The following is a 71,279-nucleotide window of genomic DNA, read 5'->3' on the forward strand; positions in this document are numbered from 1 at the left end:
AGGCCACTTATACATGTGAAGGAGGGAAAATATGTAGAAAACAGAAAAGTTGCTTTATTAAAGGACTGCGTGCTGGAAAAGACATGAAACAAGCCATTACCTCTTCATAAGAGACTTCAGCTCCACAGCTACTGGTGCCAGGGAGTACTTGTCAGGCATAGGGACGCCATCCGGCCGGCCAAGGTGGCTCATGAGAACGACTGATTTAGCGCCATGGTCCAAGCAGTGCTGGATACTGGGAACAGCAGCCTTAATCCTGGGGATCAGGGACAGACAGCAGCAGTTAAGAAAACCAGAAAAGTATCTGACAGCAGCTACTACAATTCTTGTTAGATCAACAATGATTCAATTAGACAGAAATTGTAATAAACAAGATAAAGAAATGGACACGACCATAATAACCTGTGTAGAACAGATCACCAAGCAGCAGAGGTCAGTTATGGCAGGTCTATAGAATGAGTGCACAGGGGTCCGATCCAAGAACAATACTGGTATTATACAATTTCTAGTCCCAGAACAAGCCCCACTATAAGTGAATGTACTCGCTCTGAAAAACAGATTCAGCACTGCCAGCATAGCGCCATGAAACAGAAGTCATGGAGCTGGGCTCGGCTCATACTGACATGATACAGTCCTAAAGTGTACATCTGTAAATATATATATATATATATTTTTTCCATTTCCTCGTTCAGTTGTACAAAGACTTTTTTTTTTGCAAAAGTAACAAGATCCTTTATTGGGTCTTCATGTCCATAGTCATAATATACAGTAGGCAGAGGGACTTCCATTATACAGGCTTAAAAGTACACACCGGATATTCAGGAGAACATACATGTCCTATAGAATTACAGTACGTCTGTAGAAACAGGAGCATGCACTTTATCACGTTTCTATTGAACATACAAGGAAGAATGGAGGTCGGAGCATCGGAAGCCGCTGGAGCATCACTTACCTTTGGTTGTTAGTAATCTGGTTATTTTTCATTGGAACATTGAAGTCAACCCTAGAGGAAGAAAGTGAAAAAAATAAATAGCACAGAACGGGTACAGTATATACCTTACAACCATGTGCCTCCTACTTTATATCTGTCTTAAAGGCACCTGACAGTCATGCATGTTTGACTCTGAAATGCTACAGCAAGAAGTGGACGGTCTCTCCTTACAAACACATTTGCTGCAGCTCTCACAGCTCTGCTGTATTGTAACTGGCTGCCTGTGAGATGGAAACTGCAGATGTGTCAGGTATAATCACACAGCTCTGTTGTAGCTTAAGCCGAACAACCCCTTTAAAAATAAGCCATGGTGGCAGATCAGTGTCCGGCCCATAGATCTGAACAGTTCATTTACATATAAGAAAAATGTGGATTACTCTGCAATAAGACATCAGATTGCAGATATGATGGTATCATTTTATTCACCTTCCTATGATCTACATGCCTATACAGACTGATTAGGAGAGTTGATCCTGCTGACAGATTCCCTTTAAAGTCCACCTCTCTTCCCCTTTCTGTGAAGGTCCAGGGAACGTCCCATAAAACACAAACCCCTCAACATGTAACACCAGTATAAGTTCTGGCCTTGAGTAGGGCGTTATAAATGCTCAGGCTTGTGAAAGATTAAAGAGTTAATTCCTGTTCAGCACGCTGCGCAGTGACTCGGCTCCTATAACGGAAGTTGCTTCTTTTTGGCAACGTTACAGCAAGCAATGGAAGGGGTTTCATTTAAGTAAAAAGTGTATTCGGGTACTTGGTTACTTTGGAACAAAACCCATATTGTGCCCTTTGTTTGCAGAATGGGCCACTGCAACACTGGTAACCAGACGCGCGTCTGAGCACCCGATGCACACTCCTTCCAGGTGACGGATCATTACTACCATAATGTTACATTGGCCATTCGCCCAAGACAAGCTTGAACAGATAGATACTTTAATGAGAAAAAAATGAAAGTACACTCTGCTCCCATTCTGGACTGAAAAAAAAAAACACAGAAATTTAGAATTTTTTGCAAATTTATTAAAAAAAGAAAAACTGAAAATATCACATGGACATCTGAATGAGGCCTTACTAGGGTTATTGTGAAACCAGAGTTGCCTGCTAAAGGTACAGCATTACAAGGGTTACACCAGGCCTCAATTGCCCCTCCTGTCGCCAGCACAGAGCTATTTTAGTCTTCAGAGAGATGCCAGACAATTCTCAGGCCCTTCTTGATGCCACTATGTATCTGTGGGGTTGGGTTCACCTGTTCGAATATGGGAATAAAGAAACATAACGCCTTCATTCATTATCAGGTCCCCGGTATTTACCATTTGCCTATAAATCCTATGGGATCCAAATGAAACCACCATGATTACACCCAAGATAACAGATAATGGCCTGAATCACAGGAAAGCAACTGGGAATAATCCAGGCCGAGCTCCCGAACATCCCACTGACACATGGAAGCTAAGCAATTACACATATCGGCAGACACCTCACTGATATTATTGTATCTATAACATATAGAGAACATAATGAAGCAATTGGATTTTAGCAGAATAATTCACAGAGATTATTGATTTCCCCACTGGCTTCCTACACGGATGCAGCAAAGCCGGTAACAGCGATGTACCAGGAGATGGTTTGACGTCTCCGACGACCTTCATTTTGCCCTTCACAGGATGATGAATCACAAGGACAGCAAAGAACAATGATGCCGCCTTCCTCCATGTGTGATGGACCATACTGTCAGCCTTCACTATGTATGGGCAGCTTCAGGCCTGAGGAGGACCACAAACCTCCATCATAGGGAGCAGGAGCGGACACCCCAAGCCTGGAAGATGCACTGAAGAGTTCTACCAGGCCAAGTGAGCAGCGACCTAATAATCTGAGTTTTCTACTCCTTTCTTTAGGTACAAGTAACTGGACAAAAGGGTTTTGAAATCAAAATGCTGACCTAGTCGACAAATTGGTATAGCAGAACGGAAATCATTGGTGGGGTCATACACCCAAGTGACCCTCTGACATCGATGCCCTCACCTCTTTGGACCATTTGCACGATTGATCCGTCCATGGGTCTAAGCATGTACTGCATGTCACAGAACAGCTGCGGGTCTCCCGACCCAAACTTGGCAGCCTCATATGCCCATGGTGCTGTAGGTCACAGAGAGCCAAAATTAAAAACTTCAACAAAATCGTGGGCCAGCCAGTATACAGTATAATGGGCCCCACATAGGGCTGGTGGTTCTGGTGTCAGGGACCAAATAAAACCACCCTGCGGATCAGAGTTTGACACGTATGCTGTAGAGTTATTGTAAGGGAGACCCACAGCCGGACTGTGCATCACTTAACGTACCCAGACTGCAACCTGCGGGTGAAACAATCCATCCATGATCGAATTTAACTGAAACCACGATGTAATTGATCCTTTACAATGAGTTCTGTGCTGGACCAGGATTAAGCAAGCACTCAATATAGCAATCAAGCAATTACCAGGCTGGTTACAAAGTGACACACTGATGTATGTCCAATCCAGTTGGGTGTATTTCACAGTAAGTATACGGAGCACAATGTCCGGGCTAGGCGCTGCGGGTCTCCGGACATGAATTTACAGTCTTAGACACATGTAGGCTGTAAGCACGAGTCTTAGCTCAGACATTGTGGCATGCGCCTGTCTGTACGCGGCAACACCACAGATCTGTAAGGGCGAGACCGCAATCAGCGGCTGTCAAATGAGAACAAAACTGCCCATCATGATAGCCCATTGTGAAACAGTCGTGTGGCTGATGGCCTAATGCGGGTGGGCACAGCTTAGGCCACGAGACAAGATGCTCCTCTTAGGTGGTGCTTGCTCACTCAGAACAAAAACTAAAATTTGCATACTATACCCCCATGAAGCACTGCCTGTAAGGCCCACACACATATGCCGGGCAGCAGGCCCACTCACCCACACACCAGGCAGCAGGTCCACCCACACGGGACACACACAATCCGGGCAGCGGACACACAAATGTGCTGATCAATCAGCTTTCACAAGTAGTCCTAATCTGGCATCTGCGCTCAGCTGCATCACAAGAGCAGAAATAACTGCAGATGTGAACGGAGCCTATAGTAGATGAATGCCTGGCACAGTATGGGGAGCAGCCAGCCCAGAGTGTGAAGCCTCCGCTTGCAGGCAGCAAGTGAGTCATGAGGACGTGCTGCACACGTGGGGGCCGCACAATCTGCCCCCTCCGCTACAGCCAACATGTAATGTACCAAGTGCTGCCCCCAGAAGGTGAGCAGTGATCCCCCCACTCCACACTGATCAGCAGGAGGCCGAGACCTTCACAATCAGTCTCTTAAGGACAGAGCCTTAAAATGAGTAGATGCAAGTCGCCTCTGGGCGCAGGGGTGCGGGGCCTTGTGCGGACGCACCGGGGCGCTCTATATCAGGGATGGCTGTCACACCCACAGCAGCGGTGCCGGTATCACTCTGCCATCACACCGCCACAGGATATACCGGCTGCGCAGCCGCCGCAGCTCACCTCATCACCACCCGCTTCCCCTTCACATCCACCTTATCCAGGGTGAGCTTGGTAGACAGAGACATGACTGCTGTAGGACCGCTCAGCTCGCAAATGGCACCGGAGAGAGCGCAGCGCAGGTCACCTTAGCACAGCGCAGGCTCCGCCCCTGTTGTCCCTCATTGGTTCACAGTGGAGGACGAACAGGCTTAGCGCCGCACCATTGGACGGGATGCCTGTCAAATGTCACAGTGGACCCGCCCCCAGTGCCCCGCTACAGGGGCGGGGCCAGAGCAGAGTGACAGCCGGGAGTCAGTGCGGGGGGGAGCCGGCGCCATGAGCGGATCATGTCTGTCACGTCGGATTATTCATAACCGCACAGAAGACGCTCAGAAGTGAATGCTGAAGCGATGTGTTCACATCCGAAGAGGAAAGAAAACGTCAGCTGCAGAGAGGATGCCGCCACTATTAGCAGGAGCCTGCCGTCTTCTGCATTCATTCAGTGTTATATATGTTGCCAAGAATGTTTTGCACTTTTAATTCGGTCTACATGAAGGCCTGGTTCACACACTGTGATTGGACTCACTCGTCTGATTACCAAACTCATAATGCCAATTGGAATTGAAAAACATAGATTTTCATCCAGTTTCAATTAACTCAATCTGATTATTTTATCACTAGATGGTGGCCCGATTCTAATGCATCGGGTATTCTAGAATATGTATGCGGCCGACCTGGCGCAATCAGCAAAACGGTGTTTAAATTTGGCGGCAATATCAGTGATTGGTCACGGGTGGCGGCCGCGACCAATCAGCGAACTGTGTTAGTGAGGACCGGAGAGCTTGTTTAAATTTGGCGATAAAATCGACCAATCAGCAGAGCGGTGTTTAAATTTGGCAGCAATCTCGCTGATTGGTCACGGTCGCTGGCGGCCGCGACCAATCAGCAGAGTGGCGTTTAAATTTGCCGCCCATATCGCTAATTGGTCGCGGTGGCCGGCCGCGATTAATCAGCAGAGCGGCATTTAAATTTGCCAGACATCTCGCTCATTGGTCGCTGCCGGCCACCGCGACCAATCAGCAGAGCGGCATTTAAATTTGCCGCCAATCTCGCTGATTGGTCGCGGTGGCCGGCCGTGATTAATCAGCAGAGCGGCGTTTAAATTTGCCGCCCATCTCGCTCATTGGTCGCGGTCTTGGGCCGCACTCAATCACTGATCTTGCCACAAAAGTTAAACACTACTGTGCTGATTGGTCGCGGACGATGCCCGCGACCAATCACCGATTGGGGCGCCAGATTTAAATATTGGCTGCGACCAATCACGGTTCTCGGCTCCACATTCAAACACCGCTGTGCTGATTGGTCGCGGACGCTATTTAAATGTGGCGCCAAAATCGGCGATTGGTCACGCCCAGCGTTGGCGACCAATCAGCACAGTAGTGTTTAACTTTTGCGGCAAGATCAGTGATTGGTCGCGGCCCAAGACCGCGACCAATCTCCGATTTGTGCGGCACTTTTAAATAGCGGCCGCGACCAATTGGATGTCAGCGCCGCTCCCCGGTCCTCCCTTCACACCCTAGCCGCATGGATGTCAGCGGCGCTGCCTGTGCGGATACTTCCGCTGCGAGAACCCGGGACATGAGCGGGCGCTCGCAGCAGAAGTATCCCGACCCCGGCGGTCCTTCCGCTGCTACCGGCCGGGAGATGAGCGCCTCGCGCCGCTCATCTCCCGGCTGCATCTCCGTCCCGCAGATGGGTCCGGAGGTCGAGGTCCTTCTGCTGGTACCGGCCGGGAGATGAGCGCCTCACGGCTACATCGCCGCTGAGCTCCGTCCCGCAGATGAGCCGCTAACGGCCGCCATCTTTTTTCAGAAATCCCGCGGCGCTGATTGGCAGCTGCCGGACCAATGAGCGACGCGGGATTTCCTGGAAAGACAGACAGACAGATAGACGGGATAAGACTATTATATATATAGATAAAGCTGTAGAGTCTTCTGCTGTTCTTCAGTGCAATGGCTGAGCTATTTATCTATGGCCATTTATCTGCAGGACGTGCCGTATATGTCCCATGGCTTATCCATCCGGATGTGACTGCTGCAGAGGTCAGGGAACAGAGGTGTAACTAGAGACCGATGGGCCCCAGAGCAAAATTTGGACCTGGGCCCTCACCTACATGTTAGTCAGATGTATTAGCCCTTGTAGCGTTCTAAATCCTATAAAGACATATGTCCCCCATCCTGGGCCCCTTCCTGCTATTATGTCCTGCATCCAGAGCCCCTTCCTGTAATAATGTCCCATTCTCGGTATAATGTTCCCCATTCTGGCCACCTTCCAGTAATAATGTTCCCCATCCTGGGCCCCTTCCTGGTATAATCTGCCCCATCCTGGGTCCCTTCCAGTAATAATTTCCCCATTCAGTATGTGTAAGCCAAAACCAGGAGTGGAACAATCAGAGGAAAAGTATAATAGAAACACGTCACCACTTCTGTATTTATCACCCACTCCTGGTTTTGGCTTATAAATACTGAAGTAAAAACTTGTGCACATAAGGTGTAAGGTGCGCAGGGCGGTAGTTGTGGTCGAGGGGCTGCGTTCCCACACCCTTGCACCCCACAATTAAACAGTGTCCTTGTCCATAAATGTTGTATTGTGTACAATGCAGTGTACTCACTTTCAGACTGGAGGCCTCTGCTGCACCCACATCCTTTGGTCCAAGATCAGCTGCACATAAATCAGGTCACTTGCTTTCTAACAACCAGTTCAACTTTACCTAACAGTCTGAGTTCAATTGATGATACAGCGCCGTACGTTTCCATGCTCTCCGTTTGTTCAGCCTGAGCTATCCCTTCACTTACTGGCTCCTCCGCCCCAGGGATACTCCGTCCAGCTCCGCAGTATTCTCAAGACCAGTCCCGTCTCCTTCATGTGTTTCCTTGTCCAGCTTCCACTTGTTGAAAGGGAATAAGTGCTTAGTTCGTGCCCTAGGCCCCGAACATTATAGGAATGTCCACTGAAGAAAGATGCTGACATTCTCATACTGCCAGAACAATGTGTACTTCTCGTGCCCTTAAGCCCTTTGGCCTTGAACTCATACTAACATTTTATCTATATCTCCAACTAACCTAACCAGGAAGTGCTCCCTTTTTTATATACTCCCCTCTCATGCTGGGCTGGTCCCAAACATTTAACCATATCTAAACCTGTGCGCTACTTCTTATAACTAATATGCCCACCACTGCATATTTCCCTTTCTTAATCTAATCTATAAACCCTATACTATACCTTATGTCCTAAACCTATCTCTATGCTTTCCCTATACACTACACATTTCTTACATTGTTCATTGGTTACATTACAATAAACGCATCAATTAATACTTAATAATAATTATATAGCGCAAACATGTTCTGGGTAACATTTTGTGCATGTAAGCACCGGGGTAGGAGACTATGAAGACTGGTGGGTAATGATTACAAAGAACTTGCCTAATGCTTTATAATGTAAGAAGCAAACCCCTGTTATCACATACTACAAGGTATACAAAGTCATCCCAGCACATAAGATGGTCAGAGTGATGATGATAGCAAAACCATCAGAAATGTACCATAGAAGTAGGAAATCCATACACAGCCAGTGGGGATATTCCACCCTCTATTACAGGCAGTGCCCGACTTACGAATATCCAACTTACATTCAACTTGGAGATACGTCTGATGTTCAATAAGACTAAGGCTATGTGCCCACGATGCAGAAATGCTGTGGATTTTTCTTGAGCGTTTCTGCATCTCCCTGGCTGAAAAAAACGCATGCGGATTGTACATGCCTTTTTTTTTGACAGGTAGAAGCGTTTGTGAAGTGTTTTGAACATGCGATTTCGCATGCGGGTTGTCAAGCGCTTTCCAAGCGATTTTAGCATCAGTTGGAAAAGTGCTTGACAACTTAGTCACACTATATAAATCCATGCAACCGGCATGGATTTATGTTGTGTGACCAAGTTACGATGCTGCAAATGCAGCATCAAAAAAGAATAAAAATTTCGAAAAATAAAAAAAAACATTATACTCATCTTCCAATGGCCCCCGGTCTCATCTATGGTGCGTCCGGTGTCTTCGGCGGCTCGCGGTGCTCTAAAAAGGACCTTCCATGACATCATTTAGTCATGTGACAGGTCACGCGACCGCCGACGTCAGCGGTCGCGTGACCTGTCACATGACTTAATTAAGTCATGGAAGGTCATTTTACACCACCGCGAGCAGCCGAAGAGCCAGCAGCACCACCGGGAGCAGACAGTGGGCCATCAAAAGGTAAGTATATGTTTATTTTAATTATTTTTTAACTACAGGTACTATGGTACCCGGGTCTGGAGGAGAGTCTCATCTTCTCCAGACCCGGGTACCATCCGCGCATTGAATCGCATAATATCCGCATGTGTACGTGTAGTCAGGCAGATGTTATGCGGTCCAATGCATGTCAATGGCGATTTCGCCGCAATTCCGCACAATTAATAGTTGTGCTGCGGATTTTTCCGCAATGATAATCCGCAGTGGAAATTTTCGCAGCATGTGCACAGCACATGCGGATTATTATTGGGAAACATGGCAGACAACTTAACAAGCGTTTTTAATGCGTTTTCGCGGCGGAAATGTCGCCACAGAAACTCATTAAATCCGCATCGTGGGAACGCAGCCTAATACCTCACCAGTCACCTCTTCAACCACCCTGCTGTTCGCCGTCCACCTTCTGGCCCTCTTCTTTCAGTCGTCACATGCTGCTTGTCCAGGCTCTTCACTATAGGCTGCGTCAAAGCTCCAGAGGTCACTGCATGCTGTAAGGTCATGGATGTTGTGACGTCAAGATATGTGCCGCGACCTTTTGACACTCAGTGACCTCTGAGGCCTGGATGCAGCCGGAAGTCCTGGCCTGTAGTGAAGAGGTTGAAAATGCGGCATGTAACAGCGTAGAGGACCGGACACCGGGAACTGAGGTGTCAGGAGAGGTAAGAGATGAGGTATTGGCAAAAAAAAAAAAAACAACCAAAATTCTCACCTGCCAGCCACCCTGCTGCCCGCTCCTCTCTCCGAAGTCAAGCAGCACGTCCCTGACCTATTCACTATAGGCAACGTCCATGCCCCATAAGTCACCCCAAGTTAGAAAGTCACGACGTCAAAGTCAGACAACAAAGTCATGCAGAGTGCAACAATGGAAATAAGAGGACCAGATGAAGTGAAATGAGCAGCACGGTGGCCGATACGTCAGCGATGCTTTTTTCCTGGTCCTCTTCCAACTTTCATATAAATTTGAGTTATGAAGAAACCCACAGTCCCTATCTTGGTTGTATCCGGGACCTGCCTGTATTGAAAAATAAAGATGAGATCAGTTTGTATATACTTTTGTTGTCCAAATTGTTTTTCAGTTTAGTATAATAGTCCTAAATCAGACACGAAAATCATTGGCCATCTCTCCTATGGGTTCTTGGTTGCAGTAGCCCGGAGCAGCCCCTAATCGCTGTAGTGTGGAGTTCTGCTCTGCACGCTTTCTACATCCTCTTGCCAGATGTGATAACAGTTGATCGGTGTTGGTGTCAAACCCCCACTGGTCTTACACTGATGACCTATCCTAAAAATAGTCTTAACTTACTCATAGGTTCTCAAGATTTAGTGTCTTCCAGTGATCCAGACCTCTAGTAAGTCACAATGATCTGGAGCGCTGCAACAAGTCAGTCAGTTTATTACTTCATTGTGCCACCTGCGCAAGACAGTAGACTGCAAGGGAGAATGGCAATGAGAGAAGCAGTATTACAATATGGGGATCTATTACTTTGTGAAAGCTGAGAGGAGCACTATTACAATGTGGGAGCACTACTACATTGTGCGGGCACAGGCGGAGCTTTATTACAGTGTAAGCGCACAGAAGGGGCCCTATTACTGTATGGAGGCACAGAGGTGGGCACTATTATTTGGTGGAGGATCAGAGAAGGGCAACACATACAGTGGGGAAAATAACTTTTTGATCCACTGTCGATTTTGCAAGTTTTCCCACCTACAAAGAATGGAGAGGTCTGTAATTTTTATCATAGGTACACTTCACCTGTGACAGACAGAATCTAAAAAAATGCAGAAAATCACATTGTATGATTTTTACATAGTTAAATTGCATTTTATTGCATGAAATAAGTATTTCGTCACCTACCAACCAGCAAGAATTGTGGCTCTCACAGACTTATTAGTTTTTCTTTAAGGCCACGGCCCCACTATCAGTATTTGGTCAGTGTTCGGTCAGTATTTTTTCTCAGGAGTGGGTGATAAATGCAGAATTGGTGACTTGTTTCTATTATACCTTTTCTCTGATTGTTCCTCACCTGGTTTTGTCTCCCACTCCTGAGAAAAAATACTGACCAAATACTGATAGGTGGGCTGTGGCCTAAGAAGCCCTCCTACTACTCTGCACTCAATACCTGTATTAATTGCACATGTTTGAACTTGTTACCTGTATAAAAGACACCTGTCCACACCCTCAATCAATCACACTCTAACCTCTCTACTATGGCCAAGACCAAAGAGCTGTCTAAGGACACCAGGGACAAAACTGTAGACCTGCACAAGGCTGGGATGGGCTACAGGACAGTAGGCAAGCAGCTTGGTGAGAAGGCAGCAACTGTTGGCGCAATTATTAGAAAATGGAAGAAACACAAGATGACTGTTAATCTTCCTCGGTCTCAGGCTCCATGCAGGATCTCGCCTCGTGGGGTAAGGATGATTCTGAGAAAGGTCAGGAATAAGCACAGAACTACACTGGAGGAACTGGTCAATGACCTGAAGGGAGCTGGGACCACAGTCTCAAACATTACAGTTAGTAACACACTACGAGTCATGGATTAAAATCCTGCAGGGCACGCAAGGTCCCCCTGCTCACGCCAGCACATGTCCAGGCCCGTTTGAAGTTTTCTAATGACCATCTGGATGATCCAGAGAAGGAATGGGAGAAGGTCATGTGGTCAGAAGAGACCAAAATAGAACTTTTTGGTATCAACTCCACTCTCCATGTTTGGAGGAAGAAGGATGAGTACAACCCCAAGAAAATCGTCCCAACTGTGAAGCATGGTGGGGAAACATCATACTTTGGGGGTCCTTTTCTGCAAACGGGACAGAATGACTGCAGCGTACTGAAGGGAGATGGGATTATGTATCGCTAGATTTTGGCAAACAGCCTCCCTCAGTAAAAGCATTGAAGATGGGTCGTGGCTGGGTCTTCCAGCATCACAGTGACCCGAAACACACAGTCAGGGCAACTAAAGAGTGGCTCCCTAAGAAGCATTTCAAGGTCCTGGAGTGGCCTCCAGACCTGAACCCAATAGACAATCTTTGGAGGGAGCTGAAGCTCAATGTTGCCCAGAGACAGCCCCGAAACCTGAAAGATCTGGAGAAGATCTGTATGGAGGAGTGGGCCAAAATCCCACCTGCAGTGGTGGTCAAGAACTACTGGAGATATCTGACCTCTGTAATTGCAAACAAAGGTTTCTGTACCAAATATTAAGTTCTGTTTTTCTATCGTATCAAATACTTATTTAATGCAATAAAATGCAAATGCAAAATACTTATTTTCCCCACTGTAGGGGGACTATTACTAAGTGTAGGAATAGATGTGGGGACTATTACTATATGCAACCACAAAGGGGAACACTATTAGTTTCTGGAGGCACAAATCAAGCACTATTACTAGCTGGAGGTAGAGAGGAGGCACTATTACAGTATGGAGGCGTAGAGGGGGCACTTTTACTATGTGAAGGTACAGAGAGAACATTGTTGTCCACTAAGGAACACCCTCTTCTTAACTGATTAAGTGCACCACATAACATTAAAATAATATATACTTAACGCCCAGATCTGCCCCACTCCTTCAATGTCGGCACTGCGATTTAAAGCAGTCATGTTATGTGACCGCTGCAGCCAATCAGCAGGCTGCAGTCTTTATTTCTTTCATCTGATGGAACTTTGAGTGCCGCAACCGATCAGCGACCACTAATTGGATGCAGCAGTCACTAGGCATGAACTCACATGGCTGATGAGAGCACTAACATTGTAGGGGCTATGTCAATTTGGGTGGTAATGGGCAACCCCTTTCATTTTGGTTACCAGTGCTGTTCATTTATGGCCAATAAATGGGCATGATCTGCAGAAGAGGCATGGCTTTTCACAAAAAAATTATCTCCCTGAAAGCAGATCTCAAAAGATGGCAAGTACTATTCCTCATGCACGAAATACAAAACCACTGACAAAAAGTGTGGCATAAAACATGAGCATGGCACACAGCAAGCTGCTACTAGCCAGGTGCCAGGGCAATATGCCCCTCCATGGCACAGAATGTATATCAGGATGTAATCCGTCAGCATAAAACACCCTTGTAAATCAGCCTCCATCCAACACAGAGACAGCCCCCTATAATGGTCCAATAATGGGTCGGCTGTGAGGAGAACGCCTCTTGCTTTGGACACACGTCGGCTTCCGTAGAAACCATTTCCGGTTCCTTGTAAACAACGTAGGGAGTAGGTTGGCGCTATGCCGCCAGTACACCGCTCCCGGAGCCGCAGTCCGGGCTCTCCACGGAAACGGCGCCATAGCAGCAGCAGCAGTAGCGACCGCTCCCCGGAGAAGAGGACGAAAAAGTCCAGATCCCGAGAACGGGTCAGCAATGGCCACCGCCGCAGCCGCTCCAGAGAGCGCGCTCCCTCCAGCCGGCCATACCACGGCAAACAGTGGGGGGACTACTACGAGAAGGGGAAGGAGGAGATGATGAGACAGCGGCAGGAGGCGTTCATAGCCCGGTAAGGAGGACACACATCCGCCATATATATATATCCATACAAATATCCACATACAGCGGCAGGAGGCGTTCATAGCCCGGTAAGCAGGACACACATCCGCCATATATATATATCCATACAAATATCCACATACAGCGGCAGGAGGCGTTCATAGCCCGGTAAGGAGGGCACACATCCGCCATATATATATATCCATACAAATATCCACATACAGCGGCAGGAGGCGTTCATAGCCCGGTAAGGAGGACACACATCCGCCATATATATATCCATACAAATATCCACATACAGCGGCAGGAGGCGTTCATAGCCCGGTAAGGAGGACACACATCCGCCATATATATATCCATACAAATATCCACATACAGCGGCAGGAGGCGTTCATAGCCCGGTAAGGAGGACACACATCCGCCATATATATATCCATACAAATATCCACATACAGTGGCGGGAGGCGTTCATAGCCCGGTAAGGAGGACACACATCCGCCATATATATATCCATACAAATATCCACATTCAGCGGCAGGAGGCGTTCATAGCCCGGTAAGGAGGACACACATCCGCCATATATATAGCCATACAAATATCCTCATACAGTGGCAGGAGGCGTTCATAGCCCGGTAAGGAGGACACACATACGCCATATATATATCCATACAAATATCCACATACAGCGGCAGGAGGCGTTCATAGCCCGGTAAGGAGGACACACATCCGCCATATATATATCCATACAAATATCCACATACAGCGGCAGGAGGCGTTCATAGCCCGGTAAGGAGGACACACATCCGCCATATATATATCCATACAAATATCCTCATACAGCGGCAGGAGGCGTTCATAGCCCGGTAAGGAGGACACACATCCGCCATATATATATCCATACAAATATCCACATACAGCGGCAGGAGGCGTTCATAGCCCGGTAAGGAGGGCACACATCCGCCATATATATATCCATACAAATATCCACATACAGCGGCAGGAGGCGTTCATAGCCCGGTAAGGAGGGCACACATCCGCCATATATATATCCATACAAATATCCACATACAGCGGCAGGAGGCGTTCATAGCCCGGTAAGGAGGACACACATCCGCCATATATATATCCATACAAATATCCACATACAGCGGCAGGAGGCGTTCATAGCCCGGTAAGGAGGACACACATCCGCCATATATATATATCCATACAAATATCCACATACAGCGGCAGGAGGCGTTCATAGCCCGGTAAGGAGGGCACACATCCGCCATATATATATATCCATACAAATATCCACATACAGCGGCAGGAGGCGTTCATAGCCCGGTAAGGAGGACACACATCCGCCATATATATATCCATACAAATATCCACATACAGCGGCAGGAGGCGTTCATAGCCCGGTAAGGAGGACACACATCCGCCATATATATATATCCATACAAATATCCACATACAGCGGCAGGAGGCGTTCATAGCCCGGTAAGGAGGACACACATCCGCCATATATATATCCATACAAATATCCACATACAGTGGCGGGAGGCGTTCATAGCCCGGTAAGGAGGGCACACATCCGCCATATATATATATCCATACAAATATCCACATACAGCGGCAGGAGGCGTTCATAGCCCGGTAAGGAGGGCACACATCCGCCATATATATATCCATACAAATATCCTCATACAGCGGCAGGAGGCGTTCATAGCCCGGTAAGGAGGACACACATACGCCATATATATAGCCATACAAATATCCTCATACAGCGGCAGGAGGCGTTCATAGCCCGGTAAGGAGGACACACATCCGCCATATATATATATCCATACAAATATCCTCATACAGCGGCAGGAGGCGTTCATAGCCCAGTAAGGAGGGCACACATCCGCCATATATATATATCCATACAAATATCCACATACAGCGGCAGGAGGCGTTCATAGCCCGGTAAGGAGGACACACATCCGCCATATATATATCCATACAAATATCCACATACAGCGGCAGGAGGCGTTCATAGCCCGGTAAGGAGGACACACATCCGCCATATATATATCCATACAAATATCCACATACAGTGGCGGGAGGCGTTCATAGCCCGGTAAGGAGGGCACACATCCGCCATATATATATATCCATACAAATATCCACATACAGCGGCAGGAGGCGTTCATAGCCCGGTAAGGAGGGCACACATCCGCCATATATATATATCCATACAAATATCCTCATACAGCGGCAGGAGGCGTTCATAGCCCGGTAAGGAGGACACACATCCGCCATATATATATCCATACAAATATCCTCATACAGCGGCAGGAGGCGTTCATAGCCCGGTAAGGAGGGCACACATCCGCCATATATATATATCCATACAAATATCCACATACAGCGGCAGGAGGCGTTCATAGCCCGGTAAGGAGGACACACATCCGCCATATATATATCCATACAAATATCCTCATACAGCGGCAGGAGGCGTTCATAGCCCGGTAAGGAGGACACACATCTGCCATATATATATATCCATGCAAATATCCACATACAGCGGCAGGAGGCGTTCATAGCCCGGTAAGGAGGACACACATCCGCCATATATATATCCATACAAATATCCTCATACAGCGGCAGGAGGCGTTCATAGCCCAGTAAGGAGGACACACATCTGCCATATATATATCCATACAAATATCCACATACAGCGGCAGGAGGCGTTCATAGCCCGGTAAGGAGGACACACATCCGCCATATATATATCCATACAAATATCCACATACAGCGGCAGGAGGCGTTCATAGCCCGGTAAGGAGGACACACATCTGCCATATATATATCCATACAAATATCCACATACAGCGGCAGGAGGCGTTCATAGCCCGGTAAGGAGGACACACATCCGCCATATATATATCCATACAAATATCCACATACAGCGGCAGGAGGCGTTCATAGCCCGGTAAGGAGGACAAATATCCACATACAGCGGCAGGAGGCGTTCATAGCCCGGTAAGGAGGGCACACATCCGCCATATATATATATCCATACAAATATCCACATACAGCGGCAGGAGGCGTTCATAGCCCGGTAAGGAGGACACACATCCGCCATATATATATCCATACAAATATCCACATACAGTGGCGGGAGCCGTTCATAGCCCGGTAAGGAGGGCACACATCCGCCATATATATATCCATACAAATATCCACATACAGCGGCAGGAGGCGTTCATAGCCCGGTAAGGAGGACACACATCCGCCATATATATATCCATACAAATATCCACATACAGTGGCAGGAGGCGTTCATAGCCCGGTAAGGAGGACACACATCTGCCATATATATATCCATACAAATATCCACATACAGCGGCAGGAGGCGTTCATAGCCCGGTAAGGAGGACACACATCTGCCATATATATAGCCATACAAATATCCACATACAGTGGCAGGAGGCGTTCATAGCCCGGTAAGGAGGACACACATCTGCCATATATATATCCATACAAATATCCACATACAGCGGCAGGAGGCGTTCATAGCCCGGTAAGGAGGACACACATCTGCCATATATATATCCATACAAATATCCACATACAGCGGCAGGAGGCGTTCATAGCCCGGTAAGGAGGACACACATCCGCCATATATATATCCATACAAATATCCACATACAGCGGCAGGAGGCGTTCATAGCCCGGTAAGGAGGACACACATCCGCCATATATATATCCATACAAATATCCACATACAGTGGCAGGAGGCGTTCATAGCCCGGTAAGGAGGGCACACATCCGCCATATATATAGCCATACAAATATCCACATACAGTGGCAGGAGGCGTTCATAGCCCGGTAAGGAGGACACACATATGCCATATATATATCCATACAAATATCCACATACAGCGGCAGGAGGCGTTCATAGCCCGGTAAGGAGGACACACATCCGCCATATATATATCCATACAAATATCCACATACAGCGGCAGGAGGCGTTCATAGCCCGGTAAGGAGGACACACATCCGCCATATATATATCCATACAAATATCCACATACAGCGGCAGGAGGCGTTCATAGCCCGGTAAGGAGGACACACATCCGCCATATATATATCCATACAAATATCCACATACAGCGGCAGGAGGCGTTCATAGCCTGGTAAGGAGGACACACATCCGCCATATATATATCCATACAAATATCCACATACAGCGGCAGGAGGCGTTCATAGCCCGGTAAGGAGGACACACATCCGCCATATATATATCCATACAAATATCCTCATACAGCGGCAGGAGGCGTTCATAGCCCGGTAAGGAGGACACACATCCGCCATATATATATATCCATACAAATATCCTCATACAGCGGCAGGAGGCGTTCATAGCCCGGTAAGGAGGACACACATCCGCCATATATATATCCATACAAATATCCTCATACAGCGGCAGGAGGCGTTCATAGCCCGGTAAGGAGGACACACATCTGCCATATATATATCCATACAAATATCCACATACAGCGGCAGGAGGCGTTCATAGCCCGGTAAGGAGGACACACATCCGCCATATATATATCCATACAAATATCCACATACAGCGGCAGGAGGCGTTCATAGCCCGGTAAGGAGGACACACATCCGCCATATATATATCCATACAAATATCCACATACAGCGGCAGGAGGCGTTCATAGCCCGGTAAGGAGGACACACATCCGCTGTGTGGTGGTTAGGACATTAATCATTTGCAAGTTTTTTTTTTGTCTTATGGTATTTGTTGATGTTTTTTTCACCAAATTCTTCAAATTTGGACACACAATTCATGAATTTTGGCACAAAGTCCCAAAAAAAATTTTATTTTTTGTTTCTAACCCTGTTTGCTACTTCTTAGCTTAAACAAAAAAAAGTTTTACATTCTACTAAAATGTCACAATAATTGGTCCAAATTTTAGGTGTACATAAAATCACTCGGGAGTGCGGGAGACCAAAGTACATGTGCACAAAAGTTTGCAACTTTTTAAAAAGTCAGTTGATCAATAAACTAAAAATATCTGGAAAACCCGAACTCTGCCGAAACGGTGAACATAAAAAATAATTAAACATATATAAAATAGACTTCAAAAAAGGATCAAATTAAAAAAAGGATGAGGCGCAAATGAAAGAATGAAACAGGACTTAACTGTTTGTGGTATAACAATGAGCATTAGCTTGTAAGACTTAAGCCACTGCCCCAATATCAGTATTCGGTCAGTATTTGGTCAGTATTCGGTCAGTATTTTTTCTCAGGAGTTGGAGCCAAAACCAGGTGAGGAACAATCAGAGAAAAGGTATAATAGAAACAAGTCACCAATTCTGCATTTATCACCCACTCCTGGTTTTGGCTCCCACTCCTGAGAAAAAATACTGACCAAATACTGATAGTGGGGCCGTGGCCTAAGTCTGCTCCTGTGAGAAGATGGGCCTTTGCATTAAAACCACCTGCCTGATCTTCTGCATCTCGCCATTGTGCTGCCAGAACAGCGGTAACCTGAAGAAACATGGATGTCACAAGATGTCGGTTGATGGCACAAACATGTCCTTACTAGGGTCTCTAGGCTTGTGATATTAATGAATTATCCTAGAGCCGGTGATCAGTATGAGATCCAGCTATCAGTATTCATTATTAGCACAGGCCAAGTGTAAACCTCAAACAGAATAGCAATCCATATCCGCCGCTGAACCCTGCGCTGCCAAGTTCTGCCCATCAGCGCACTGCAGCTCCATTTAATTTATTTAATCTACATCCATCCGTCACTGGAGCTAATAAATTGATAATGGGGTTGCTGGGAGTGAAACCCTCACTGATCTGATGATAGTGATGACCTACCCCATCAATAGGTCATTAATACGATATACCCGGATAACAACTTTATATCTGTGCGGCCTCCATGGATGGCACACCTCACAGACACTCAGTCGTATATCGTACATATAAATATGTCACTTCATTATAGACAAATCATAGTACATCAGACATCTGAGATGTAGAGTCGCTTCTGTGTTGTAAGTTTCACATTACTGAATGTTTGTTTTGTGCAGACGTCTAAGTGAAAGAGAACGGATTGGAGAATTGGGAGCTCCAGAAATTTGGGGTCTTTCACCAAAAGTTGCAGATCCAGAGTAAGTTATTACACATTTTGTCTCTTAAATTGGGTTTTCCTACTAATGAATAATAACAAAGCTATTCTTCATTTATCACATGAGCACAATATGGGATACTAGATCAGTGGGGCCCCACCTTTGGGATCATCATCACTAGTATGTACTACCCCCAGACTAGAGTTCCCCTTTTCTTCATCGGCATGATGAGGCATTGTGTACAGCATAAGCTGAGCCCTTTCAACTATATTGTGGGAAGGCTCCCTTGGGGTATGTGCACATGTTAAGTATTTGCAGCAGAAATTTCTGCATCTCTTGGTAAGAAAAACACTGCTTACCATATGTGCTTTTTTTGTTGCAGATTTTTCTCCACTCATTAGTATGGGTGAAATCTGCTGCAAAACGCTGAAGAATTGACATGCTGCAGACGAAAATCTGCAAGGAAAAAATGAAGCAGTGAAACTTAAGGAATCTTATTCCCTTTGCTGGTACTAAGAAATCCTTCAGGTTTTGTGGCAAAACTATGCAGAAATAAACCACAACAAACGTATGCACCGACCCTTACAGTGATTTTCTCATTATTGATCTTCAGGAGCGTTCCCATCACTTGCCTTTTGGCTTCCTGCTTGCCGGGGGGTGGGGGTGCGCTCACAATGATGGAGAGTTCAGGCCATCGACATGGCTGATCCATGTTGCAGCACCTGAGGGGCACGGATGCTCGCTGGACCCAGCCGTCTGGCCAGCTTCACAGCAGTGCTTGCAAACTGTGCAGCAATTGGCATGTAAGAGAACGCTTCTTGCCTAGGAAACCTGACACTTCTGATAGACTTAAAGGTGATTGTTAACCGTGGCAACAAGCAGTAAATTAGCAATTTAAAAATTCCTCTGTTATTGAGAACTCAGAGAATTTTGTAATAACTGGTAAATTGCAAAGTTCTCTATTTTTTACAAACACATCTACTCATATAACCGGGTGAGAAAATCCCTTTAAAGGAATATTTCCATCTTCAACAATTGCATACCTATCACACTGTATCCATGCATGTTGGAATATTGTTCTCAAATAAGTGAATGGAGAGGTGGAGCTGCACATATCTGGCATTTATAACATGTCCTTGTAGCTATTTCACAAATGTAGGTGGGTTATCCCTCTTTAAAGAGGATGTCCAGGCTTGGGACATAAGTCTGTAGTCTTTTGCGTACACAGTCTCAATTTCAAAGTATTCTTGCTGCGCGGGCGATCACTGCAAAGTATGCAGTTGTCTACATGAGAACACATAACCGCTTGTTCGCACCGGGAATACCGGGGAATCATGACCACATGCATACCGCACACTGTCACTATTCGGCAGTCACATGTTTTTTTTTGTCCCAAGCCGCGACGTCTTTAAGCTGGAAGGAATTATTCTAGAGTGACAAAAAGATAATTTTTAATTTAGTCTGTTCTGTATTTCCCTGCAGCTCAGATGAGCACACTCCTGTTGAAGAGGAGGAAAAATCTAAAAAATCCAGCAGTACAGATACTTCAGAAGGTGGGTGACCCTGAGCGCTTTGTACGTAATTAGGTAACATTAGAATTGTTTTCTCATTTGTGTAACAACTTTTGCAGAAGAAAAGAAGAAAAAAAAGAAAAAGAAACGAAAGAAAAAGTCATCCAGAAAAAAGCATAGAAAACAGTCAGAAGACAGTGATAGTGGCTCAGAAGAGTCAGGAATCAGTGGTAATTATTGGTGTTAATTTAGTCCAGGTCCACTTAGTGCTGTGGAGATAAGAACTATATATGAAATGCCAGAATATTATTTATTATTATTATCATTTTTTAAAGTTACCGCACTTCACAAAAAATATACAATAAAAAGCGTGGTACAGATATGTATATACATATCAAAAAGGGGGAGGGGGAAAAGACAAATAATGTGGATATATGATCATTAAAATTCATATGCTTTATTAGATTATTTAAAAATATTGGAAGAGTAAAATTACTCATGCATCCACAGATGCATATAGGGTAACCATCCTAGTATGGACGGTACCCACTAATGAATCTGGTTAAATGGTATGTTAGAAAAAGCCAGTATACCGGCGAAACGCGCGTCAGGGACTTTACTCTGGTTTAATGGGAATGTTAGGAAGGAATATAAAAAAGCCCCAAGACAGTATAGGCTGTCACGGTGTGTCTGACTAAGTAAAACCGCTAGAGTGTTATAGCGATCAGACATGTGAGCCGGGCATGCTGACCGCGTGTGCAGGCAGTGAGGAGTTGTTCGGATTACTCCACACCATAATAGCACAGACTGCTTGACCTTTAGCAGCCGGGAGATACCTCTCTTTACCGGTGACTATCACCTGTGCAGGCAGGCAGGCTGATATAAGGCATATATAGCAGTGGAATTACACTGCACGGTCTGGCATGCTAATATCGAGCACCCCAATTGCAATAATTATACACTTGGCTGGGGTGAACATAAATCTTTACAACATAGATCATCTGAATCTCAGCGGCTAGGAGATTTTCTCCTTTATCTCTATCAGCGGTGATGAGCTGTGCTGGCCGGCAGGCTAACATAGGATATACGCAATAGTGAATTACTCTGCATAAATCTGTCACGATAACACTGAGCACTCCATTTGCATACACACTTGTACCGGGGGTGAGGATAGAAATCTAACAGGATAATCTATTTGAAAGTCAAATCGCAGCGACTATTCACCATGACTGTTAATGCACATATCTGTCAAAGGGGCAATGTATAATATACAGCTATAGCCTAATGATTTAAGGGACGGGGCTACAGCATTCCAAATTAATCTAACATACCATTTAACCAGATTCACTTGTGGGTACCGTCCATACTAGGATGGTTACCCTATATGCATCTGTGGATGCATGAGTAATCTTACTCTTCCAATATTTTTAAATAATCTAATAAAGCATATGAATTTTAATGATCATATATCCACATTCTTTGTCTTTTCTCCCTGCCCCTTTTTGATATGATTTAATTGGTGGTGCACATCTGTGGATACAAGTCTGATGAGATTTGACTACACTCTTAGATATGTATATACATATAATTTTGCCACTCTGGCACTTGGTGGGAAGTCTATTTAGATATCTTCATTACTTAATATATAAATCTGAGAAACTTTATGATCAAGAACTTAAAAACATTATCCATTTCCCGTTTTGGTGGTGACTTATTTTATTATTTTTCTCATCCATATTTTCCAAGAGTTGTAATTTTTATTGGTATGGTTTTGGGATAGATAAGAAATGTTGGACTTTTAAAGGGTTGTTTTCATGATTTTATCTTCAGGAGTGAATCTCTCCCCAGCTTCCCGGCTCCCTAATTGCCAAGGCTGGTGTCGTTCTGATGATTGACACATCGGACCAGTGGCAACCCTGCCAGCTTCAGAGCCACACTTACAAGCTCTAATGCAATGAATTTGTAAGGGCTGTGCTCCTTGCCAAGGATCCAGAAGCCACCTCTGATATACTGCAGTGGTGGCCAATAACCCAGGCAACTAGCTGTACAAAATAGAATTAAAAATACCTTGAGAACAGAGAGGAGTACAAAGACTGCAGACCTTGAGAGATCTTAAAGAGGTTGTCCACTACTAATACAGAATGTCCCCATCTATGTAAACAGTGGAAATAAGATTTTTTTGTAAGTACCTTGCACTGTCATTCTTACAAAAAAAATCTTATTTCCACTGTTTACATCGATGAGGGCTTTCTGTATAGTGGCGGACAACCTATTTAATTAAGCAACCCAGTGGCACGCCATCGCATTGCAGGGGCCGGAGGGCAATGGGTTGTCAGCACTCTGAAGACCCCTACTTCTATCCAACCACTTTGATACCTTAGTTGCTGTTGAGCTAGCATTTAAGAGGTTAAACTGCCAAAAATACAGCGGATGTCCAGAAGGGGTTAATATGGATAAATTAAGGGGAAAAAAAAGCAAAATGATTAGTTCTTCTGAACAAAATTTTTTCTAAGATAAGTTTTAAAAACGGGTTCAAGCGGGACGTGCTTGTGAAACATATGTAACTATATATCTTTTTTTTTTTTTTTTCTTTTTTTTTTTTTTTATCCCTTTTATAGATGAAGATGAAAAAAAGAAATCGAAGAAAAAGAAGAAGAAACACAAAAAGTTAGTTTAAAAGTTAATGTCATTTTCAGGATTGAGATGTGACAAATGAGAATTAGCTGAAAAGGACATCAAAGTCACAACACACCACTGGAAAAAGGCCATACTTGGTAAAGTACTAGTTAATTGAAGGACGCAACCAAACCCCAGTGGTATATGATGGAGATGGCAAAATGCTAAAATTAAAATAGTACATAAAGTGTTTTGCTTAATCTACAGGGGTTTTCTGACAGCTAGGACCCTATGGACCTTAAAAAGGGGTTTACTTGACTTTCTTGACTCACCCTCGCTAATGCTAATGTGTACACGTGTTTTGGATTTCCTGTCAAAAATAAAAGGGGTTGACCTGAAATGTAACCTTTTACTTGCATCAATATTTTTTTCTAGAAAGAAATCAAAGAAAAAAAGAAGTAAGAAAATCAGAAAGGAATCCAGCGATTCAAGCAGTGAAGAATCCGATGATGACCAGATACAGGAAGAAGATGCATGGGTGGAGAGAACAAGTAGGTATACTAGATCGCATATTGCACCCTGACGTCTTAGAGTTCGGTCAGGAGGGAAAAAAAAGAACAGAATTTTGTCTAAATGCTGCAACTCAGATATTTTTTCTTCTTTTTGTCACCGCACGTCACTAAAAATATGCAGTAAAAAGCTATGAAAAGTCATATGTACTGCTATCAGTAGAAACAACCGCCTACCACACAGCACCATTAACAGAAAAATAGAAATGTTACGGGGCTCAAAAAATGACGGCACAAACCAAATTTTTGCCATTTGCATGTTTGGTATCGCCTCAATGACACTGACCTGGAAAATCATATTGCCAGGTAATTTTTCCACGTGCTGAACGCCATAAAAAGAAAAATTCAGAATTTCATTTTTTTTCCCCAGTTTCACCACCATTGTATTTTTTTTCCCTTTATTTTTCCAGTGCATTTCATGGTAAAATGAAAGGCGTTGTTGACGACTACAGCTCGTCCTGCTATGTCAGCCAAAAACTTAAAAAAATGTCTGAAACTGTCTAATTTCAGAAAATAAATGGGTGTTGAGTTATAATATGATTTTATCTTATCAAAGCTCCAGTAATGTAAAAAAATCACTACTTTATTCATTACAAAGTATAACATCTAATTGGCAGAAAAGATATTTGTAGTTTTACTTGTATTTGTCCAAAGTGTGAAAACTTTCCGGGGTTAATAGACCTGGGATTTCTATCAGGTAATTGAATAGAATTAGATACGAGTACTTGCTAATAAATGGGTATGGTTTATGTTACATATTGGCAGATGTGAAGCAACTGTTGTATTTAAGTATCACATAAGGCAGCTGTTAAAATATTTGTATTTCTCTACAGAGGTTAATATCGATGATGTGGATTTTGTTGGGCCTGAAGCTCCAATAACACACTTATCTCAAGATGATAAGCCATTAAAGTAAGTCTACACTTAATTAAATGTTTATTCCCACACTGGCAATATTTATTTTACAAAGCACAGTAAATTATTGCATAATAACTATTCATATACAGTAGAAGCCCAAAATAAAGTTTTGTTTTTTTTTCCTTGTACCTTTTTGTCATTTTTCATCTCCTACTTCTCTGTGCATCCAGCTTCAGATAGAATTGGAAATTCCATTCACCTTTCTGCTTAATCTACATTTCCCAGTATTGCACTGCTTCTCTTCGGTGCTGCAGGGCCCTCTCTCTGCTCTCCTGTGTGCTTCCTGACAGACCTCTCAACATGGCCAATTTTTATTTATATGGATGAGGTGACCATTGATAGTTGTAAATGTAAATTAAAGCAGTCAGCAGTACTCCTCCATCACCCGGATGCAATGTCCAAAAACCAAGGAATCCCACTTAGTATCAGATCCAAGTCTCACAGCGGTAGACTGCATCCAAACGGGTCGTAGTAAAATAAAAGACTTGTTTATGTCAATTGCATCACAGCTCTGTTTTGACCTGTCATGTATCTTTATCAGATTGTAAATGTAACTGTGACCCATTATTTGGCCACAGCTCCACTATCAGTATTTTGGTCAGTTTTCGGTCAGTATTTTTTTCTCAGGAGTTGGAGCCAAAACCAGGTGGGGAACAATCAGAGAAAAGGTATAATAGAAACAAGTCACCAATTCTACATTTATCACCCACTCCTGGTTTTGGCTCCCACTCCTGAGAAAAAATACTGACCAAATACTGATAGTGGGGCCGTGGCCTGTGACTGATATTCATTACTATTAAACTCCACATTTTATTTGTGGTTCATGGGAACCTTCCGATCCCTATCATGCTCTCGCCTGCATGCATAGCATAGCATAGCAGGGCTGAGGATACAATAGCTAGGCTGTGCTAAACCTGGCTGTCAGGGCAAGGAGGTTGTCAAAAGAGTGTCTGGGGAATGTTCTATTAGACAGGGTCTTAGGGGCATCTGTTTTTCATGTATTAGACAGGGTCATTAGGTGCAAATGCAGTTGCTATCACTGGGATCTTTAGCATTGCTGAAGTGGGCATCAACCCAGTTGTCACATGTTTTATTGCAAATGGTCATTGGGTGCAACTAGAACTGCAGGAAGACGGATCCTGTGGCAATGGAGGGTACAGAGAGCCATAGAGGGGGTCATATTAGAGTATTGCTTCAAATCAGTGCAGATATACAATAGCTTGTGTTTGGCACACATGATTAATTCTGTATGCACAGAAAACTGAGACCACATTATGATTTTGGGAATAACCCTTTAAGGGTATGTAGCACAACATCTTTTTCAGGCGGGTTCCACTCCGAAATGAGCTGACAATTCAGCTTTTTTCCACTATGAAGATGCTCCATACTTTACAAGGCAATGGGAAGCCTCGGCCATCTTGAGCGCTCAGAGTATGAACAAAAGAAGCTAAAAACGACGCTTCAAAAAGAAGTCCAATGTTTCCTGAAGAGTCTTCCTCTTCAAAAATTTGGTGGGTTCACACCCTTGAAAAATACATTGTGTGCACCTACTCTTAAGTTAAAGTTTAAAGTATATTATTTGATCTACACGTGGGGGTATACCTACAAAGAAACCTGCCTTTGTTTCCTATTCTATTTACCATATGTATTGGAGCTGAATGCACGCTATCATTCTGCACTATTATGTCTAGATAACACAAATATGAGCAAATATTGCAACCCCTGTGATTCCTTCCCATAGTGCTATTTGGGATATGATTTTCATTTATAGACTTTATTCTTTTTAGCAACACGTGGATATTGCTATCCACACAGGCAGCTCGGGGTTGCATTGAGTGACAAGCGCCAGTGCAATATATCTTTTCTGTTAATTTAAAGTTTAAATAACTTTTATTTTTTTATGGTTATTACATGAAAGAATATTAATAATGTTCCATATCTCTACTTCTAATGTCTAAATGTTTGTTTTCCATCTACTTTTTGGAACTGTCTGACACCCTGCAGAGTTGTCACGAGGTGGTAGGAGATTCTGTCCGTATAGAAGTCTATATACCTCTGATGTAAAAGTTCTCCTTTTGCCAATGTCAATGGATTTTTATCGTTCTACATATAAAAAATGACTAACTCTATTAGTGCGAACGGTCATACTTCATCTTCTCTGTTGTATTACTTTCTTAAACAGTTATGGTCACGCTTTGCTACCTGGTGAAGGTGCAGCCATGGCAGAATATGTGAAGGCCGGTAAGCGTATACCCAGAAGAGGTGAAATTGGCCTGACAAGTGATGAAATTGCCTCTTTTGAGAAGTCTGGCTATGTAATGAGTGGTAGCAGGTATGTATCTATATTGGTCCTCTAAGGCTAGGGAGAACCTGTGGTATTGAATAATCTCATTGCAACATTATGGGCACCTGGGATGTAGTTTGAAGCCAACTATTAGGTTTTGATTTTATGGCAAATGTTGGCCCCATGCCATTTCTACGTGCCAGAAAATATAGAAAGATATATCAAGGTGTGATTAAACTGCTGCCAGGATGCTATAGGGCGTGTGGATATTCTCGTTTTGATATTGTCAGCTCATACAGTAAATCAACTAATTAAAACACTACATGAAAAACAATCTTGCTCATGCATCGGAGCAAAGCCCCTGAATTGCTTGTCCCAGGGCATGCACAGTTACACTTGGCTTCAAAAAGTAGCACCACCCTTTGTTGCCTTTTGTTTTTAAGAGGACTACACTGTGACATATCCTTAATCCAGGGACGTGCTTCAAAACAGCTAATGATACCCACGACACAAAGTGGCATAAAAGCTTTGAAAAGTCGCAAATTATTTGTGCAACAAGGAGTTGTGCATAAGTTGTGTAACTTTTGGGGGTTTCACACCAGTTTGAATCGGCTCCAACGAAATGAGCAGAGCTTAAAGGGGGATGTAGCGTGGCCATGTCCTCTCTGCCGGTGTTTTGCACTGTAGAGATGCAACTTCAGTCCCCAAATGAAGCATTTCTGGTGTGGTGCACAAAGATGCTCACCACTCAGAAGAGGCGCCAAATTATGTGGTGTGCGCCTCTTGTACTCCATCAAGACTGACGTAGCGCTCCCGCACGCTCCACCAGTCTTGATGAATCGGCCCCTATGTGTAGTGTAGGTATTGATCGCCGCTGTCACAGACTTGTTTTCCATAGATGGAGCTCATGTATGACAGGTCAGCGTTTGCCATATTGGATACTGCTATATTGGAGAAATGTTTATGCCAGGAAACAATTTAAAAATATTTTGTCTCCATTCATATGAATGCACACATCCTCAAAGTATACTGTTTTATATTGTTATTTTTGTGTGTTCTCAAAATGCCTTTATATAAAGAGGACCTTTCACTGATATTTTAATCTAAATGGAGTACCTCCTCCAATTTGGTTCTGCTCCACTCATTCTAGAACAAGATTTTGTTTTCTTTGACCCTCAGTTCCAAAGTTTTGGCCCCGTGTAATAATGAGGCAAATTTTCCCTTTCATCCAACTGGGTGTACATCACACAGTGCCCTTGTGCGTCACGCGGTGCCCTTGCGTGCGTGCGCTTTTTTTTTTTTTTTTTTTCTTCTGATGCTGACCAATCAAAACACAGCCGTGCCCACAGAAAAGTTCTGAAGCATACACCCAGTTGGCTGAAGAGAGAATTTACTTCTTTATTACAAGGGGGCATAACCTTGGGTGAAGGGGCACAGAAGCAAAAGAAAAACTGTTCCAGAATCAGTGGAGTACCACCAGTTGGAGGAGGTACTCAATTTAAGTTAAAAAAAAAAAAATCCAGTGATAGGTCCCTTTTAAAAAAAAATCTTGTAACATTTTGCTTTGTTCTGAGCTTGACATGTCATCGTTTTTGTTTTTAAGACATCGCCGTATGGAGGCTGTCCGTCTGCGTAAGGAGAACCAGATTTACAGTGCCGATGAGAAGAGGGCCCTGGCTTCCTTCAACCAAGAAGAGAGACGCAAAAGAGAAAACAAGATCTTGTCAAGTTTCAGGGAGATGGTTTACAGGAAAACCAAGGGGAAGGAGGACAAATAAGACGACTTTTACAGTATTTTGTTGTACATGGAGTCTATTTCCGAGCTCATCAAGAAAATCTGATGGAGCTTTTTTTTTTCCAATAAGAACTTCTTAAATTCCTTGTATATACCTAGATTCACACACACGGCACAATAATTACAATCTTCTTTCTTCTAGCAAGTATTTTGTTCAGATTTAATATGGGAACACCATGGTCTGTTATGTTTTTAAATAACTTATTAAAAAAACAGCAAAATATTTTGTGATCTGATATTTGGGTTTAATTATTATTTTGGATTTCTGCAAAATTCCACAAGTTGTGTAGTATCACAGCTCAGTCACAATCTCTGTATGTAGTTTTTGATTTCTTATTACTAAAATGTTCCCTGGGGGCAGCTGTCTTGGAGACGCACACTTCTTTCCTGTCTATACACTAGACTGTGTGCATGATTTATGGCAGCCGAAATACTTGGGAAGCAAATGACAGAGAAAAATGAGTGAACTGGTCCAGTCTCCAGGGACTGATGGAATACAGCCCTTTCCCTAGAGAACATGAGAGATGAATACAGACCTGTCCATCAGCCTTCTCTATTGAATCCAGCTGGAGGTGCTTTTCTGTTGGAGGCTGATGGACAGGTCTGGTTGGCACGCTCCTCCACCAGAGGTCATTAATAAACAAGAAAGATGCACTAATAAGTGAAGCAGTAGAACCTATAATACTTATACATTAATAAGTTCCACAAAATCCCGTCCCAACACATATTTTTATAAATCAGATAAAGTGACAACCCCTTTAAATTTAGAATTGCCTTCTGAATAACTGGTTTTACAGTTAAGTCTCTGTACACACTACGCCTGAGCTATACGTTGGAGGCATACCTGGGGAGTATACCTCTAATGTAAAGCTCCAATATATGTCGCTCTATACCCATACAGCACATACATTTCCATTTTCAAACTTATACCATTCTGTACATGTAAAGCTCCATACACAACTGAATTTCAGCCAAACCTGCTGTTCGTTGTAGTTGGACAGATTACCTGTGTTCCTCTGTTATCCATACTTTTAAAGTGATGTTCCAAATAGCCGCCATACTACAGAATATATTGCAGAATAGCTTCAATATCGCACTGCCAATATGTTATAAATCCTTTAATAAATAATGATGGGACACAACAGAAGGCATGAACGCTGTGTATGCAGAGCCGTACACTGACAGACCCTCTTTAAAAGGCAAATCCCATGATTAATGTTACCTAAAATTCTCCAGTTGCAACAATTAAAAAAAATAAATAAATTAAGGCTCTTTCCCCATGGCTTATCCTCTGAGCTATATCTTTACAGCGGTAAATACTGCTGCAGAAAGTGTTTATTTTACGCACATTTCACATATACATTATAAAGAATAAAAAATGCTCTGACATCCACAGCAGAAACTGACACGTGTTGGATTTCAAGTCCGAAGCACAACAGGTGAATTACTACATTGGAATTTTTTAAAGCGTAAGAATGAAATTTAGTTCATTTTCATTCACAATATGGTAGATTTTCTTCATGAGAATCTGCCGCAGAAAATTCTTTGCATTTACGCAACATTAAAACATACACAAAGGCAACGTTCCCATGATGGGTATTTGAGTTTTTGATGTTGCAAATTCTCTGCACCTATTAGCTATATTAGGTTATTTGCATTTTTTACTTTTCTCTTACATGCGCATCGCATTTTTGATGCTACGGCTTGTCTTTTTGGTCTGTCATATTTTAAATGAAGCTGATTTTGTTTTGGATAATTCCTGGTACTTTGCATTGACAAAGCTGTGATACGGTCATGTGCGGATTACATGCTCTTATTGCACAGCATATGGGTGTGTTACCTGTGGATTTTCCCAATATAATGCAAGTCTATGGGGAAACTCTGCATAAAACTCAACGTACTCGCAAGAGAAATTGAGATGTTACACAGTAATTGTTTGACATATTGTCCCGTGGCTCCATCCTTTCTTCAAATATGTTTTCTGCAAATCGTATGCTTTGGCATGAATGTCTTTAATGGGAATGGTGTGATATTAAAATGTAATGCTGCGCATCATGATCAACTTGCTTTCAATTATGTCCTTCAGCCATTTTTCTCTGAATCTTGTCTGCCCAGGCCTGTAGAAAGTACAGAAGTAAAAAAATAAAATAAATAAATAAAATGTTCAATCAGATTGGCACTTAGTATAACTGAGTAATAAATTAAAAGTAGAAAATTGGTCTGCACTCTAAAATAAAGGGCATGTGCTGGAGGAGTAGGTTGTGGTCTCAATTCGTATATGAAAGAATATCCACCACACTCTCAAAATCAATATTTCCAAGATACTTTTATTGATTAGTACATAGCAAAGAAATGTGAAACTAATTGGCGACAAAAATAAAGAGATGTTTCAACCTGTCCCGGGTCTTCATCAAAAGGTCACAAAATATCTAAAATACATAATACAAAATGTACATAAGTATAATACAAAGCAAAATAAATATCTCCATGTATAAACAATGATAATAGAAGGCAAAAATTAAATATACATGATTTTTAGCATGGGAAGCAGTGGCGTAAGAGGAAGTGGTCACTGGAGAATTTTAAATGGTCCCATGTAGCAGTATTTAGTCCATGTATAACTTTCTATGTATACAGGTAAAGAACATTGAAATAGGTAAAGTATATATCGACTAGCAGTGCACTGGCTATAGTACAGGTAAGGGTGACCATATATACTTTACCTGTTATATGTCTTATTTGAATGTTCTTTACCTGTATACATGGAAAGTTATACATGGACTAAATACTGTGTGGTAAAGCTGCTTGCTCGGCTGTACACGGAGATAGACACTGAACACTGTCCCTTTAAGTTTTAGGTTGGTTTATTAAAAACGTCATAAACCAACCTACAGTTCATAAAGTAAACACAGCCCATTCGGCATACCGGCAAAGCAACATAAAAAGATACAGCACAGTCCGTATATTGGCCTGGGTCCGGCCACTTGGTGTTAACCACACATGGTTCAGTTTTAGCACAACACATGCAAACTCCTCTCTGGAGCAAGCCTCTACAGATACTGAACCACACCCGAGTCCCAAGGCTGGCTATTTACAGCCCAGACCACACACTGGGGTGGAGATATGGTGAATGGCCTCCCGCCCACACTACAGCCATTCACAACAAAACATGCCCTTTTATATATGGCTGATTAACCCTCTCTGCACTAACCATGCAGGAGAAGACTTCCACGTTTGACATCACTGAAGCTAATAGCCTCAGTGAAACATATCTCCCCTCCAGTATTCTGCCAGTGACTTAGTACAATGTAGCAGTTGTGACAATCTAAAATGCTCCTCTGACCACTTCCTCGTGCTAAAGATCATGTATATTTAATTTTTCCATTCCATTATCATTGTTTATACATGGAGATATTTATTTTGCTTTGTCTTGTATTCATGTATATTTTGTATTATGTATTTTCATTTTAGATATTCTGCGACCTTTTGATAAAGACCCTGGACGAGTCGAAGCATCTCTTTATTTTTGTCGCCAATCTCTCTCGTTTGGTTCACGTTTCTTTGATATGTACTAATCAATAAAAGTATATTGGAAATATCGATTTTTGAGAGTGCGGTTGGATATTCCTTCATATGAGTAATAAATTAGACGTATAGCCTGAAATGCTTGGTGTTGGCCTAAAGAGGCATTGAACAAGATGATCATGAACAAGTGTTGTTAAAAATGCTCATTTCATGATTATCTTGCCGTGTAAACAGGCTGCCGGTCACTCAATAAACTAGCAAAGCAAGACTCGCACTGAGCTATCACAGACAGCTCCTGCCAGAGATTCTCCCGCTTCTGGTGACATCACGTTGACAGAGCAGCTTCTTCTCTTCCGCTCTGCTCTGTCACCGGAAAGTCACTGCTTATGTCATGCTGATTGATAGCCGGCTCCCAGCTGCTAACCACCAATCTGTACGTTCTTTGCCTCGTACGAAAAAATAACCAAAGTCCCGGATAACCCTTTTAAGTATTTGAGGCACATATATCTGCACCAAAAACATGTCTCTTGGTAGGAAAAATTATAGCGTTTTTGCGTGGGTTTTTTTTTCCCCATTCATTTGAATGGGTGAATAAAGCTGAAAGAATGACATGCTGTAGATATGAAATCTGCAATGAGAAAATAAGCAGCATCTACATGAGATTTCCGAAATCTAATTCACTTTCCTGGTATTGTAGAATGCGTTTTTCATGGCAAAAATGCAACATGTGAACAAGCTCTATCCCTCCTCCAAATGTATAGATAACCAGACAACTGTTGAGGGTGATGTCCCCACACAGTCCAACAACTGACCAATCAGTACCAACAATGCTAGACTTGGTTTCGCTAGAGGGAATGGTAACACCCATTTGTCAATTTATTCATTCATTTTGAGAAAGAATAACAGTGTAATGACACAGTGCAGTTATAACAGGAAATGCTCCAGAATTGTTATATCATGGAGGGAAGAAGCATTTGACAAAATACATAAGTGAGTAGAGGAGCCAGAAAGGTACAATATTATCATCTTATACGTTACCTGTGAACGAGTCTGTTGGATTCAAAGACAAAGAAAACTTCAACGGGTGAAGTCTGAAAAATAAAACAAATTCAAATATTCAAGGAAGAAAAAAGTCTCAAGCCACCTGAGAAAGATACATAGATTACTTTTATGCCTATTGTTCTGTTTCCTAAATTCAAGATTTTAGTAAATCTGCAATTGTGCACTTGTATGGACTCAAAGTTAGTGTTTTCTAACCCCATAGCTGCATTCATAGCCACTGGCTTAGTAGGTACAGTCGCAATCACAATTATTCGACACCCTTCTCCCTTACTGTGAATTTGGTTTGGCAGCAAAATTTACAATCTTTCTATTTGCAATAAACCAATCAAACAAGAACAATTTAAAAGGAACCTGTCACTTTAAAAAACGCTATTAATCTGCAGATATGGGGTTAATCTGCAGGTTAATAGTGTTCTGAACCTGCCTAGGGCCCGCACTGAGAGCCCCACTGCCGTGAAGATATTTACTTTATTTCCCCCGGCAGCGTTCGGCATTCAGTCATGGGGGCGGCACCGGAGCAGGATCAGTCACCGCTCTGAGTATACAGGACGCCAGCTGTAACCATGCCCCCCAGCCCTGACTGATGGCCGGCTCTTATGCTGAGCTGCTGTCAGTCAGTGCAAGGAGTGTAGTTACAATCGTCGCTCTCTATACACAGAGCGGTGACTGATCCTGCACCAGTGGTGATGATGCATTACTATGAAAACCGGGGACTTGCTGAAGACCCCGGCCATTGTCCTCTCGGTCCTCCTATGAAGCTCGGATATAGGCTGAGCTCCACTGGAAACATTCTTACCATACACTGCACTACTTTTGTAGTACAGTATATCTTATAAGCGATCAAAGGTACAAGTCCTCTAAAAGGACTGACAATGTTTAAAAAAAAAATAATAAATTATATAAAAAATCAAAAAATTCACCTCGCGAAAAACAAGCCTTCACTCAGCCCCATCAACAGAAAGATAAAAATATTATAGGTCTTGGAAAATGGTACACAACAACCCCCCCTTTTTTCACAATATTCTGAATTCTTTCTTATCACATGAATAGAAAAAAAATGCTGCATGTTTAGTATCGGCTTAATTGGACTGAACTGGTCCATTACGTTTCAAGCTCATTTTTACCGCACAATGAATATTGTTAAATTAAAAAAAATGCAAGAATTGTATTTTTGTCACCATGTCATCTCACTTGGAATTTTTTCATGCTTTTCAGTAAATTATATGGTATAATGATTATTTTTGCTGATGTACAGAATAGATATAATAATAATAAATATATGATATAATAATATATTCTCATGTGCACGTTTTAACAGGAACCAAGAAATACACGGGATTTCCAATACTCTCCAAAGAAAATCTGGAGTGTCGGTTTATTTATGGCCTTTATGAATATAGGCGTACTTATATAGAGCATGGCAGCTTCATATAATTCTATGAGGCTTTCACACTCAGATCAAGAGACCCGCAGCCAGTCTGTGCATTGTGTTCTGTGATCGGACCGAGAGCCACGGACATCTGCATAACCCCTTACTCTCAATACCACAAATCATATGAGTTTAATACATTTTCCAGATAAATAATGTTATATATTCTACTCACAATGACAACGAGCAGAATTCAGCTCTGGGCTGAGTCTAGGGCATGAATGCTGCACTGTGTGAATGGCGCCTTGTAGCTGGTGCTGTAATTCACACTTTTCAATCAGTGTATTCCCCTTCATTTACTGCGACGTGTATAAAATCCTTTGGCCTATGCCTTTGCCTCTGGATACCTCCATGTCTAGAGTTCACCATAAATGTTCTTTTGCTATTTTTCATCTTTTACTATAAGTATATGTGGTTCAGTAGTAGAATGATACTTACTAGACGTTTAATTTTGGAGATTTTTATGGTAAAGTAGACGCAGGCAGTGGCCCTGGGAATTGGCTTCCTACAGGTTGGGATACTCCATCTCATCCTATAATGGAAGAGTTTATTGAACTCCGTCTCTTCTTCTCTCAGGAAATCTGTACAGTACAGCCAGCTCTCATGGAATTCCCATGTCTGTCCACAACAAATGAGATTATTTTATTGTTTATTTATGCATGTCAAATAGAAATTGTAACTGTTGAATAAAGGGTTTGTACGAAATATATATTATCACCTATTAATAGGATAGGATAGGGGATAACCTATTAATTGCTGGTGCACTGACTACTGGGACCCCAACCAATCTCCAGAATGGGACTCTCTAAACCCATGTCTGAATGGCACTGATGTCAAGCATGCGAACTCCATTCATCCTCTATGGGACCACCGGTGATAGCCGAGTAGTGGGCTCAGCAATTTCCCATACAGAATGAACGGAGCAGAGTTGTCCACGGTAGACCTCCACTGGAACCTGTGAATTTAGTTTCTTTGATTTATGTTACACTATCCAATGGATGGTGTAAATGTGATCACAGCCATTACTGAAAAGGTAAAGGCCCACATACATAATAGATAAAAGTCAGCCTAATGAGTATGTTGACCTTAAAGGGGCTGTCCACTACTTGGACAACTCCTTCTCAATTCCTATGTATCTCCCTTGTAAAGTAATAACACCTATTCTCACTTCGGGTGTCGATGCTGTTCCAGCAGTGTCGCCGCTGACTCTCCCTGGGCTCGCATGACATTGTTATGTCATGTGATCCCTGCTGCCAATCAGCACTGGCATCATTCTCCTCACTTTCGAACAAATCACATACATCCAGAGGAAGTGAGAGCTGCTGCTTTCTCACTTCCTCCCAATGTCACGGGAGAGCCAGTGCCGACACCGCTGGAACATCACCGGCACCGAAGGTGAGTATAGGTGTTATCGTTTTACAAGGGGGAAACATAGGGATTCAGAAGGGTTGTCCAACTAGTGGACAAGTCCTTTAAGGCCAGATGGTTTGGTTTTGATGCAGTCGAAATGTTACCAAAATCCAATTTGTAATGACATAAACCATATGGTTATGTCAATGGTTCTCTTTTCCATTAGATCTATGATATCACATGATTAAAAACTGACTAGCTGAATCCTTCTAAGCTCTATGTAGAAACAGGAGGTCCATTTTCCCTGTATGACTCATCAGTCACTGCAAAAGTCCCTGACATGGGGAGGAGGGAGCAGCTGGGTCAGGAGATGAAGAGGGGTGTGATAAATGCAGGGAAAAGAGACTTCCTGTTTCTACATGGAGCAGAGAAAAGAGAAGAATTAGCTGGTAAAAAGGCAAAATGAGCAATTGTAAGTACACAGTGCTGTATCATATGATGACTGCAATATATTAAGATTCTAAAACTTTGATGGGAGGAGGAGGAGGAGGGCTTCTTTAATATGTGCTTGAATCTTACTGAGACATATTCTTCAATTTGTTTCTTTCCCAGCTCCACAGTGAAGTCCTGACAGGAGATCCACGGTATGTCCTTCACTTTATGCTCCTGCTCTAGAACAAGACATTATATATATTACTGTACTGAGCTGCAGATGCTTTCCTGCAGGTGAAATAAGCAGGTTCATTGTACCTGTAAGCGATTCCTCTCCTTGCGCTGTTTGCAGGCTTCTCAGGCTCTCCTGGGCATTTCTCATGGCAGCTTCTACCAGCTCACAAGCTTTTGCTTTGAGTGCTGCAATGTACATTTCTTCAGAATCCATTTTACCCTGATATAAAAAAAAGAGACATTAGTATATTTATATTATGAAATCTCCTATGCTCATTTATTCCTTTCTTTACTTGGCTGTCATGCACGTCAACCGTTTTACCTATTATCTTAGTGAGACCATCAGCTCTCATTGAAGAGATCCAAGATCCAAACCAGAGAACCCAGAGGAAACCCACGCAAACAAAGGGAGAACATACAAACTCCTTGCAGATGTTGTCCTTGGTGGGATTTGAACCCAGGACCCCAGCACGGCAATGCTTATCACTGAGCCACCGTGCTGCCCATATATATAGTACAGTGCTAACCACTGAGCCTCCATGCTCCCCAACAATGTATTGATACTTATTTTCAAGGGGGAAAAAATGTGCAAACTAACTATTACAAGCCAAACCAGAAACCCATCTGTTACTTATAAAACATTAACTCATTTATAATAGTCTGTAAACTATAGGTAGAATGGAGGAGATGGAAAATAGGATGCCACCGTGAGAGAATCCCCACTCCTAGTGCTGGCTGAGCCCTGGGTCCACAGAGCTGGGTGACTGGGGTATGCCAACAAGCCAATTTGCCTTGGCATGGGCCATTTGATACATGGCTAGGGCAACAAATTTATTCTTCATGGGTGATAGAATACCTAGGTATGACTGCCAGGATCATTCTGTGGACCTACATTTGTATGATTAAACTGTGGCATTTCCAAAAATATTAATATTAGTTTATCAGCATAATAATAAAACAATGTTGTGAGTTATTTTATTATTGTACATTAACCATGATTGCAGGTAGCATCTATCTCATCCACTGTTCTTCCCATTCCTGCCCAATTTGGTGTTACATAAATGCATGGCATCAACACCGGTTGCACTACCAAACCTTGTAGTATGCCGCGGCTACATCGCAGCATAATGAATGGGGTCACATTACAATCAGCAAGGTAGTGTGACAAGTAACAAAAAATCTGACTTTTTGCTACCTTTTTGGTGCAGGATGTTGTGTATTGCAATGCAATCCATTCACCTGCGTTACACTGTGATATAGCAGCGGCTTACAGTAATTTTTGACCACACGACCTTCGTCTTGAATAAAGTCGCTGTGTAGCCCCAGCCTAAGGCTGCCATCACAAGACCGTAATTTTTCTCATTCGAGAATTTTTTTCCGATTATGTTAATCACTTTCTGATCCGAATATGATCCGAGTGTGATCAGTGTGATCCGAGTGTGATCCGAGTGTGATCTGAGTGTGATCCGAGTGTGATCAGAGTGTGGTCCGAGAGTGATCAGTGTGATCCAAGTGTGATCCAAATGTGATCCAAATGTGATCCGAGAGTGATCAGTGTGATCCAAGTGTGATCCGAGTGTGATCCGAGTGTGATCAGTGTAATCCGAGTGTGGTCCGAGAGTGATCAGTGTGATCCAAGTGTGATCCAAATGTGATCCGAGAGTGATCAGTGTGATCCGAGTGTGATCCGAGTGTGATCCGAGTGTGATCAGATGAGAAGAAGATGGAGAAATAAATATTTCTCCATTCTGTCAGTTATAAAAATCGGGCTGCGCTGAGCTGTCATCAGAGTGCAGTCTGTTTTTTTCCATGGACTTATTAACTTGCATTGTCGAGTGCAATGTGATATATGGATGCAATCTGCATGCTGCAATTTTTCTCTTCGGACCGAGTCTGTCCGAGGAAAACTTCGGACATTTGCACAGCCCCATAGAATAACAGTCTGAGTGCGATCTGATGTTTTGTCAATTTGCACTCGGACGGAGAATACGGTTGTCTGCACGAGCCGTTATGGTGAAAACCTTTTTTATGCAATATATCATCTAAACTACCCCCATACCACCCTCCTTACTAAGTACATGTGCCAACAGCATTGGGGTCTTAAGTTTGCCCCAGACTGCACTGGATAGAAGCACAGGTCTGGAGCTCGATACCTAGTGATAATACCGGGCTTATATTCATACCACCATCATTTCTATTTCCTTTTGTCTCAAGGCTGCACAGACCGCTGTCATTTAGGATTACTTTCCAGATACAGATGTAGCAGAGCTGAATTTGTCATCTTTGTGATTGTGAATGATCTGTTATCACCGTAGATGGCACAATGGCATATCACAGCGAGGGGAGTAACGTGATGACATCGGCTCTGCTACATCGTGTTATACAGGGAGCAGAGAAGAATTTACAGGGGCTCCGATGTTACACTGGAGCAGAACCTGCAATAAAAGAAATACCTACCGGATTAGCCTCCTGCTTGTGGCATATGGCACAGCTTGTGCTGGGGACAGAGAAGTGTTTGAACACAGATGTAGCTATGGAGATGTGAGCACAAGCCAATGGCAGGCGGACTGCAGTCTCCAATGCCTGGAGCGGTCACTGACAGCCAGGGCTTGGTCTGCTGCATGCTGACATCACAGCCAGCGCCCTCCTCCAGGAGCACCCGCCATATCTGTCACTCAGGCAGAGCTGATACATTGTGCTAGGCCCAGCGCACGGTGGGCTACAGATACGAGATAGCGTCAATATATCATAAATAACAAATACAGATCACATGTGATGTTTCAAGGACATGGCTCTCAATCAGTTATATGATAATAAGTCCCAGTATGATCTGCATATGGAACCCCAAAAATCATGAAGGGACTGTTACATATTTCTGATATATTGACGCTATCTCTGTTTGGCCCTTTGTGATGTTTATATATAGGGTGCCATATACTACACCTAACAGGTGTACCCACCTTTCCTTCATCTGTATCCCCCCTTTATATTGATATTTTATTATATTATTTTTTATGGTTTAGAAAGATATTTTTAAGCCATTTTTTAAGAAGTTCTTTTATTTTGGTGATGCTGTTTGTTTATGCTTCTTTTTTGGCTATAATTATTATGAATTGAGGATTTTTTTGGTGTCATCGCATCACAACGTAGTAATATGTCCTAAAGTAAACTGTATGACTCGGGCGACTAACTTGTAAGGGCCCTAAATGGTCCTTTTATCTTTACCTTTAATTGGTCTGGAGGGAAAGCGGCATCATGTAAGGTACAACTACCCTCACTGAGTGATGTCACAGAGGGAGCGGGGCTGTGTGACCTATAATGTGCCGGGTGATCCCAGGAGCTGACAATTCTTCATTCCCAGCTGTCTGTTATAAGGACTAGAGAAGGAGTTGTCCCTGCATTCCGGAAACTATAGCAGAATTATTTCTAATATTAATAAAAAGGTTATTGGAGGTAGACCCCTCCTGTGCTAAGATTCTCTGATGAATATACTTGATTTCTTGATAATAAATAATAATAATAAAAAATATATACAGTACAGACCAAAAGTTTGGACACACCTTCTCATTTAAAGATTTTTCTGTATTTTCATGACTATGAAAATTGTACATTCACACTGAAGGCATCAAAACTATGAATTAACACATGTGGAATTATATACTTAACAAAAAAGTGTGAAACAACTGAAAATATGTCTTATATTCTAGGTTCTTCAAAGTAGCCACCTTTTGCTTTGATGACTGCTTTGCACACTCTTGGCATTCTCTTGATGAGCTTCAAGAGGTAGTCACCGGAAATGGTCTTCCAACAATCTTGAAGGAGTTCCCAGAGATGCTTAGCACTTGTTGGCCCTTTTGCCTTCACTCTTCGGTCCAGCTCACCCCAAACCATCTTGATTGGGTTCAGATCTGGTGACTGTGGAGGCCAGGTCATCTGGCGTAGTACCCCATCACTCTCCCTCTTGGTCAAATAGCCCTTACACAGCCTGGAGGTGTGTTTGGGGTCATTGTCCTGTTGAAAAATAAATGATGGTCCAACTAAACGCAAACCGGATGGAATAGCCTGCCCCTGCAAGATGCTGTGGTAGCTATGCTGGTTCAGTATGCCTTCAATTTTGAATAAATCCCCAACAGTGTCACCAGCAAAGCACCCCCACACCATCACACCTTCTCCTCCATGCTTCACGGTGGGAACCAGGCATGTAGAGTCCATCCGTTCACCTTTTCTGCGTCGCACAAAGACACGGTGTTTGGAACCAAAGATCTCAAATTTGGACTCATCAGACCAAAGCACAGATTTCCACTGGTCTAATGTCCATTCCTTGTGTTCTTTAGCCCAAACAAGTTTCTTCTGCTTGTTGCCTGTCCTTAGCAGTGGTTTCCTAGCAGCTATTTTACCATGAAGGCCTGCTGCACAAAGTCTCCTCTTAACAGTTGTTGTAGAGATGTTTCTGCTGTTAGAACTCTGTGTGGCATTGACCTGGTCTCTAATCTGAGCTGCCGTTAACCTGCGATTTCTGAGGCTGGTGACTCGGATAAACTTATCCTCAGAAGCAGAGGTGACTCTTGGTCTTCCTTTCCTGGGGCGGTCCTCATGTGAGCCAGTTTCTTTGTAGCGCTTGATGGTTTTTGCAACTGCACTTGGGGACACTTTCAAAGTTTGCCCAATTTTTCGGACTGACTGACCTTCATTTCTTAAAGTAATGATGGCCACTCGTTTTTCTTTACTTAGCTGCTTTTTTCTTGCATTAATACAAATTCTAACAGTCTATTCAGTAGGACTATCAGCTGTGTATCCACCAGACTTCTGCACAACACAACTGATGGCCCCAACCCCATTTATAAGGCAAGAAATCCCACTTATTAAACCTGACAGGGCACACCTGTGAAGTGAAAACCATTTCCGGTGAATACCTCTTGAAGCTCATCAAGAGAATGCCAAGAGTGTGCAAAGCAGTCATCAAAGCAAAAGGTGGCTACTTTGAAGAACCTAGAATATAAGACATATTTTCAGCTGTTTCACACTTTTTTGTTAAGTATATAATTCCACATGTGTTAATTCATAGTTTTGATGCCTTCAGTGTGAATGTACAATTTTCAAAGTCATGAAAATACAGAAAAATCTTTAAATGAGAAGATGTGTCCAAACCTTTGGTCTGTACTGTATATGTATATACAGTATATTACAAAAATATTTTATTACCAAATATATTACTAGGTTGTTTGCATGGGCATAACTATAATGGGTTCAGGGGCTGCAGTCGCACTCGGGCCCTTGACCCTAAGGGGGCCCAAAAGGTCTCTTTAGCCAATATGGAAAGGCCAATATGATTAGGCTATGTTCCCACCATGAGCTTTTGGTGAACAGCCCAATTGTATTACATTAGTCAGTGTGTCTGTGACTTTATGGCTTCGTCACCCTGATGAGTATTTGGTGAGTTTTTGATGTTGCAGATTTTCTGCACCTATTATGTAAATTAGGTAACTAGGTATTTTTTATATGCATTTTTAGCACTGTGTTTTTTTGTCTCTTGTTAGTGTGTCATGTTATAAATAAAGCTGCTTTGGTTTTGATGCTTCCCAGTATTTGGCTTTGACAAAACTTTATTGATATAGTCACATTCGGATTACATGCATTTTTAATGCATTTCTGTTGCGTAAATACATTAAAGACACATTTGCGTTTTTTACCAGCTGATTTTTCTCATCTGATGCAAGTTTATAGGAAAAATGCGCACAGAAAACTCAATGTACCCATAAGAGAAATTGATATGCTGGGCCGGAGATTCCTATAAATATAAGAACCCGTGATAGTCGGGAATCCTATTGAAGATTTTGCATTTGGACCCACAAGCTTCACCTTACACCTCCGGTCACTTGTGTAATGTAATCTGTACATTGATGCCATAAAAAAACACATTCCTTTAACCTTTCCTAAATCCAAGCAAATTAGCACTGATTGTCCTCCTATCGGAGCAGGGAAGCTTCTAGATTTTTTTCCATATGCAATTTCTGCAGAATATTCCTGTTTTTGTCAAATTCCCTTTGTGGCAAACTGTGACTGATTCACAACACAAGCTTCTTATAGTATGATGAGCTTGTGACAGGAAAGATGAGAGTGTCCATGATCAATTATCATTGCTTCAGAGCATCACAGGATATGTCCTACGTTAGTCAAAGTCAGAACTGAAATGTGAAAAGTTGCTATTTTGAAATTAAAAAAAAAAACAATCTGCACTAACCTCAAAATGATGGCTCTGCCCTGGTCAGTAGACCACAAACCCTGATGAAGGGCCAGTGACTCTTCACTCATCTTCATCACAACTGTAGGAGAGGGGGCTGCCAGACACTACAGACGGGTTTCCCATCCCTTATCTGCTGACATGTAGGGCTTGTGAAAAGCGCGAGTCTGTATGGTTACTGACACTTTTGGAATAGGGTAGAAGCTATAACCCATACATGTCAATCTCCAGCCCAGGGGCCAAATCTGGCCCGCAGGGTGGTATTTTTGGCTCACGACACCAGAACCACCACCCCTATGTGGGGCCTATTATTCTGTATGGGGGACTATGTGGGGCCCATTATTCTGTATGGGGGACTATGTGGGGCCCATTATTCTGTATGGAGGACTATATGGGGCCCATTATACTGTATAGAGGACTATGTGTGGCCTATTATACTGTATGGAGGATTATGTAGGGCCCATTATACTGTAAAGAGAACTATGTGGGGCCCATTATACTGTATGGAGGACTATGTGGGCCATTATTCTGTATGGAGGACTATGTGGGGCCCATTATACTGTATGGAGAACTATTTGAGGCCATTATACTGTATGGAGGACTATGTGGGCCATTATACTGTATGGAGGACTATGTGGGGCCATTATTCTGTATGGAGGACTATGTGGGGCCCATTATTCTGTACGGAGGACTATGTGGGGCCCATTATACTGTATGGAGAACTATTTGGGGCCATTATACTGTATGGAGGACTATGTGGGGCCCATTATACTGTATGGAGAACTATTTGGGGCCATTATACTGTATGGAGGACTATGTGGGCCATTATTCTGTATGGAGCACTATGTGGGGCCATTATACTGTATGGAGGACTATGTGGGGCCATTATACTGTATGTAAGACTATGTGGGGCCATTATACTGTATGGATGACTATGTGGGGCCCATTATTCTGAATGGAGAAGTGTGTGGGGCCATTATACTGTGTGGAGAACTATGTGGGGCCATTATACTGTATGGAGGACTATGTGGGGTCATTATACTGTATGGAGGGCTATGTGCGGCCATTATTCTGTAAGGTGAACTATGTGGGACATTATACTGTATGGAGGACTATGTGGGGCCATTATACTGTATGGAGGACTATGTGGGGCCATTATACTGTATGGAGGACTATGTGGGGCCATTATACTATATGGAGGACTATGTGATGCCATTATACTGTATGGAGGACTATGTGGGGCCCATTATTCTATATGGAGGACTATGTTAGGCCCATAATACTGTATGGAGGACTATGTGGGCCCATTTTTCTGTATGGAGGATTATGTGGGGCCATTATTCTGTATGGAGGACTATGTGGGGCCCATTATTCTGCTTGGAGGACTATGTGGGGCCCATTATTCTGCATGGAGGACTATGTGGGGCCCATTATTCTGTATGGAGAAATATGTGGGGCCATTATTTTATATAGAGGACTGTGTGGGGCCCATTATTTTGTATACTGGTTGGCCCGCAACTTTGTCCAAGTTTTTTTATTTTGGCCCTCTGTGTTTGAGTTTGACATCCCTGCTATAACCCATGAAAGAATTTATGATCAGATTACGTTGAAATGTGCGGTCTATAATAGGCCTGTGGAAGTTTTGACACCAATGCTTTAGTGTGTGTTCCTAACTATGTTGATAGCAGAGTTCTTTACAATATTATAACACTAACTAACACTAACGTTATAACACAGAAGAGATGTCTAAGTCATTCTGGTTTCAGCATTAAAAGACCTCCACTTGCTAGACATGCTGTAGCATACTCTAACATAAGAATATGGGAATATCCCTTTAAAGGGTTCATAAAATGTTAGAAAGATATCACCTATCAACATAATGGTTGATATATTCCTGATCTCTATGGGTCTAACTGATGGTCCCTCACTGATCCCAAGTATGGGGTCTGCAGATGTCCAGCATTTGTGTCACTGCTCCTTCCATTGTGTATGATACTGACGGAGACAACTGATTACAGCAGCCTCTGCTCTGACTGACAGCAGCTCAGCAATAGATCCGGCTGTCAGTCAGTGGCGGGTGCGGGTACAGCTGCTATTCACTATGCACTGAGCGGTGACTGAAGCTGCGCCGGCCGCACTCTTATGAGTAAAAGCCCGAGGCTGCCAGGAGGAATAAAGTTCATTTTAAAAAAAAAGTTTTTTTTTTTTTTTTTTGCCAAAAACACATGTAAGTAAAAAGAAAAAAAATTGTTAATTGAGCATTGTAAGATGGAGCAACGTAAACCCTATGCGGAAAATGATATAACATCTTCAAATATATGATGTAACCATTCCTACATTATACGTAGATGAACTTATATAAAATAAATTCTACAATAAGGAATTTCATGTTTTTCTAGAAACTGTTTATGAGGAAGTCCATCTGCCAGCGTCCGTGGGAACACATATATACAGTATATACATATGTGGGCCTTCCCTTACAACATATTTCTTCTGCTCATGACTATCTGGATTTGCTGACACAGGACAGATTTATACATTATGAGCAAGCCTGGCCGACAGATCAGGAGATCATTGATTTCACAGGATAAACTGAGCTCAAACACAGACGACAACTGTTTAATAACTGCAGAAAATTGGGAAATTGTGACTATTACATCCAAACCTGTGAGAGGCTCAGAGAGGTTATTAGGAAGTTTTATTCCGAGTCTCCTGGAGTCTGTAGAAACACTTTACTCTCATCCCTCCGAGATGGCACGACTGCTCCTCTCCTCACTGATGGTGCTGATGACCTGCAGCACAATATCATTCTCTTACCCCTCTGGAGCCCCAATATCTGCATGTGAGACAATGATACCGGGCCATGATGGTGTCTATCCACAGCCCAAACCTGCACTTTACATAATGAAAATCAACGCTAGTTCCTACCAATATGGCAGCCCCATAAAAGGTAAGAGCGCTGAACAATTACTCATTGCCAGAGTATTCGGGAGAAATGTAGTGTGTGAGGCCAACCACGATATATCATGTATGGGGCAGCATAGGATGGATATATGGCTCAGGGTCTGCGGTACATGAGCCTCATGTTTTCTAGGTTCAGCATAACTGTAATTTCCCTCTGGAACAAAGTGTATCATATCGTCTTGTATCGTATGATCATAGCCTTTTGGATACTTATGTAATTTATTTGAGTAGACTGCACTTGACTTACAGAAAGAACCATAAAGATGAGTATTATGGGATGTTGCATTATAGAAATATCCATATTTTCAGCTATATAGCTGTCATTTCCCCAAGAATAGGGCTGTTTCGGCATCATTTGCATAGATTTTTACAAATCCCATTCAGATATACAGGAAGAAGCAGAAATGTTTGGGACAAACTTATAAGGCTAAGATCATATTTACACAGCGCTCTACGCCAAGCATTGCATCAAGGTTTCCATCTGCAAGCCCCAAAAAGGGGCATCTAATGTAACCCCCAATGCATTAAGGTTTGCATCTACAAACCCCAAAAAGGGGCATCTAATGTAACCCCCAATGCATCAAGGTTTCCATCTGTAAGCCACAAAAAGGGGCATCCAATGTAACCCCCAATGCATCAAGGTTTCCATCTACAAACCCCAAAAAGGTGCATACAATGTAACCCCCAATGCATCAAGGTTTCCATCTGCAAGTCCCAAAAAGGGGCATCCAATGTAACCCCCAATGCATCAAGGTTTCCATCTACAAACCCCAAAAAGGGGCATCCAATGTAACCCCCAATGCATCAAGGTTTCCATCTGCAAGCCCCAAAAAGGGGCATCCAATGTAACCCCCAATGCATCAAGGTTTCCATCTACAAACCCCAAAAAGGGACATCCAATGGCCATGGACCCAAATTGAGACCTGATCCAGAAAAGTTTTTGTGCAATGGCCAGTTTACATTTGGATGTCTAGTGAATTTAGAGGATTTTTTTTAAAACTGGATATACATTATGCTTTAATGCAACCTAAGGGGGGGGGGGAGTATTTTACAGGAAGGAATAGAAATAGCCTCAATATGAAGAAAGTTATCAGATTTACTTGTGCAAAAAAGTGTCTATGTACAATTATAATCAACATTGATGTAAAAACAGGGAGATAAGGATAATATGCAGACAAAAACTGATTCTGATGTTGGGTACATCATTTTATTATTAGGTATAAGTGCTATGATTGGCGTTTATGATACTGTAGCTTTGCCAATAGATGGAACTAGAATGCGACCTTAGTGAAAGCTTTCTGATTATTTTAAGGGGGTTATCTAACAGACAGTTAGTTGCTAGGTATCTGCCTGCTGTGCCCAGCGCTGATCTCCGCTGGTACAGAACGGTCACAGGTTCAGCAGCCTCCACAGATGTCACATTGACAGAGCAGCGACTTCTCTTCCGCTTTGTTCTGTTGACAGGGCATGACTGCCAACTTTATGCTGATTGACAGCTGGCTTCCAACTGTCTAACTGCAGGAAGCCAGCTGTCAATCAGCATGATGTTGGCAGTCACACCCTGTCGACAGAGCAGCCTGGAAGAGGAAGAGCTGCCCTGTTGACGTGGAGCAGCTGAATTGCCGCCAGGAGCGGTCAGTGACCACTATGTGCCGGTGCCACGTAGAAGAATGAGATAGTTAGCAACTACCTGCCTGTTAGTAATCCTGGATAAATCCTTTAAGCAAGATATATCATTTATTGAACGATGTGCCATTAGTAGATTTATTACGTAAGGTCAGTAGCAATTTTCTAAATGTAAAGTATTCTGTATTTGTAGTTCAAATATTGGGCCCGGCGTATAGAGGAATCTTACTGCAAGCACGGACACATTCAAGCAATACGCTGTATGGGACATGGCTGGAACCTCCAAGTAACACCAAGATATTGGAGGTAAAATAATAGTTGTGAAATGCTAATACAGTGGTGGCCAAAAGTATTGGCACCCCTGCAATTCTGTCAGATAATACTCAGTTTCTTCCTGAAAATGATTGCAATCACAAATTCTTTGGTATTATTATCTTCATTTAATTTGTCTTCAATGAAAAAACACAAAAGAATTGTCCTAAAGCCAAATTGGATATAATTCCACACCAAACCTAAAAAAGGGGGTGGACAAAAGTATTGGCACCCTTTGAAAAATCATGTGATGCTTCTCTAATTCGTGTAATTAACAGCACCTGTAACTTACCTGTGGCACCTAACAGGTGTTGGCAATAACTAAATCACACTTGCAGCCAGTTAACATGGATTAAAGTTGACTCAACCTCTGTCCTGTGTCCTTGTGTGTACCACATTGAGCATGGAGAAAAGAAAGAAGACCAAAGAATTGTCTGAGGACTTGAGAAACCAAATTGTGAGGAAGCATGAGCAATCTCAAGGCTACAAGTCCATCTCCAAAGACCTGAATGTTCCTGTGTCTTCCGTGCGCAGTGTCATCAAGAAGTTTAAAGCCCATGGCACTGTGGCTAACCTCCCTAGATGTGGACGGAAAAGAAAAATTGACGAGAGATTTCAATGCAAGATTGTGCGGATGGTGGAAAAAAGAACCTCGACTAACATCCAAACAAGTTCAAGCTGCCCTGCAGTCCGAGGGTACAACAGTGTCAACCTGTACTATCCGTCGGCGTCTGAATGAAAAGGGACTGTATGGTTGGATACCCAGAGAAGACCCCACTTCTTACCCCGAGACATAAAAAAGCCAGGCTGGAGTTTGCCAAAACTTACCTGAGAAAGCCTAAAATGTTTTGGAAGAATGTTCTCTGGTCAGATGAGACAAAAGTAGAGCTTTTTGGGAAAAAGCATCAACATAGAGTGTACAGGAAAAAAAAAGAGGCATTCAAAGAAAAGAACACGGTCCCTACAGTCAAACATGGCGGAGGATCCCTGATGTTTTGGGGTTGCTTTGCTGCCTCTGGCATTGGACTGCTTGACCGTGTTCATGGCATTATGAAGTCTGAAGACTACCAACAAATTTTGCAGCATAATGTAGGGCCCAGTGTGAGAAAGCTGGGTCTCCCTCAGAGGTCATGGGTCTTCCAGCAGGACAATGACCCAAAACACATTTCCAAAAGCACTATAAAATGGTTTGAGAGAAAGCACTGGAGACTTCTAAGGTGGCCAGCAATGAGTCCAGACCTGAATCCCATAGAACACCTGTGGAGAGATCTCAAAATGGCAGTTTGGAGAAGGCATCTTTCAAATATCAGGGACCTGGAGCAGTTTGCCAAAGAAGAATGGTCTACAATTCCAGCAGAGCATTGTAAGAAACTCATTGATGGTTACCGGAAGCGGTTGTTCGCAGTTATTTTGGCTAAAGGTTGTGCAACCAAGTATTAGGCTGAGGGTGCCAATACTTTTGTCCGGCCCATTTTTGGAGTTTTGTGTGAAATGATCAATGATTTGATTTTTGCTTAATTCTCTTTTGTGTTTTTTCCTTGCAAGCAAATTAAATGAAGAGAATAATACCAAAGAATTTGTGATTGCAATCATTTTCAGGAAGAAACTGAGTATTATCTGACAGAATTGCAGGGGTGCCAATACTTTTGGCCATCACTGTATATGTAATCCTTGTCCATTTCACCATCCGTGCAATGTAACGGAGCCAAACCAATGACAGAATGAGAACAATTATCGCTTATCCTTAGAGGGTCTTCCAAGCCTTTATTTAGAATAATAAAACAGTGGACACACACATAGAATCTCAGGACAAGCCCAATAGTTTGGCATGGTACAAAAAAAAAAAAAAAGAGATGTCAACATTGCAACAGTCTTAACCCCTTAGTGACTTAGCCAAATTTTTCAAATCTGACGTGTCACTTTATGTGGACACAACTCTGGAATGTTTCAACGTAAGGTGAATGTTTTTGCTTTTTTTCGTGACACATTATACTTTGTGATAGTAGTAAATTTAGGTTGAAATGTTTTGCATTTATATACATATGAAAATATCAGAAATTTGACAATTTTTAAAAAATTATTCATTTTCAAACCTTGAATGTATATACATTTAATCCAGATTTCCAAAATGTATTTCTTTAGCGACCTATTCAGTTTTGAAGTGACTTTCAGGGTTCTATATATTGGAAAAACCCCAAAAGTGATGTGATACCATTTTAAAAACAGCAACGCTCGGTATATTCAAAATTGCTGTCAGGTAGTTTATTAACCCTTCAGGTGCTTTTAAGGAATTAATGCAAAGTTAAATAACAAGAATGAAAACTTTTTACCACTAAAATGTTGCCAACACCTTAAAAGGCCACTATAGCCGGCAGATACTACGCCATTACACTGCCTTGGTCAACCAAAGCAACAATCAGGACCAGAATAGATCTCAGGATGCTGATGGGATTAAAGGGGGAGCCCATATGCGGTTACCCTTTTAAATGCTGCTTTCACTAATGACAGCAGCATCTAGGGGGTTACACTGCCATGGTCGATTCCAACATCGACCATGGCTGATGCATCAGGGTGTTAGCTGCTGCATTTTCACCCATCAGGGAACATAACTTTTAGTTTGCTTGCCTCCAAAATTAACATCTATGATTATTTTTTATTGCAGTGCCCTGAAAATCCGGTTGGTTCTATTACCCACTCTAACACCAACCTAAAGGACAAGCACACCACATATATCTGGATGCCCCCAAACTCCTCTTGTCCGCATAACCTGTTCTTCATGTAAGTAAGGAGCGCTGGAGGGCTAAATTAGGAGCCTGATAAGGAAAGATTTCTAGGGAATAGAATTATTATTACGCAAATGATCACTAATGGCAGGTGAAGCAAATCATTGACAGATTACATAGGAAAGGGCAAGAAATTAGTAACTTGACGATTCCTGATGACGTAGATTTTGATGTAAAAAGCTGTTTTTGTTTTTATGCATGACTGGGGCCGGTCAAAAGCACTGAAAATGTCCTACTACCTGCCAGCGTCCTCATCTCCTCTTCTGATTTGTAGACCTGCGTGACGTGATAAGATGCTTCGCGTCATCAGAAGAGGCTGCCTGCAGGTAGTAGGAAGAAGGTCAGTGTTCTGGCCCTGCTGCTGCGGACTACCAGCAGGGCTACTAGACCAGGTTCCTGCAAATTGTAACTCTGTGTAGCCAAGGCCTTGGGGAATATTCATAGGTTCTCCTAGAGAAGAAGGGGTCCTGCTTTTACAGGACATACAAACTGACTATAGAGGAGGCCTCTGGTTCTTGGTCCAGGCATGAAGCGATAATCTCTTCATGTGAATAGGTGTATGCACCATCGATGTGACCACTATGGACTGATTTGATCACAGATATTGGCACTCTCTGCTCCATGTCCACATCGGACAGGAGATGAATGAAAATGTAACCACTTAGGTGCAGTAATTTCCAATTGTTATACTATTGTAGCAAAGTGTACATATAAACGATTATAGATGAACTGATGACCAATTCGTTTTTCCTCAGAGCCACAGTAGCGGAGGCTTTTGACATCTATTGGCTCGGAGTCAGGTCTGCGATTATCTATGGAGGTAAGTGTGATGGAACAACATGGAGTCACGTTACCATTATCAATGGACACGGCTTCATGAAACTTGTACAAATGTTCTTGACAATTAAAGGGTTTTACCCACTGGGTACATTCGCCACAGGATACATATGATCGCTGGAGGTCCGCACGTTGGCCTCCACTAATCCTGAGGACTGGACTCCCCTGTGCACATGCTGGAGCACCGCACATGGGACGGCTGTCTCCATCAGTCTCATGGACCAGATACAAAGCAAGATCCGCTGCTTGTTAGTGATGCTCTGGCTTTTAGAGAAAGGGGTTACAGATATGGAAAAGGGGTATTGTGATAAGGCAATCCCTTAAAGAAACAAAAGCCACCATGTGTTGCATAGATCTAGAGGCCTATTTACCCCCTGTGACTTTATAGGTGTTCTGTTTAGGTCTAATTGGGTTTTCTGGCACAGAATTGATATTTTCCTATTTGTCTCATGTTTCTCTCAAACAGATCCAACATCAACATGCAGCAACAATGAAAATACCCATCTAACAAGCTTTGCCTCTGGCACAAGTGGCATAGCCTGGCGAGCGGCCTTTTACTCAACCATATTCCTTCAACTTGTATTGTTCTTGATATAGCGGCACATGTTGCTGTTAATGTTTCATCACGCCAGGAAACACAAAGCTAACAGGATCATGCAAATAAATAAAGTGATGAAGACAAGGAGTTCTGGTATTTCTAGTTTTGGGAGGTAAATTATGTATATACTGATTTTCTATAGTGAAAACTTCCATAAAACATATTCTGTACAACTCTCCAAAGAAGCCAGCTTTTGGATAAGTTGCTTTCTGCATCATTGGGGGTCTCAACTGCAAGATGCCCCCAGTGCTACTAAGTGATGCGTCATAAAAAGCAATTAAAAAAATAACGAGTGTCCTGATCTGCCACCAATATCTGATCGGGGGGAGGGCGGCCACCTGCATGGAGCCGTGTCAGACAGTATCACGGCATCTTTTCTGCACATATGATGCACCACAAATCAGACATTGGAGTGAGATCTTCCTAGAGAACCTAGTCATTTGCTTAATATTTTAAAACTTTTTTAATCATTTGGTCACTTGTACTATATATTGCAGTATACAGTAAACTCACTCATCTCCTATGAAGCCCAGTCTGTGCATAATAAAAGCACCAAGATGGCAGCATTTGGGGCCCTCTGTAAGCCCACACGGCAACCCACTGTGGGCTGATGGGTGTGGGAATGATTGCACCGTGCAAGCACGCTATTTAAAAGCTGCTGACAGATATTTAAAATGGTTTCAAAGCAGCAATTGGAGTTAGCTCTGGTTGCTGCCGGCTGTATAACACATCTGGCACCTGCCCTGTATGGAGTGAGCTCTGCTCCTAAGCCCGGACCATGGAGCTGATCCCAACACAGGACATACTGGTACATCCTATGTCAGGAAGGGTTAAAGCTAGTTTCACACTATCACAAGGGCACATTTTTAGACCCATATTATACAGTGGGGAAAAAAGTATTTAGTCAGCCACCAATTGAGCAAGTTCTCCCACTTAATAAGATGAGAGAGGCCTGTAATTGACATCATAGGTAGACCTCAACTATGAGAGACAAAATGAGAAAACAAATCCTGAAAATCACATTGTCTGATTTGGAAAGAAATTTTTTTCACATTTTGGTGGAAAATAAGAATTTGGTCAATTACAAACATGCAAGATTTCTGGCTCTCACAGACCTGTAACTTCTTCTTTAAGAGGCTCATCTGTCCTCCACTCATTACCTGTAGTACTGGCACCTGTTTGAACTTGTTATCAGTATAAGAGACCTGTCCGCAACCTCAAACAGTCACACTCCAAACTCCACTATGGTGAAGACCAAAGAGCTGTCGGAGGACACCAGAAACAAAATTGTAGCCCTGCACCAGGCTGGGAAGACTGAATCTGCAATAGGCAAGCAGCTTGGTGTGAAGAAATCAACTGTGGGAGTAATAACTAGAAAATGGAAGACATACAAGACCACTGATAATCTCCCTCAATCTGGGACTCCACACAAGATCTCACCCCGTGGGGTCAAAATGATATCAAGAACGGTGAGCAAAAACCCCAGAATCACACGGGGGGACCTAGTGAATGACTTGCAGAGAGCAGGGACCAACGTTACACAGGCTACCATCAGTAACAGACTATGCCGCCAGGGACTCAGATCCTACAGTGCCAGACGTGTCCCCCTGCTTAAGCCATTACATGTCCGGGCCCATCTGAAGTTTGCTAGAGAGCATTTGGCTGATCCAGAAGAGTATTGGGAGAATGTCATATGGTCAGATGAAATCAAAGTAGAACTGTTTGGTAGAAACACAACTCGTCGTGTTTGGAGGAGAAAAAATGCCGAGTTGCATCCGAAGAACACCATACCTACTGTGAAGCATGGGGGTGGCAACATCACGCTTTGGGGCTGTTTCTCTGCCAAGGGACCAGGACAACTGATCTGTGTACATGAAAGAATAAATGGGGCCATGTATCGTGAGATTTTGAATGCAAACCTCCTTCCATCAGCAAGGGCATTGAGGATGAAACATGGCTGGGTCTTTCAGCATGACAATGATCCCAAGCACACCGCCAGGGCAACGAAGGAGTGGCTTCGTAAGAAGCATTTTAAGGTCCTGGAATGGCCTAACCAGTCTCCAGATCTAAACCCTATAGAAAACCTTTGGAGGAAGTTGGAAGTCCATATTGCCCAGCGACAGCCCCAAAACATCACTTCTTTAGAGGAGATCTACATGGAGGAATGGGCCAACATACCAGCAACAGTGTGTGCTAACCTTGTGAAGACTTACAGAAAACGTTTGTCCTCGGTCATTGCCAACAAAGGATATATAACAAAGTATTGAGATTAGTGTTGAGCGAGTATGTTCTATTAACCCTTTCGCCGAGTATGCTCGGGTCGAGCTCCGAGTATTTACAGCTGCTCGGTGATATGGTTGAATCACTCCCTTGTGTATGATTTGCGACTGTTTGACAGCTTTATTACATGGGAGGAATGTCTATTTCTTACACATTCCTCACATGTAATAAAGCTGTCAAACAGTCGCAAATCATACACAAGGGAGCGATTCAACCATATCACCGAGCAGCTGTAAATACTCGGAGCTCGGCCCGAGCATACTCGGAACAGAACTTACTCGCTCAACCCTAATTGAGATGAACTTTTGTAATTGACCAAATACTTATTTATTTCAAATTTTGGTGGAAAATGTCTTTCCAAATAAGACCATGTGATTTTCAGGATTTGTTTTCTCATTTTGTCTCTAAGGCTGTGTGCCCACGATGCGTTTTTTAAGCATTTCCGCAGCTGCAGAAACACTTAAAAAACGCATGGTAGAAGGCCTGCCATGTTCCCCAATGATAATCCGCATGTGCTGTGCACATGCTGCGGAAATTTCCGCTGTGGATTATCATTGCGGAAAAAAACGAGCACTACCAATTATTTTGCGGAAGTGCTGCGTTTTCGCCGCCATTGACTTGCATTAGACCGCATGGATTACGCATCACTGTATATGTAGATGCGCATTCCATGCGTTCTAATGTGCGGATGGTACCCGGGTCTAGAGGAGAGGAGACTCTCCTCCGGACCTGGGTACCATAGAAAACTGTAAAAAAAAAAAAGAAAATAAAAGATAAATATATACTTACCTTCTGGTGGCCCCCGCTCTCCTTCTCTTCACTTGCCGGCAGTTCGCGATGGACTGAAGGACCTGCGCCGATGTCAGAGTCATATGACGGGTCACGTGACGCTGACGTCGGCAGGTCCTTCAGTGTAACGCGATCTGCCAGCAGCTGGGACGGTGAAGCAAGACACCGGGGGCCGTCAGAAGGTAAGTATAGATTTACTTTTTTATATTCTCTCGGGTCACACTATATAAATCCATGCCGTTTGCATGGATTTATACAGTGTGACCAAGTTGACAAGCACTTTCCAAGTGATGCTAAAATCGCTTGGAAAGCGCTTGTCAACCCGCATGCAGAAATGCAAGTGAAGAACGCTTCACATCCGCATGTCCCTGGCAGGAAAAACGCATGTACAATCCGCATGCGTTTTTTCTGCCAGGGAGATGCAGAAACGCTCAGGAAAAAATCCGGAGCATTTCTGCATCGTGGGCACATAGCCTTATGGTTGAGGTCTACCTATGATGTCAATTACAGGCCTCTCTCATCTTTTTAAGTGGGAGAACTTGCACAATTGGTGGCTGACTAAATACTTTTTTCCCCACTGTAGCTGCAGATAGGCACCGCCTTGTAGTTGTCTGGATGCTATAGAGGAGGAGGACAGGTCACTGACAATGTTCCCCTCTCTCTCTGCTGTCACTTGCAGTTTTTCCACACAGGCATGGCACCGGGCTGGGATCGGTGACTTGTATCCTCACATCTAAGGATGCTAAATGGAGGTCACAAAAAGTTCAACCTTGATTGATTTTTGGACAGTCAAATCTCAGCTTGAAGAAAAAAAAAAAAGTAAAAGCAGCATGTTTCATACAGGTCACAGAAGTCATTTCAGTAGCACAACTGAGAATCTCTGACCTGCGAGCAGACCACCATGTAGCCCCCCCAGCCTTATAAGCAAATCATCGAGGACAGCCCAGAGGAATGGGTGACGGAAACATTTTATTATTACATGGAATAAATACAGGTCCATGAGAAATCTGCAGGAAACGTGGAAGTGGTTTATTGTATATATACACATTTTATTGAAAGCAGATACAAGATATCCAGTGTTAACAAGTCATCTTAGTCAATATTCTCCAGGCCCTAAAGAATAAAAATGGAAAGACAAAGTGTTAAACACAATCCCGTTTCAACAGATTTGTAAAGTTTATTATATATTTATAGCTCTCTCTAAGATAGATGATAATAAATAGCACAATTATAGGCGCTCTCCTACTATGATGCCATTTTATTGTTTCATCGGCTTTTCCAGATCGCCTATCATCATAGTTACAACATTCTGATCCAGTCCCCGGACACTATCACAGTTGTCCCATTAGCATAACACAAGGACAAAAACTATTATAATTAGCTGTCCCTCCAAGTCCCTGTGCATTAGAGCAGGGTTCCCCAACTCCAGTCCTCAAGGCCCACCAACAGGTCATGTTTTCAGGATTTCCTTAGTATTGCACAGGTGATGTAACTATTGCCTGTGCTGATGATGGAATTATCACCTGTGCAATACTAAGGAAATCCTGAAAACATGACCTGTTGGTGGGCCTTGAGGACTGGAGTTGGGGAACCCTGCATTAGAGGATATAGACATTATATATATTTTTTTTTAACACTTACATATGCATTTTTGCTTCTAAAAAATTTTTTATGCAATTAGATTTCAAACACCACATCTCACAGTTTGCCTTTTATAGCCTCGGTGCTGCAAAGTTTATTACTGCTGGCTGCAGAATGATTTAACTGAGAATCCATCAGTGAACTCATTCTGATGAGATGAGATATTCCAATTAAAGTGTTCTTAAAACCGGGTTACAACATTACAATTACTTACTTTTGATTTATAATACAGCTGCTCCCCAGAAACCCTCTTGTCTCTTTGTAAAAGATACCACTGGTAGGGTAACCGGGCAACCCTCTTGTCCTATGGAAGGCAACAAGTGCGACACATTCAATAAGTGATACAAGAGAAATGACTTACATGTAGCTTTAATAGAGGAGACATTCTAACACCTGCAGTATAGAAATTATAACAACATGTTCTCCAACTTACTCCGTGCCTGGAATAGAACACTTTAAAATGTAAAGCTATGGCTCCATCCACACTGGAGAATATACCAAACCTGCATGAATGAGATTTTTCCTCACCAGCGCACACACTAGTTTTTAATTGCTTGCCAAGTACAAATTTTAAGGGGTTGTACAGGCAAAAAGTGCTTGTTACCCAAGGTTTGGATTCTATGAAAACAACAAGTCATAATCTCCTGCTGTCTCCCTACTGGATCCAGCGCAAGCGGCTCTGTGGTCTGCACAGAATTGCTGCGACTAGTAATAGTCTGCAATAGTCAGATGACTTGGAACTGCGAGTCAGCAGAAAAACATCCAATGACTTCTAGTTCAGGTTTACCTGACGGCTGCAACCTATTACAAGCAGAAGTCAAGTGGCTAGTTGAATAGTGATGAGATCGAAATCTGGTGAAGATCATATAGCGGACGGCGCTGGATCCAGGAGGGCAACAGCAAGTATGATTAATATTCTTATTGTTAGAGACTCAAACCCCAGAGGTAGCAAAGCACCTCTAGCCCAAACAATTCCTTTTAGCAACCTTCTAAACAGTCTTCATTACAAATGCTTAGCTGAGAGACCTGCAAAAATGTTCTGCTGCTGGTTGTGACATCGCTCTCTCCTGCTTTTATATTTTTATTGAATGAAGAAAAAAAACAAAAAACGAGAAACAATGGCTTTCCAAGTTTCTTCGAGCATTAGTCAGAGAAAAGCGGACATCACACAGAAGCAACTCGGATAGGTCCGTGTGCGGTCTTTTTTGTGAACTGATTCTCTGAATGGTAAAGTTTGATCCAGAAATCAGATCAAAATAAGAAAAAAGTCTGTAAGAAGGCTCAGACTATAAGTACTGTAATATGTGAACAAAAATGGATAGAACTTTATGCATGGATGTGTGAATGGGGCCTAAGAGACAGCGGCAGGGAGGGGAGAGGGTAGTTCACAGATCAGCCTGCAGGGGCAGAAATCATCTTGTGACCAGATGTCCGGGCAGGGGGAGGTGAGTGATGTGTCTGTAGCTACTAGGATGTCAGCATGTGTCCTATTCTAACCATCCCTTTAAAGATTCTACCAAATGCTCTGAGGCGGTTTACACAGTTTTTTTTTTTTTTTTTTGGAAAGCTCTTTGTATTCATTCCTTTGAGAAATAAGGAGTTCTCTTACATTTTTTTTTCCTTAAGAGTTCTCAAAAACACCTGATAGAAGAAAAAAAGAAAACTTGTCACTTCTTTGATGCAGGTCATAGGAGAATCCGCATCACACTAGGCTCAGTCCAATCAAGAGGTTGAAAAAAAAAAAAAAAAAAATTTCTGAAGAGGTTTCATCTTGAAAAACTTGGGAGTTTTTGAACACTTAAAAAAAAAATGCATGTGAACATAGCCTAATAGCAAAAAGAATTAGGCAGCAGGTGCCGACCACAGGATAACGAAATAAAAAGGAACCGGTATAAAATATCTCCCCTACACAGTTCGAATAGTGTTATACCTAGTATGAATAGCCATGTATAAATATCATCACTTAAAACGGCCTAAAGGAGTTGCCCAGGCTTGGGGTACAAGACTGCAGAGCCGGTGTTGGGCAGTCATGTGACCGCAAGTATGTGATTTGCATACTTCCGGCCACTTTCCAACTTGACTGTATCCCGCCTCGCTCAATTCACTTGTATTGAGGGAGGCCACAATCGTCTAGTCGGCATGTGACCGCATGCATGAGTGCAAATAATATACTTTCAGTCACACGTCCAACTGCCCCCAGCAACACTGTGAACACCGTGAGGCTACACAAGTCTTCAGTCAGAGAAACTGTAGACTTGTTCCCCAAACCTGGACAACCCCTTTAAAAAGAACATGTCACCGGATTTTTCTAATATAAACTAAAGTCACCACCTTTCAAGAGGACCTTTTACAAAACTTGCCACACGACTGCAGAGCGGAATAAAACATCACTTCCGGTTAGCAGGCGCCGGCTCATGCACTTTGCTCTGCCCTTAGTAGGTGCAAGATTCCCAGTGATCTGTGTATGACGTAAAACGCGGCATCCAGATCAATCAGCAAGGAGGACGGCAGCTGCAAAGATTGAGGAAGCGCAATGAAAGGAAAAAAAGGCGTCCATCAGATCAGACTGCACCGTTTGCCAGAAGTATAAGGCCACGTTCACAAATTCAGTATTTGGTCAGTATTTTACATCAGTATTTGTAAGCCAGAACCAGGAGTGAGTGATAAATACAGAAGTGGTGACGTGTTTCTATTATACTTTTCCTCTGATTGTTCTTCTCCTGGTTTTGGCTTACAAATACTGATCAAATACTGAACGTGTGAACGTGGCCTCAAAGGTATTTTTGGCAGATGCCGGGGGGAGTTGGGGCCTTAGACACAGGTCAATAGACTGAGGTAATATAGCAATTAAAGGTGTAGAAACAAAGTAGCACACGTTACCTGTAAAGCGCTATGGGGGTGGCTCTGGGACTCCTCTGGCGTCATGCACAAAAGGCACGTTACACTTTACCTTCATTTTTTCCTATTCGCTACATATGACTATGCAGGTTTTTCAAAACTAAATTCATCAACACCTTTATATCTTCTATCTGTTGCTGTATTTCTGAGTAAATGCTGTTTTTATTTATATGCAAATTAAGAGTTAAGTGCTCTGGGCATGAGAAAGCACTCCCTTGAGCCTCTGCCTCCTGAGGCTGTTTCCCCACCCAGCACCAGCCTTTTTATCTTGACTCATAGCTCAGTGCCTGTGTGACATCAGGAAAGGAAATCAGATAGTCTAGGCTGGTGCTGGCTGGGGAAACAACCTCGGGAGGGAGACAATCCCTGGTGTTGCCTGGTTAAAAAAAAAAGTGATGACTTGTTGATCATCGCCTTTTCGTGGCTGCCGGGCATGCATGAATTAACCAAATTATGTGCCAAGTATCTTTATTTTTTCCTATTATCTCGACCAGTAATGATGTACAAGACAAACTTATATTGTGGTACCGTGTTAGCCAGAAAAAAAAAAAAATAAATAAATAAAATAAAATCGATGCTAATACTTTTATGCCCAAAAATGACAAAAGTAGGAGTGATACCTTTATTGGCTAACCAGAACAATATATATTTATATTTGCAAGCTTTCAGAGCACAGAGGCTCCTTCTTCAGGCAGGATTACAAACTAGAGCAGTAATGCAATTCATATATTTCATGTTTACATGCCGTAGCATTACTTTATTTGTTATTTATGTATGGCTACTCTTAGTTTGCACCTGTACAAACTAGTTTTCTGTCTGGAAGTGACGGTCAGACTTTAGGACAGAAAGGGGAACTTTTCACCCAGGTACAAAGTGACAACATGTCAGGAAAGAGTCAGAATGCGCAGTCCTGAGCCAATTTAACAAGGATAAACGTTCCCTGTTTGATCACACTTGGGACCCGCACAGATCTATAGGTGGTCACCTGTCCAGAGAACTGCAAGAACTGCAGCAGAAAAAAACAGGACTAATATCAAAACTGTAGCAAGCAGCCCAGTAAGTGGCACATCATTGGAATCAGGGCCTCTGTCCCTACATTATGCTGCTCTGAGAATAGGAGGCAAAATCTGGGAGACAGATTCCCTTTAAGTGCTCTGTTGCGTCCAGTGCACTTAACACCTTATTTGAAAACAGATTAAACGCTGATTTCTCAGAAATGCAGCAACAAAGATATAAAGGGGTCAGTGAAGTTACATTTCACAGACATGTTCGTCTATATATGCGGTTTGGGGAGGGTGATCTTTACTGACACATTCCCTTTAAGAGATCTGTTCTGTGACAGATTCTCTCTATGTAAACCTCATTGTACAGAAGATGACACCTCTGTGGTGAGAAAACTACTAAACCAGTGATTGCTTGTCAGTAAGAGGATGAGAATGTAAAATACAGCCACTGCCGCACAGTGTGGACTGTGCCCAGCACTCACCTTGCCCCCATTAGTCCAGCGGTTAATATATATGGTCTGCCTCACAGTGTGGACTGTGCCCAGCACTCACCTTGCCCCCATTAGTCCAGTGGTTAATATATATGGTCTGCCTCACAGTGTGGACTGTGCCCAGCACTCACCTTGCCCCCATTAGTCCAGCGGTTAATATATATGGTCTGCCTCACAGTGTGGACTGTGCCCAGCACTCACCTTGCCCCCATTAGTCCAGTGGTTAATATATATGGTCTGCCTCACAGTGTGGACTGTGCCCAGCACTCACCTTGCCCCCATTAGTCCAGTGGTTAATATATATGGTCTGCCTCACAGTGTGGACTGTGCCCAGCACTCACCTTGCCCCCATTAGTCCAGCGGTTAATATATATGGTCTGCCTCACAGTGTGGACTGTGCCCAGCACTCACCTTGCCCCCATTAGTCCAGTGGTTAATATATATGGTCTGCCACACAGTGTGGACTGTGCCCAGCACTCACCTTGCCCCCAATAGTCCAGCGGTTAATAGATATGGTCTGCCGCACAGTGTTGACTGTGCCCAGCACTCACCTTGCCCCCATTAGTCCAGTGGTTAATATATATGGTCTGCCTCACAGTGTGGACTGTGCCCAGCACTCACCTTGCCCCCATTAGTCCAGTGGTTAATATATATGGTCTGCCGCACAGTGTGGACTGTGCCCAGCACTCACCTTGCCCCCAATAGTCCAGCGGTTAATAGATATGGTCTGCCGCACAGTGTTGACTGTGCCCAGCACTCACCTTGCCCCCATTAGTCCAGCGGTTAATATATATGGTCTGCCGCACAGTGTGGACTGTGCCCAGCACTCACCTTGCCCCCATTAGTCCAGCGGTTAATATATATGGTCTGCCGCACAGTGTGGACTGTGCCCAGCACTCACCTTGCCCCCATTAGTCCAGCGGTTAATAGATATGGTCTGCCGCACAGTGTTGACTGTGCCCAGCACTCACCTTGCCCCCATTAGTCCAGCGGTTAATATATATGGTGGAGATCCCGGGCACCATGAGACACCCGGCCATAATGGCAAACCCGGGCAGGATTTCATACCACATGGCGCCGCTTCTCCGTTCTTCCAGGGAGATTCACTGCCTGCAACACAAACCCGAGAAAAGCTCAGGGTCACTGTGCTCACCCAGCATGCACTGCGCTAGTAAGGTCACACGTTCGCCATATTTGTTACTGGCAGGGTCGCTAACAAAAAAAAACCCTCAGACTGGTTTATAAAGCGTAAACCGCTATAGTTTTACTCACCGTCCTATGTTTGATGTTAATATATTAATAGCTTATTATTTTGTGCAACAGTAAGAAATTTAAATATTTGCCCATGTCAACAATGGCGTGTACATGCCGGAAGTCAGGGAGTAAAAAAGCCTCGCGATATTTTTGAGATCGTTGACATCTCCAGAGAAAAAAAGTAAACGCACGGCAACAGATGACGTCAGTGAGCAGCCATGTTGAGAAGGGAAAAGTTACTACAGATGACGGGTAGCCTGTGCGTAGAAACACGTTGTGCTACCAAGTGAGAAGCGCGCGGTGCTCCGGCCTCCTGTGTCCACAGAGGAAGGCTCGGGATTTCTCCACTGGTATCGGTTAGTATCAGTTAGGTAATTCCCCACCCAATGTGGCGGCTAAATGGTGCTACTGCGGCTGGTCATGTGACACAACACTCGTCCAATCACAGGACACGGCAGGAGAGTGAGAAGTGCAGCGCTGGAGACAGTTAGTTGTGGCCGTCAGCGCTGGTGTCTGCCTGCACGAAGAGCCATGAAGGAAGACAAGGAGAACACGAAGCCCAGGGAGAAGAGAGGGGAGCAGGAGGAAGGAGACAGGCCGGAGCGGGTGAAGGAGAAGAAGGAGGTCATGAGCAAGGTGAGGACTAGGCCTCCCGCACACATGGGGCCACTGTGACACTAATCTGCAGGGTACATCTGTCACCCGTGACCCTGTGGGCTGTGTGTGTGTACGGTCATAGGGAGCCTGTGGGCTGTGTGTGTGTACGGTCATAGGGAGCCTGTGGGCCGTGTGTGTGTATACGGTCATAGGGAGCCTGTGGGCTGTGTGTGTGTGTGTGTGTGTGTGTGTGTGTGTGTGTGTACGGTCATAGGGAGCCTGTGGGCTGTGTGTGTGTACGGTCATAGGGAGCCTGTGGGTTGTGTGTGTGTACGGTCATAGGGAGCCTGTGGGCCGTGTGTGTGTACGGTCATAGGGAGCCTGTGGGCTGTGTGTGTGTGTGTACGGTCATAGGGAGCCTGCGGGCTGTGTGTGTGTACGGTCATAGGGAGCCTGTGGGCCGTGTGTGTGTGTGTACGGTCATAGGGAGCCTGCGGGCTGTGTGTGTGTACGGTCATAGGGAGCCTGCGGGCTGTGTGTGTGTACGGTCATAGGGAGCCTGCGGGCTGTGTGTGTGTGTGTGTATACGGTCATAGGGAGCCTGCGGGCTGTGTGTGTGTGTGTATACGGTCATAGGGAGCCTGTGGGCCGTGTGTGTGTATACGGTCATAGGGAGCCTGTGGGCCGTGTGTGTGTATACGGTCATAGGGAGCCTGTGGGCCGTGTGTGTGTACGGTCATAGGGAGCCTGTGGGCCGTGTGTGTGTACGGTCATAGGGAGCTTGTGGGCCGTGTGTGTGTACGGTCATAGGGAGCCTGTGGGCTGTGTGTGTGTGTGTGTACGGTCATAGGGAGCCTGTGGGCTGTGTGTGTGTGTACGGTCATAGGGAGCCTGTGGGCTGTGTGTGTGTGTACGGTCATAAGGAGCCTGTGGGCTGTGTGTGTGTGTACGGTCATAGGGAGCCTGTGGGCTGTGTGTGTGTGTACGGTCATAGGGAGCCTGCGGCCTGTGGGCTGTGTGTGTGTACGGTCATAGGGAGCCTGCGGGCCGTGTGTGTGTACGGTCATAGGGAGCCTGCGGGCCGTGTGTGTGTACGGTCATAGGGAGCCTGCGGGCCGTGTGTGTGTACGGTCATAGGGAGCCTGCGGGCCGTGTGTGTGTACGGTCATAGGGAGCCTGCGGGCCGTGTGTGTGTACGGTCATAGGGAGCCTGCGGGCCGTGTGTGTGTACGGTCATAGGGAGCCTGCGGGCCGTGTGTGTGTACGGTCATAGGGAGCCTGCGGGCCGTGTGTGTGTACGGTCATAGGGAGCCTGCGGGCCGTGTGTGTGTACGGTCATAGGGAGCCTGCGGGCCGTGTGTGTGTACGGTCATAGGGAGCCTGCGGGCCGTGTGTGTGTGTACGGTCATAGGGAGCCTGCGGGCCGTGTGTGTACGGTCATAGGGAGCCTGCGGGCCGTGTGTGTGTACGGTCATAGGGAGCCTGCGGGCCGTGTGTGTGTACGGTCATAGGGAGCCTGCGGGCCGTGTGTGTGTACGGTCATAGGGAGCCTGCGGGCCGTGTGTGTGTGTACGGTCATAGGGAGCCTGCGGGCCGTGTGTGTGTGTACGGTCATAGGGAGCCTGCGGGCCGTGTGTGTGTGTACGGTCATAGGGAGCCTGCGGGCCGTGTGTGTGTACGGTCATAGGGAGCCTGTGGGCTGTGTGTGTACACGGTCATAGGGAGCCTGTGGGCTGTGTGTGTGTGTGTGTGTGTGTACACGGTCATAGGGAGCCTGTGGGCTGTGTGTGTGTGTGTGTACACGGTCATAGGGAGCCTGTGGGCTGTGTGTGTGTGTGTACGGTCATAGGGAGCCTGTGGGCCGTGTGTGTGTACGGTCATAGGGAGCCTGTGGGCCGTGTGTGTGTACGGTCATAGGGAGCCTGTGGGCTGTGTGTGTGTGTACGGTCATAGGGAGCCTGCGGGCTGTGTGTGTGTGTATACGGTCATAGGGAGCCTGCGGGCTGTGTGTGTGTGTATACGGTCATAGGGAGCCTGCGGGCTGTGTGTGTGTGTATACGGTCATAGGGAGCCTGCGGGCTGTGTGTGTGTGTGTGTATACGGTCATAGGGAGCCTGTGGGCCGTGTGTGTGTGTATACGGTCATAGGGAGCCTGTGGGCCGTGTGTGTGTGTATACGGTCATAGGGAGCCTGTGGGCCGTGTGTGTGTGTATACGGTCATAGGGAGCCTGTGGGCCGTGTGTGTGTGTATACGGTCATAGGGAGCCTGTGGGCCGTGTGTGTGTGTATACGGTCATAGGGAGCCTGTGGGCCGTGTGTGTGTGTATACGGTCATAGGGAGCCTGTGGGCCGTGTGTGTGTACGGTCATAGGGAGCCTGTGGGCCGTGTGTGTGTACGGTCATAGGGAGCCTGTGGGCCGTGTGTGTGTACGGTCATAGGGAGCCTGTGGGCCGTGTGTGTGTACGGTCATAGGGAGCCTGCGGGCCGTGTGTGTGTGTACGGTCATAGGGAGCCTGCGGGCCGTGTGTGTGTATACGGTCATAGGGAGCCTGCGGGCCGTGTGTGTGTGTACGGTCATAGGGAGCCTGCGGGCCGTGTGTGTGTGTACGGTCATAGGGAGCCTGCGGGCCCTGTGTGTGTACGGTCATAGGGAGCCTGCGGGCCGTGTGTGTGTACGGTCATAGGGAGCCTGCGGGCCGTGTGTGTGTACGGTCGTGTGGGAGCCTGCGGGCTGTGTGTGTGTGTGTACGGTCGTGTGGGAGCCTGCCTGCTGTGTGTGTGTGTACGGTCGTGTGGGAGCCTGCGGGCTGTGTGTGTGTGACGCGCCCCCTGGGCCAGTGTTGTTAGGGATACCCGGAGCCGGATCAGATGGGGGTTGTAGTCTCCGAGTGGCTGTGACCCGGTCCGTGCCCAGGGTGTCAAACTCAGTGTGTGGCAGTCCTACAGATGTTATTAGAGTTCTTTGTGTCGACTACGCCACCCGTTGATTTGCGGTCAAAAGGCCGCCGCTGCAGCAGGGTCCACTGAGGCTGGTGATGTGTGTGCAGCTTAGGTAGTATAACCCCCAACGGGAGGGGTATAGCCTCAGGGGGTCAGCCGTGGAGGATGGTGGTTGTGAAGGTGCAGCAAGGAGACTCAGAGACATAAAATGCAGTTCCAGGGTTTTACTTACTGGTGTTGCTCGGGTCACTGTGTACAGCAGTGACCACCCAAGCCGTGCTGCGTCCACCAGGTCCTGGACTCTGTCAACTCCCAGGCAACTCCGGAGTGTGGTCCTGAGCTCCTTTCTGTCTCTCCCTTCTTCTGGCCGTTCCCACCAGGGATCCACCTAAGTCCGGCTCCCTCGGGCCTCTTGTTGGTCAAGCCTCCTCTGGGCTCCCTGACCCTATTCTTGGTCTGCCTTCCGGGTGGATTTAGTGGGTGATCGTGGCAGATCCTGCCCACGACCTCCGGTTCCTGGCTAAGGTGTGCTGTAGCCTCTGCCAGCTTGGGATCCGGTACCCTGTTGCCGACCCTTCACCCTATTAGCTCTCTTATGGGCTCTTGGGGTCCCCTCTGCGCCTCTGGGTCTCTCTTCCTTCTCCTCTGCTCTGCTTCTCAGGCTCTCAGACAGACTGTCTGACTGACTGACGTCTCACAGACTGACCCTGATCTAAGATGGTGCCCACCTTAAATACTCCCTCTATGTGTGAGCTCAGGTGACCAGCACCCAATGAGCTCCTATCTTTACCCAGGCTGCTCCCCCTATCTGCCCCTACACTACTGGGATGTTCCACCCCCCCTCCCACTCCAGCCAGGAACAGACACTGTCGTACCTGCACATTTCTCTAGTGGGAGTACCATCGGTCTGTTCCCCGGAAATGGGATGTATGTAGTGCATGCAGCCTACTAGCTCAGTTCCACACTCCATCCTTACCCGGGAGTGGAATATCACACCTCTGGGTTGAGGTGCAATACCCCTGTAGCAGCCGAATCCTCAGGGTGCTACATGTGTACGGTCGTGGGGGAGCCTGCGGGCTGTGTGTGTGTACGATCGTGGGGGAGCCTGCGGGCTGTGTGTGTGTACGATCGTGGGGGAGCCTGCGGGCTGTGTGTGTGTACGATCGTGGGGGAGCCTGCGGGCTGTGTGTGTGTACGGTCGTGGGGGAGCCTGCGGGCTGTGTGTGTACGGTCGTGGGGGAGCCTGCGGGCTGTGTGTGTGTACGGTCGTGGGGGAGCCTGCGGGCTGTGTGTGTGTACGGTCGTGGGGGAGCCTGCGGGCTGTGTGTGTGTACGGTCGTGGGGGAGCCTGCGGGCTGTGTGTGTGTGTGTGTGTGTGTGTGTGTGTGTATAGTCGTGGGGGAGCCTGCGGGCTGTGTGTGTGTACGGTCGTGGGGGAGCCTGCGGGCTGTGTGTGTGTGTGTGTGTGTGTGTATAGTCGTGGGGGAGCCTGCGGGCTGTGTGTGTGTACGGTCGTGGGGGAGCCTGCGGGCTGTGTGTGTGTGTGTGTGTGTGTGTGTGTGTGTGTGTGTGTGTATGTATAGTCATGGGGGAGCCTGTGGCCTGCGGGCTGTGTGTGTGTGTGTATAGTCGTGGGGGAGCCTGCGGGCTGTGTGTGTGTACGGTCGTGGGGGAGCCTGCGGGCTGTGTGTGTGTACGGTCGTGGGGGAGCCTGCGGGCTGTGTGTGTGTGTGTGTGTGTGTGTGTGTGTAGTCATGGGGGAGCCTGCGGGCTGTGTGTGTGTACGGTCGTGGGGGAGCCTGCGGGCTGTGTTTGTGTGTGTGTGTGTATAGTCATGGGGGAGCCTGCGGGCTGTGTGTGTGTACGGTCGTGGGGGAGCCTGCGGGCTGTGTGTGTGTACGGTCGTGGGGGAGCCTGCGGGCTTTGTGTGTGTACGGTCGTGGGGGAGCCTGCGGGCTGTGTGTGTGTACGGTCGTGGGGGAGCCTGCGGGCTGTGTGTGTGTACGGTCGTGGGGGAGCCTGCGGGCTGTGTGTGTGTACGGTCGTGGGGGAGCCTGCGGGCTGTGTGTGTGTACGGTCGTGGGGGAGCCTGCGGGCTGTGTGTGTGTGTGTGTGTATAGTCGTGGGGGAGCCTGCGGGCTGTGTGTGTGCGGTAACAGGGGGGATCCAGATTACTGACCTGCACCCTGCATCAGATCCTAGGAATCATTTACTTTGCACCATCTCTAATCATAAGTTGACAAAATCCAAACAGTAGGTGTATTAACGACTTCCCAATGTAGGCCATAAAGGCATGACTTATGTCAGTTTCTGACAGTGGCACTTAGGTGATCTGATTCTGTGGCGCAATCCTTCCGCCATCTATCACCTGCCCCTTAACCAGATTGCAGGAAGCTGATGCATTTTCATTGCAACTGGGGGTCTCCTGAATACTCCTGTGGCTGAGCTAGATCATTAATCCTCATATATTGTAGTATTATATAGTATAGATTATCTAGCACTTGAAAGTCCTGTAAGGAGACTATAAAATTAAAAAAAACAAAACAAATTAATGTATTGATTAATATTAAAAGGAAAACCAGCTGTTCATGAGGGCATGCCTACATTAGAGGTTGCTAGGATATGCCATGACTTAATGATCGCTGGGGGCCTGATCTCTGGGGTCCCCATTTATCCTTGTTGAAGCTCCAGAATTGTTATTTCAATCTCTTTACAGTTTAAACTTTATACAGATGGGAGGTGGACATGATGGCTGCTATGTACCACTGCTAATATGTTGAGTTACTTTCTATTTACTCCCTTTTAAGTCAATAAAATCTTAAAAGGCTATTCTCACATTAGTAGGTTATTGCCTATGACCAGCATATACCGTAATATTTTGCTCGTTGCGTGTCCTACTTCTGCGGACCCCACTGATCCTAAGAATAGAGGCACCAGAGTCCTTTTGGCTTTTTACTTGCACATCCTCGCTCTTAACAACTGCTGAACCCTTTTTTTATTCTGAAGATATTTTGCATCCTGGTAAATGGACCTGGAAGTGATAACATTTCTCATGAAATTCTTATTGTGAAAAGGCCTCATTAACCAGTATAAGCATGGCCCATTAACCCCCATTGCTGACCAGGCACATTTTTTTTCCATACATGCATTTTAAAAAGCTGTAAAGTGTTTTTTCTCCTTTGGATATTCAAGCAATTTTGCATCTTTTTTTTTTATTATAAATGGAGCTTCATTTTTTATCTCATTGCTATATTTTTTCCTTTGCTGATATCCGGTGATACTGTTGGAAAAATAAGGGAAATAAGCAGGGCTGTGGAGTCTGAGCCGGAGCCCATTTTGGTGAAGTCGGAGTCTAAATTGGACCAACTCCGACTCCTAAAATATATAATAAATTGGGTAGAGTAGTTCAATGCAGTTTGTGGGGAATATTTTTTCATAAGAATTTGCTATTCCTGATCTAAGGGTCTAGACTTTTAGCGGAGATGAATCTGTGCTACAGTAAATTTATCACTTAAACATGAGCCGTGTATGAGAGAGTCGGAGTCGTGGAAATTGAGGAGTCCGAGTCGGAGGTTTTGCTTACCGACTCCACAGCCCTGGAAATAAGTTGTTTTCCTTTTTTTTAAATGAGCATTAAAATACATTTATAAATTTGTTCCCCATTCTGTAATTATTAGTCTACTTCGGTTTGTGGTAGAGCTACATTACAAATAAAGCTTTATTTAACTAGAAGTTTTTGCTTTTAAAGGTTGTGATCCGTCGTTTGCCTCCAAGTCTTACCAAAGAACAGCTGGAAGAGCATCTTCAGCCTCTGCCAGAACATGATTATTTTGAGTTTTTTGCAAATGACACCAGGTAATTGTCATTAATTTCAGCACAGTCCTCTCTGCTTGTCAGTAAATCTTCACCTTTGCAGGCTTTTTGTTGCTTGTAGTTTTGTCTAATTCTAATGTCTTCTTGTCCCATAGCTTATTTCCTCATATGTTCTCGCGAGCGTATATCAATTTCAAAAGTCCAGACGACATCATGTTATTCAGAGATCGCTTCGATGGCTATGTGTTCATTGATCATAGAGGTATGTTGTCTATATTTTCACTGCTGACTTTAGTATTAGAGAAGATCAACGATCGAACGAGGGCTTGTAGCACTCAGGCCCCCAATCAAAACCGATAATGACATATACAAGGTTTTAGTTGGTTTATTAGTGAAAATCATATTAAACTTTATATGGTTCTCACCCATACTAATACTATGTTAGTCAGCTGCATCTTTCATTGAAAATTGGTACAGGACACCACAATCTCCCGTTCCTTCTTTTTTTGAAGCTACATGTAAGCGTTCACACTAATGCTTCATAGATCTCAATGGGAATCTGGAAGCAACTGCTGTCTTGCTCTTGAGAGTAAACTGAGAACTTTGGTTCCTCTGGGCCCCCAGCTATCTAACATTTATCACCTATACCTTGAATGGATGATAAATGCTGATAATAAAAAATCAAGGAAACACAACGTGGTAATGAACTATCACTGCTTCCGGTTATATTTAAGGGCACGTTGAATGTTGTGATATCGAGACATGGCACACATGACGTTTCAGCCTGCAGTTTTGTATTAAAAAGTGTAACTATCATTTTGTAAAACTTTTTGTATGTTATTGGCTGATCACTGGGGTCCGGGTCCTGAAATCCGCACCGATAAGTCAAAACACCACTCTGAAGTGCGCAGGTCTTGCATGAGCTGTGCACACACAGCGGTGTATGGACTGAATAGTAAGTCTTTATGTCCATACATTGCTCTGTGATGGTGAATGTAAGGTCTCACAGACCGACTATTGCACCCGCACATCACTCTGTGTAGCGCATGCAAGATCTGTGCACTTC

The 71,279-nt window shown here is 44.2% G+C and overlaps 6 protein-coding genes across 6 annotated transcripts in view; 3 read left to right on the forward strand and 3 right to left on the reverse strand.

Annotated features, from left to right (window-relative positions):
- Window positions 1–4,667, reverse strand: part of LOC141154760 (phosphoglycerate kinase) — a 17,947-nt gene extending 13,280 nt beyond the window's left edge. Inside the window, exons 1-3 of the mRNA XM_073641146.1 lie at window positions 4,501–4,667; window positions 953–1,003; window positions 101–256 (exon numbers count right to left, since the gene is read on the reverse strand). Coding sequence (XP_073497247.1) covers window positions 101–256; window positions 953–1,003; window positions 4,501–4,565 — 272 coding nt within the window. The 5' untranslated portion in view covers window positions 4,566–4,667. The remainder of the gene's footprint in view (window positions 1–100; window positions 257–952; window positions 1,004–4,500) is intronic.
- Window positions 4,668–12,955: 8,288 nt separating this feature from the next.
- NKAP (NFKB activating protein) lies at window positions 12,956–29,335 on the forward strand. The gene is made up of 9 exons (XM_073641147.1): window positions 12,956–13,300; window positions 19,381–19,461; window positions 20,902–20,972; window positions 21,050–21,160; window positions 23,549–23,597; window positions 23,982–24,097; window positions 24,949–25,027; window positions 27,216–27,365; window positions 28,921–29,335. The coding sequence occupies exons 1-9, from the start codon at window positions 13,035–13,037 to the stop codon at window positions 29,093–29,095; spliced, it is 1,098 nt and encodes a 365-aa protein (XP_073497248.1). The 5' UTR covers window positions 12,956–13,034; the 3' UTR covers window positions 29,096–29,335.
- On the reverse strand, window positions 28,930–39,735 carry AKAP14 (A-kinase anchoring protein 14). The gene is made up of 6 exons (XM_073641148.1): window positions 39,602–39,735; window positions 37,229–37,364; window positions 37,058–37,149; window positions 35,567–35,746; window positions 33,676–33,728; window positions 28,930–31,229 (listed from the first exon to the last, which is right to left on the reverse strand). The coding sequence occupies exons 2-6, from the start codon at window positions 37,356–37,358 to the stop codon at window positions 31,145–31,147; spliced, it is 540 nt and encodes a 179-aa protein (XP_073497249.1). The 5' UTR covers window positions 37,359–37,364; window positions 39,602–39,735; the 3' UTR covers window positions 28,930–31,144.
- Window positions 39,736–45,911: 6,176 nt separating this feature from the next.
- LOC141153205 (putative defense protein 3) lies at window positions 45,912–52,589 on the forward strand. Its single transcript, XM_073637904.1, has 5 exons — window positions 45,912–46,335; window positions 48,169–48,281; window positions 50,950–51,065; window positions 51,826–51,890; window positions 52,374–52,589. The coding sequence occupies exons 1-5, from the start codon at window positions 45,927–45,929 to the stop codon at window positions 52,502–52,504; spliced, it is 834 nt and encodes a 277-aa protein (XP_073494005.1). The 5' UTR covers window positions 45,912–45,926; the 3' UTR covers window positions 52,505–52,589.
- A 3,935-nt stretch (window positions 52,590–56,524) lies between these two features.
- Window positions 56,525–62,796, reverse strand: NDUFA1 (NADH:ubiquinone oxidoreductase subunit A1). The gene is made up of 3 exons (XM_073641151.1): window positions 62,580–62,796; window positions 57,430–57,519; window positions 56,525–56,687 (listed from the first exon to the last, which is right to left on the reverse strand). Exons 1-3 carry the CDS (start codon window positions 62,679–62,681, stop codon window positions 56,667–56,669), a joined length of 213 nt encoding a protein of 70 aa, XP_073497252.1. The 5' UTR covers window positions 62,682–62,796; the 3' UTR covers window positions 56,525–56,666.
- A 274-nt stretch (window positions 62,797–63,070) lies between these two features.
- The window catches only part of UPF3B (UPF3B regulator of nonsense mediated mRNA decay), a 15,114-nt gene continuing 6,905 nt past the window's right edge, over window positions 63,071–71,279 (forward strand). Inside the window, exons 1-4 of the mRNA XM_073641149.1 lie at window positions 63,071–63,218; window positions 63,311–63,498; window positions 70,149–70,255; window positions 70,369–70,475. Coding sequence (XP_073497250.1) covers window positions 63,394–63,498; window positions 70,149–70,255; window positions 70,369–70,475 — 319 coding nt within the window. The 5' untranslated portion in view covers window positions 63,071–63,218; window positions 63,311–63,393. The remainder of the gene's footprint in view (window positions 63,219–63,310; window positions 63,499–70,148; window positions 70,256–70,368; window positions 70,476–71,279) is intronic.

Source organism: Phyllobates terribilis, unplaced genomic scaffold, assembly GCF_046119375.1.
Source record: "Phyllobates terribilis strain yellow unplaced genomic scaffold, ASM4611937v1 Scaffold_7__3_contigs__length_470593459, whole genome shotgun sequence".
NCBI classification, from domain to species: Eukaryota; Metazoa; Chordata; class Amphibia; order Anura; family Dendrobatidae; genus Phyllobates; species Phyllobates terribilis.

Excerpts from the sequence above, each read along its gene's own strand:
- LOC141153205 (XM_073637904.1), top strand. The coding sequence starts at position 45,927 with ATGAGCAAGCCTGGCCGACAGATCAGGAGATCATTGATTTCACAGGAT. Across the intron at positions 46,336-48,168 it reads ATATGGCAGCCCCATAAAAG|TTCAAATATTGGGCCCGGCG; the intron begins GTAAGAGCGCTG and ends CTGTATTTGTAG. Across the intron at positions 51,891-52,373 it reads GTCTGCGATTATCTATGGAG|ATCCAACATCAACATGCAGC; the intron begins GTAAGTGTGATG and ends TCTCTCAAACAG.
- NKAP (XM_073641147.1), top strand. The coding sequence starts at position 13,035 with ATGCCGCCAGTACACCGCTCCCGGAGCCGCAGTCCGGGCTCTCCACGG. Across the intron at positions 24,098-24,948 it reads TGCATGGGTGGAGAGAACAA|AGGTTAATATCGATGATGTG; the intron begins GTAGGTATACTA and ends ATTTCTCTACAG. Across the intron at positions 25,028-27,215 it reads CAAGATGATAAGCCATTAAA|TTATGGTCACGCTTTGCTAC; the intron begins GTAAGTCTACAC and ends TTTCTTAAACAG.
- AKAP14 (XM_073641148.1), bottom strand. The coding sequence starts at position 37,358 with ATGGATTCTGAAGAAATGTACATTGCAGCACTCAAAGCAAAAGCTTGT. Across the intron at positions 37,150-37,228 it reads AGGAGAGGAATCGCTTACAG|AGCAGGAGCATAAAGTGAAG; the intron begins GTACAATGAACC and ends GTCTTGTTCTAG. Across the intron at positions 35,747-37,057 it reads AAATTGAAGAATATGTCTCA|ACATGGGAATTCCATGAGAG; the intron begins GTAAGATTCAAG and ends TGTTGTGGACAG.
- NDUFA1 (XM_073641151.1), bottom strand. The coding sequence starts at position 62,681 with ATGTGGTATGAAATCCTGCCCGGGTTTGCCATTATGGCCGGGTGTCTC. Across the intron at positions 57,520-62,579 it reads GCTGGACTAATGGGGGCAAG|GACAAGAGGGTTGCCCGGTT; the intron begins GTGAGTGCTGGG and ends TGCCTTCCATAG. Across the intron at positions 56,688-57,429 it reads AGCTGTATTATAAATCAAAA|GGCCTGGAGAATATTGACTA; the intron begins GTAAGTAATTGT and ends TTTATTCTTTAG.